At 45.3% G+C, this 66625-nt stretch overlaps 1 protein-coding gene, 2 long non-coding RNA genes and 1 other non-coding gene across 8 annotated transcripts; 1 reads left to right on the top strand and 3 right to left on the bottom strand.

Moving 5' to 3' along the window:
* Positions 1-19633: 19633 nt before the first annotated feature.
* LOC142953102 (uncharacterized) lies at positions 19634-26677 on the bottom strand. The gene is made up of 2 exons (XR_012954768.1): positions 26223-26677; positions 19634-25700 (listed from the first exon to the last, which is right to left on the bottom strand). It is a non-coding gene; the product is annotated as an uncharacterized LOC142953102 (long non-coding RNA).
* rerea (arginine-glutamic acid dipeptide (RE) repeats a) lies at positions 22173-55776 on the top strand. 5 transcript variants are annotated; one of them, XM_076095139.1, is made up of 17 exons: positions 22173-22263; positions 27125-27173; positions 27696-27820; positions 29173-29272; positions 29985-30083; positions 37564-37644; positions 47183-47345; positions 47468-47560; positions 48103-48302; positions 48563-48724; positions 48821-48934; positions 49030-50405; positions 51071-51293; positions 51387-52116; positions 53023-53193; positions 53308-53488; positions 53567-55776. In XM_076095139.1, the coding sequence occupies exons 3-17, from the start codon at positions 27771-27773 to the stop codon at positions 53598-53600; spliced, it is 3777 nt and encodes a 1258-aa protein (XP_075951254.1). In that variant the 5' UTR covers positions 22173-22263; positions 27125-27173; positions 27696-27770; the 3' UTR covers positions 53601-55776. The 5 variants fall into 5 exon arrangements, with proteins under 5 accessions (XP_075951254.1, XP_075951247.1, XP_075951239.1 ...); XM_076095132.1 differs by lacking the exon at positions 22173-22263 and adding an exon at positions 24070-24412; XM_076095124.1 differs by lacking the exon at positions 22173-22263 and having other exon boundaries at positions 26746-27173; positions 48824-48934.
* LOC142953095 (uncharacterized) lies at positions 29526-36851 on the bottom strand. Its single transcript, XR_012954765.1, has 3 exons — positions 36713-36851; positions 30242-30281; positions 29526-30112 (listed from the first exon to the last, which is right to left on the bottom strand). It is a non-coding gene; the product is annotated as an uncharacterized LOC142953095 (long non-coding RNA).
* A 10752-nt stretch (positions 55777-66528) lies between the features above and the next one.
* Positions 66529-66600, bottom strand: trnad-guc (transfer RNA aspartic acid (anticodon GUC)). The gene has a single exon. It is a non-coding gene; the product is annotated as a tRNA-Asp (tRNA).
* Between the last annotated feature and the right edge of the window lie 25 nt (positions 66601-66625).

Below are 66625 nucleotides of genomic sequence, written 5' to 3'. Positions count from 1 at the left end.
TCAGCACTGTGTGTGTGTGTGTGCGTGTGCGTGCACGTGCGTGCGCATTGCTGAAACTAAGTGAGGAGATCCACGCAGATAGTCTCAACAAAGCCAGGTATTGTTTTTAATATGTTGGCATAGACTACAGTACATCTATTTAAATATTTGTTTATAGCCCTACATATAAGCAAATGTATGGGCTATATGGGTAATTTATGTGATGTGATTATATCACATTTTGTAGACTTTTTCGTTTCAATAAAAAGGATTTTTTTTTTGTCTTCATCTCTCAAACAATTATGGAAAAGTAAACTACAATATTGGGAAATACTGGCTGCAAGTTTGAGGGAACTTCCACATCTTGAGTTGTTGTTGTTGTCTCTCCTCTCACCGTTTTAATTCACAGGCTTGTCGGGGCTCAAGACCGATGGCCGCAACAGCAGCTGTTTTTTTTTTTTTTTTTTACTCAGACACAATCTGCCACGAGAGAAAAAAACTTTATATAGCAGAAGTATATCTGACTGAGATCTGTTTCTCTTACTGACTGACGGGTGAGAGGTGACTGACACATGTAAAGAGAAGGTGGTTATCTCTCTCTCTCTCTCTCTCTCTCTCGTGAGTGTGTGTGTGTGTGTGTGTGTGTGTGTGTTTGTCAGCCCGCATATACATGCTTAACTACGTGTGAGAGAGATTGCTCGGCCTAAAGTTTGTTGCCTGTAACTTTTGGTGACGTAATTTCTGTAGTGCAGCTCTAGGCGGCACACAGACAGTAACATAAAATACACACACAACATGTCGTCAGTTTGGGAGTTCTTCAGCTTGCAATTAGTCACAGCTGCAAGTCCAAAATAAGCACTGGAAGAACAACCTTAAAAACTTGTGGAACAACTAATATAATCGGACATTTATTATGTTGTAATTCATTCCCGTGCATGCAGCTCAGAGTAATCGGTGACCGGCTCCTCCGCCAACATTGAGAGTCTCTCCCTAGCACATCCTGCTTATAACAGTTAAATTATAACACTGTCAAGATGTGTCCGGATGTAATCTTGTCAAATCATTTTTATGAGAAACTTGAGTAAATACAGTTGTTTTAAGGAGCTGTATTCGCAGAAATATTAAATAGATATTGGAGAACTGTTTAAGTGCTTAACACTAGCTCTAAGTAGCTTATAATTAAAACTACCAATGCCAACATTTTATTCTTTGTACTCAAAGCAAGTAATAAAATAAAAATACAATCCTTTAGTTCCTACTCATTTGAATTAAGTGTTTTTATGCAAATAACCGCTGTAGATGACAATAACAAAGTAAAAAGATAACATTTACACTTTTTGACGTTTACACTGACTTTTAAAATAGTTTTCGGGACGGCTCTGGGCTTTCAAGTAGTATAGTTCTGAGAAAGGAAATTAAAATCAGCAAAAATCACAAGTGGCAGGTCAGATTTAAGAAAAATCGTAAATGGGAATAGTCCAAGAAAATTGCAATCAGTGCATCTTTAGTGTGTATCTCAGGAGTATCGTGTTCAGAGCAGAGTCTCTCGTCTCTGCCAGGCCACCCAGCACTGAGTGTAGTAACCAGACACTAAACACATTTGCGTGGATTGGTCAAGCTTTAATTGGATTGGCCTCTGCTTTGAAAATGGACGGCTAATTTTACCCCACCTCCCCGTCCTCGCCCACTCTACGTTTCCACTTCCCTCCTGCTGTTATTTTTCTCCTTTCCGCCCTCCACTATTCCCCGCTCTCTCAGCTTAAGTGGGTATCTGGCGGGCTTTGCCACTGGTTCGCAGCTCAGCTCAGTGTAATTTCCACCTTGTCCAATGTGTGACATGCCAATAAAAAAGAATGAGAGAGAGAGAGAAGAGGAGGAGGAGGAGGAGGAGGGGCTGGAGGGTACCGCTGTGGAAGTGGAGATTTACAGTGGTATCGAGTTCACACGCTTCTACCAGGGCCCCTCTCCTTCTCCGTTAAAGAACACATGGTGCAAATTAACTCTCGCCAGTCGAGAGAGGGAGCACAGCGAGGAAGGAAAGAGGGAAGAAGGGGCAAGGGCATCGGGCAGAGAGAGGAGCAGACACGAGCAGAGGAAATTTAGGGGATTGCTGTGAGGTCTGAGGAATGTCGACACTTTGTACCTCGGAGCCCGCTGCCTCACACGGCCCTTAAAACAACAGCAACATCACCACGGGCTGCCACCTCCAGCAGCTCATACAGACCTTCTGACTTTGTGCGTGTACTACAGCTTGACTCGCTAGCTAGCTTTATCTGTTCTCCATCTTTGAGCGCTTGTTGATCTAATGCAACGCAACCGGCTCACATGTGCTCATGCTTTGATCATGAAAGGGGAGGAATATCACTCATGTTTAAGAGCTCTCGTGTGCCACCGCTCTAGCACAGTGCCGTCCAGTCAGTAAACATGAACAAGGAAACAGTCTCTTAAACCTCCAAACCAAAGAACAAGAGTCTTATCGGTCATGTAATCAAGATTTAGACACGGGAGGGGCCTCACAACCAACGAATGGGAGACTTGAATGGCTCACAGCTCTGGCTTTGACTGTTAAATCAGGATTTTTACTCTGAACCATAAAATGCACCATATCCCCAAAGATTTACTCAGCACAGCCTCGCCTTACGCAGAACAAAAGGTATCTCAGTTACTGCAGAGAAAATATGTAACATTTAAAAAGGAGGACAGGCGGGTTTTTCTAGATGTTGACCAATGACAAATGTGGACCGTTTTCTTTCCCTGGGACACAAGAGGAGTGTGTGTGTGTGTGTGTGTGTGTGTGTGTGTGTGTGCGCATGTGTGTGTGTTTTCTGTACAGTGCGTCACATGTCCGCCTGCAGTGGCTGCGACTGGTGTTGCGCATGCTTTGATGGGCCGGTCTAAATTGTGTTTGCCTGTCTCGTCACCGCCAATGGATCACATGGGCCGAGGGGGAACCACAGCTGGGGAGGGGCTTGGAGACGCTTCACCACACATGCACACACACTTCATTTATTCTGTGCATAGGTGTTTGTGCATTTTCGTGACTTCAAAACCACACACAAAAACACTACACACTTCATTATTCTTGCGTTGTGTAACCCCCCCCCCCCCCCGCTCCCCGAGTCCCTAGCTGTGCTTACCACAAAACCATCCACTCCAAACCTCACAATTCTCTGCCGTTTCCTCAATTCGTCTGCTTGTTTCAGCAGCACATACCTCTACTGATATTTTATGCTACTACCAGTTGATTTCATTGTTGCCTGGATCTTAAACCGTACACTGTGAAGCCGCATAAACACTATCTGTGATAGTGAAGACATTTCCTGGCATCAAAGGGCTGAGCTGTGCTATCCCCTCAGTGGCTGTATTCATTTCTGCTCCCGCCACGCTCAAAAACGCTCTTTGTTCTTCTCTTTATAGGAATGTACTTAACAGTTTGGCAGTGTTGTGTTTGTGAACAGAGCCGCCTTTGTTCCAGCAGGCAGTTAACACTTGTGCACAGAGCAGAGGGAGGAAAAGTCTGCGTTATTAAGCCTACTGTTAAATTAGCCTAAGCACTATCTTAATGAAATGATTAAGAAAATACAGACCTCCCCTAAGTCCCTTTTTTTTTTTTTTTTGGTACAGCTGTCAAATCCCCGTGTCTTTTATCCAGCAGCTTCTCCTCTATCCCCGTGGCCTACTGTTAAGGCAAGCCGCTGCCGTGCGAGGCTATCTATATTTGGAGCTTTGTGATACGTGCTGTGTAATTTCCTCATCTTACTCGCTCCGGAGCTAATTGAAATAATCGGAGCATTTTTATTAATTTTAATAAACACTCAGCCAGATGGTTCTGGCTGAGTGTGTATGGTAGGACTAACACAGTCCGCTGTGTAGACTTTCACTGCAGCGTCACGACAAGCTGAGCGTGGGCTATTGAGTTTAACAGCCCATTTATAGATCGCCATAATGCCCTCCCCATCTGAGGGTGAATAACTCTTTTATAGGCTCCCATCATTTGCTCTTTTCATATCTTACGGCATTCTTCACCTTCTTCCACATTATTTCCCTCCGACTTCTCTGTTCTTCCTCTCCTCTACTGTCTGGCCCTTGTGATGAATCTTGTGCCTCAAGGCATTGTGGGATGGTGGTGGTGGTGGTGGTGGTGGTGGTGGGAGGGGGGGGGCTGATTTTGGCCCATTACTGATGGTTGCCCAGCACGTGGGCTTGTCCGTATCGGTTCACACACCAGCTAGAAAGGACATTGGGGGGGGAAACAACAACTCCCGCCTCCCTCCCACCGTCTCCTCCCTTCACCCTCTCTTCTCCAGGTGAAATGGAATGATTTAATGTGCTGCCCTGTCGGATTGGGTAATGGAGTTGGCGGATGGGTGTGAGAGGCTCTCTCCATCAGCAAGTGGAGGGGTGTCGGAGGTGATTGAGACCCCCCGTCTCTGTAGGTGTGCTCCAAATATAGACGGTGACCTCTCGTCCTCGCCTTCCCTCCAGAGCCAAGATACACACACTTACTCTAAACGCACAGCCCGTTTCTTCATCGCGTGTGCCGCAGTGGAACCTGTGCTTACACTCCTCTAGCTGCAGACTTGTGACGGGACCTGTAGGGGACTGATGGAGCTCGCTGTTAACAGATGGCTGACTCTCTCGTGTAGCACTTTTTGGCTCAAAACGCCATCTCCAAAGATGCCTCCCTGGATCGTTAGAGGGTTTTATAGATGGGGCTTGAGACATAGTGTGAGTGATAATGAGACATGATGTTATTTATTTGTCAAAGCACTGCTTTAGCTTTCTCTGAAGCTGCTAATTGAGTGTTTCATGCAGGTTAATTTAAGACTTTCTGTTTATCAGATCACACAACTGAAATAAAGTCACTTTGAGCCTGTCTGAGAGGTTATATTGCAGCGCAATACAAATACTAATTCAAACAGTGAAAGGGAGAATATTGATTACCACTATTGATCGCCCTCACACTGTCCTTGCTCTCACCCCTCGTCTTTGTTTGGGCCATTAACATTTTACATGCTGTAGAACCCTTTTTATCAACATTCACATCCAGTCCACCTCAGCATTAAGCCTAAAGGCAGAGGTCTTGCTTCTTTACAGAGTCGATACAACAGCCCTGCTCTTGCGTGGACGGCTGTGTTGGGACTCTTGCTTAACTCGGGACACAGCAGCAACTGGCCATAATTATGTGCAAACTGTTTGCTGCACACTAAAATGACATTTAAATGCCAAATGGCAGTGAGGCTGTGAGCCCTCGTTAGCTCATCGGCAAGGACCCCTCATCCAAAACCTTTAGCACTCCAGCTATTGTCAGCAGAGGTGCTGCCTTCTGGTAAACAGGAGAGGGTAGGTATTTAACTAATTAACTTACTTAACACTAAGTGTGTGCATATGAGGCGGCAGCTCCTGCTGCTAGCACTTCTTTAGCCAAGCTCAGCTTTTATTGAGGAAATAGCCATGTAGCTATTCACTCACGTAGCTCTCTGGAAAAGCTTTTTGTCTATGTAGCACTGACACCCACTCTATGCTGTTTCATATAACCGCTCTGTCTTTAGTGCAGCTTTTAGCTGCTAGTCTGGTGCTTGTGGACACCGCAGGCCCTTATAAGGAGTGTGTGTCAGCTCTGTGTGGTTCTGCACAGAATCACAAGGTGTCTGGAGCACACCTGTCAAGCCTCACCACAGCCACCTTTAACACCAGCCTGACAAAAACCACCGGAGCACAGCCGGGCTGTATGCCAGCCTGCTGATGTGCTATGCTAACATGCTATAACAAAAATATTTATGATGGTAATATGTCATGCTAAGCTCGCAGTCATTGGTTGCCTTGAATGAAAAGAAGTAGTGTTTTCACAGGGCTGGTGCAGCGGCCGCTGAGCTTTATAGCCTTTAAAGTAAAGCAAGGCTACACATCCACACACCCCGACCAAAGACTCTAGTGTGTGTGTGAGCAGCGTGTTTAATCACTGCTAGCTGGTGGGCTCAGAGGGAGAGGTGGAATCAATGCAGTGGGCTATGAAGAGAGGAGAGAGAAAGGAGGGGTGGGAGGGAGGAGGCTGATCAATATCATAGCAGCAGGGTGGGGTAATATCCACTTCATGCAGCGCCGCCACAAACAGGGAGGATTGTGGGAACAGAACAGAAATGAGAGAGAAGAAGAGAGGGAGGGGCAGCGGTAAAAAGATGCAAATCTCCGTGGCGCCGGTAAACAAGAGGCTTTGTGTCAATCGCCAGATGAAGTGGCACATTTAGCATTCCCCTCTCTCCCTCAACCGTCCCAACACTGCTGGGGATTGTTTGCTCGGCAGCCGCCCGCCCATTGGTCCAGGTCCGCCGACGGTAGGCGGGGCTGCACGGTTGATAATGTATGGGCTGCCATGGCAATGATACCCGCCTGTTAAGAGAGTCATCAATAACCCCGCCCTGTTGTATTCCACAGACTGTTAGTCAATGTCAGCTGGATCATTCCATCATCAGCCTATCATATCGCTCTCCACACACAATCTATTACAAGTATCCACTCTGTTACAAAGGGGCCAGCTGTAAGAACACCTAATCACCCTCCACCCAAGGACAGGTGGATGTCAATCACGCCGCCACAACCGAGGAGGAAAGGCGAGAATCGGGCCGGCAGAAACTCTCACACAAGCTACCGCGCGTATAGCTCTCTCTTTGTGCTTTGTCGTGTGAAGTGTACCAAATCTCACGCGGATGCAGATTGCATGGTATGGTGAACCGTGTCTCCTTTCTGCTTGATTTAACTTCAAAGCAGCGACCGGGCTGAGCGGTGCAGCATTTGCGTTGCCGTTTAGAGCTGGAGAGACAGGATGTGATGGCAGACAACTGAACTGTGCACTGTAAACGAACACTTCCTCTGTGGTCGCTAGGAAGTCCCCGCCAAACCATACGGTCACACTGGGATGCACAGATCATCTCTGTGTGTGTGTGTGTGTGTGTGTGTGTGTGTGTGTGTGTGTGTGTGTGTGTGTGTGTGTGTGTGTGTGTGTGTGTGTGTGTGTGTGTGTGTGTGTGTGTGTGTGGGTGCATTCCTTGGATTTCCTCTGTGGCTTTCTGAATGTGTTTGTGCATTTATTCCACTGTGTGTAGTATCTTGCCCTGAACACGCACGTTACAACTAATTACATTGACCTGGTCTCTTATCTAACACACCGTACAGACATTTCTAAAGACAGAGGTAGAAGTGTGCGTGTGTGTGTGTGTGTGTGTGAGTGACCTTTCAGTAGTGGCGGCAGGGGGCAAGTGAAGGGTGAAAGTGAAGCAAAAGGTGACTTGCAGAGAAGAAAGCACTGTTTTCAGACACAGCAGTGACCTCGCTGTCTTTTCTTTCTCTTTCTTTTTGTCTTTCCTTCCTTCTCTCACTCACTGCGGGTAAACAGTCATCCCCCTCTCCTCCCTGACAGAGTGAGCTGAGGCAAGTAATTCCCCCGTCAACAGCAAAATCCTTCACCTCCCATGCCCAGCCCTGGATGCTGCTGCACAAAGCAAATGCAGTCTGAGCTTGTGTGTGTGTGTGCATGTTCAAAGTATGCCTTTTGATTTACAGGCACACACACAGATAAATGGATGGAGAAGGCTGTGATGTGCCTCGGTTGCAGAGAGTAGAGATGTTGGTGTGTTGTTGGCTCTCTCTCTCTCTCGCTCTCTCTCTCTGTGCTGTATCTGTGTGTGTGTGTGTTGTGAGTGTCTCAACGTTAACCAATGTGTTTGACACACTGAGCTCATCATGACACCCATGTTTTTCCCATGTTCTGCATTAGTGAGCGATTGTTACTGAACCATGTGTATTTTATTGTGTTGCAGTTTTGGAAGTGAGCAGCATATATAATTAGCAGGGATTAAAATATCAAGACATGATATTTTCTATTTATCACCTATTGATCCAATATCTTGTCAGTGTTCTCTTGGTATATTGTCAATATTGTAAACAAAAAGACGAATACCGAATGTAGAAAGAAAAGGTTATTATGGTTTAATTTTACATTCCCATCTTCACTCTGCTCCCTTCAAGCTGTGAAGGAAATGAATGACATGCAAGAATACAATGCATCACGTTACATCATGGGGGATATCAGCAGGTGCTTAAAGTCTCGACACAATGCGTGCAAAAGCGTCAAAAGGTCTATTGTTTCACAGCAGGTCTGTTCAGTTAATGCAACCGGGGTGTGCATGGTGTTTCCTTCTTTATTCTGCCTTACTACATTTAATAATGTTTACCTCCCTAAACCATTTATCTTGCTGTTACACCACCCATTTGTAGTTTCAGAACATTAATCAGTTATATCTAATTAAAACACAGTGGTTTGCTTGCATTTCTGTTGTTTTGTAATTCCGATTATTTACTTAGTTTACGTTTCTTTGCCTCATTCGCTCATCCTTTTATACCATACACCCACTTGACAGTTGAAGCTAAACAAAAGGCAAAGCGTCCCTTGATCTAGTGGTGAGTTAATTGCGTAGGAGGATCAATCAATGCCACTATCACAGAGACGTGAACAATTCAACCGTAACCATCAATTTTAAAAATGCCTCTGGACGTCCTAACTGAAACCAGATTTGGTTTGTACTTTTGTAACGATTGAATTAAAGAAGCAACATGTTCGGAAAAAAATGCTGTTTCACAGGGACTTTAATTTCAGGTCAGATTAAGCACATTTCAAATGAAACTCAATATGGCGGCTGTTATAACCGGTCTAGACTGGGAGTCATGCAGTACAACTCCTCCTAGCAGTGGGCCAGCCTTGTTATTGCAGCTGTGTTGTCTACAATACATCTCTTGTTGCGGCACAGCAGGAGGCTGCTTAAAGCTTCTGGCGTGTGTGTGTGTGTGTGTGTGTGTGTGTGTGTGTGTGTGTGTGTGTGTGTGTGTGTGTGTGTGTGTGTGTGTGTGTGTGTGTGTGTGTGTGTGTGTGTGTGTGTGTGTGTGTGTGTGTGTGTGTGTGTGTGTGTGTGTGTGCGCACACGTAATCACATTCTTCCTCAGCATTCAAACTGCAGTTGCTGTGAGTGATTTTGTGAGCTGTAACTGTATTTGGTGAGAGGCCTGTAACTTTAAATCTTTTGTTTACCACACACACGTCTGATAGCCGACTGCATTTGCATCCGCACTGATATATCGCCGCACACATTGGTAGGTAATTTGCATGTGATTATTTGCATATTGTACAAAGCAAGCGTGCCATGACAGACCACCCACTGCTCAGCTAGTGCAGCATCTGGCTGATACACAGCTTACATGATGTATTACTGATAGGGCCGGTGTCAGCGCTAGGCAAGGTCACCTTCAGACGCAGAGATAGAGAGGAGAGAGTTGAGAGACGGAGAGATGGAGAGATGGAGAGATGGATATCTTCAGAAGCATATAATTCAATCAGTGGTTGAGCTCACGGTGGGACTGGCCCTTCAAGGCCATTTTGCAATGTTGTCTGTCCGGTTTCACGCGCAGCGTTAGGATCTGTCTTTGCATGCTTGCCCTCCTCCTCGCTTCCTATTTGCCTCCATCTCCGAGTGTGTGTCGCCACTCCTGTCTCTCCTGTGTGTGTGTGTGTGTGTGTGTGTGTGTGTGTGTGTGTGTGTGTGTGTGTGTGTGTGTGTGTGTGTGTGTGTGTGTGTGTGTGTGTGTGTGTGTGTGTGTGTGTGTGTGTGTGTGTGTGTGTGTGTGTGTGTGTGTGTGTTTGTCTTCTTACAAAGAAACGGTTGCATGTATGTGTGTGTGTGTGTGTATGTATGCGGAAATGAGCTTTGGCACGTGTGTTAGAAGGATCATAAATATTCCTATTAGCTGTGTGTCGATGTGTGCTGACCATACAGAGCAACACACACACACAAGAAGCCTCTAGATTTCTCTGTATCTATGTCACTCTCACACACACACACTCCCCATAGACACACTTCTGATGGCCTGACAGCTGCTCTTCCATGGAGAAGACTTCCAAAGCATTCTCAGAAACACACACAAACACACACACAGATACACAGTCTGTTCTATCATCCCTCTCAAAGCACACATCCTAACACACAAAACACCTTTCTGACTCCCCGGTGAGTCGCCGACTGGGTTGTACTACACGCACACAACCTGTCCACCCTTCACACACATATCATGAATCTTATTTGCTTCGCACACGTATTACTTCTGCATTAACCTACACGTAAGCCTGAAAGTTAAGTGTGTGTGTGTGTGTGTGTGTGTGTGTGTGTGTGTGCTGATTAGCATTGGCTGAGGCAAGCCTTCTCATTTCCTGTCTTCCATTAAAGTGCTCAATCAGCCCACATCTCCTTCTCTGCCATGTCCTGCCCAGGAGGCTGCTGCTGGTAGTCTCATACACACACAAACACACACACACACACATATACACACAAGCAGAGTCTGGATAAGCTTGCTGGGCAGACGTCCAATGTGACACACAAACACACACACACACACACACAGCCTAATATTCATATCCTTTCTGCACAACCCTGTCAGTGAGCAGTCCCCCCTCTCTTCCTACACAGCAGTCGTCCAGTCAGTATTACTAAGATGTCTCATTAGCTCTCCAGGCTATGCTAACAAGACAGAGCTAACACAATGGATCACAGGCAAACGGCCTCCCAAACAAAACACCAGGCTGTTGAAACACTCTGCGCAACACAAAGGAAGCCTGTGTCGTCCAAAAACACCAGTATTCCTCAGTCTTACCCACGTGTGTGTGTGTGTTTGTCTAACTCTGAGTCCTGACTCATGGGTATTACCTTGAGACCAGACAAGTCTCTGCTCTCAAGAGAACATCCCAGGCTACACGTATACACACACACACACACACACTCACGCACTGGCAAACACACTTACACACGCAGAGGAAGCCAGGTATCAGAGCGAGATGGCTTTGAAGCGGCTAAATGAAAGACTGAAGGCAGAAATGACAATGTTTTCTGGCAGGCTATAACTGTACGTCTGGCTGAGAGGGAGGGCTTGAGAAATAAAGTCGGTATTATGATCTGAACACCCAGATATGAGCTCTTCTAACAGCCTCCATCTGTCCTCGTACAGCCTATGTTTGAAGTCTCACTTGGATCTGCATTCTAGTCTATACCCGGCTAGTGTTCTCAAAACAAGAGGAAGAAAAAAAACTGAAGTGCCTGTTTATTTGTGTGTAGCCTAAATCACTGAACACAAGTTGTCAGGTCCCTGGTGCTCCGTGCCTGTGGTCTGCAGATAATGATCATCATTAGTGGATGTTTTTTTTTCTCCTTTTGCCTTTCATGGTGCTGCTCTCTGTACCATCCCTGGAATCGTCTTCAATTTCTTGGCTATAACCGGCGTGCAGCAGATGAGCGTCGGAGGCAAAGACAAATATTTAAGTTGGACACAGCCCGGCTGTTTTATGGAGCGTGCAGCGGAGGCTGGCGTTCTCGATTCCCAGCAGCGCAACGTGCTCGACGTCATGCATTTCTCTTAATATTTCTGCCATTAATTTACTCGCTCCCACTGGGACCCGATTGAAAGAAAGCAGAGATGAAGCGAAGACTTGTGCAATCAGCCCCAGCTTGTTATCAGCATGGGGGTGAAACGCAGTTTAGGATGAGCGAGGCCTCAGACGCAGCAGTCATGTGCGGTGCTTGTGACTCTCCAGTGTGTAGAGTGTGCCTGTGGTTGTCAGTGTGATCAACCAGTAGTGGCCCTCAGCCCTCGGGTCTTAATTGGTATCATCTGTGAGTTCCGCGTGACTCGACCCTTCTCCTCTTTCTTCTCCTCCTCTGCACCATCCCTCATTCTTTTGCCTGGATGACAGGAGGACCCGTTAACATCACTCAGAAGTGTCGCTGTGTGTCGACAATCTGTACAACGACACGACTAGCGAGTCCGTCGTAAAGGGGTTTATGCATGTGTGCTCGATTCCTTAAAGGAGGGGGGGGTGATTAAATTTAAGGCAGGCGTGGGCGCTCATGTTCAAAGGCACACACACAAAGAGCAACAAGAGCAAATCTGCCCATTTTGAAACGGCTAATGCTCATCCAATCCAATATGGAGCCGGGCTGACAGATGGGCCCAGTGTGTTCAAAGCAGAGGGCGCCGATTTAATATCCAAAGAGGTCAAGCCAAAGAGAGGCAGAGAGAGAGAGAGAGAGAGACACCCCTGTGTAGGCACGGCGCAAAGGTCTTGCCAGCACCACCACCACCGCAGCTGGGACTCACCTCACCTCCTCCCTCCTCCCTCTGCCTCCCACACCCTCTCTCCATTCGTTCTTGTTGCCAGGCGGCGAGGCAGGCTGTGTGCAGTTCCTCCTCACAAACATTGTAATCAGCATTTGTTGACTGTTATTATATGGGCCTTGGAGACGGAGGCTTGAGGGGCAGGTTACCCTTCCTTTTTCCTCCATGTAGCCAAGTGCTCACTGTGAAGCCCATAAGGAGGGGAGGATTGCAGAGTGGAATCCTGCTGCTGCTGCTGGCGCTGACAGCCTGATTTAGAGGCGCTTTTTCTTACCTCCGACACAGAGTCCCAGTCTGCCCCGCTTTACTGCAAGGTTGGGAGAAGAATAGTGGTGCTTATCCTGAAAGCCTGTTATTTGTGTGTGTGTGAGAGAGAGAGAGAGAGAGAGTGCATTGGCTTGTATGCGTGTGTTTGCTCTCGCACCATGCTGGCATTTCTTTTTAACATCCTCCTTTGTCAGTCACTGAGATGTCGTGCATTGCTTTAGCACAGCAGATCTCTTGTACCTCGCCAGCTTACGTTCACACACACACACATGCAGTTTTTGAGTGTGTGCGTGTTCTGTCGTCCAGATGGAAGTGCTTATTGAGTGCTGGTGTGCTGGCAGATCTCTGTCTCGGAGAGAGCAGGAGAAAATAAGGGAGAGAAAGGAGGAAAATGAGGAAGAGGGAAAGCCGAGTGGAAAAGCCTTCCAATCAGATCCATCATCTGTGTGTGTGTGTTTATGCGAGTGTGTGTGTGATCTTCCCAGCCAGCCCTTCCTGCCTCCCTCTCTCTAATCTTATCATGTCGGAGCAGCAGATTAGTCCTCCCAGATCCCCATCACTGCCTTCAAATGCCACAATCAGCCTTTTGTTCTTTGGCTGTGCTTACTCTCTCTCTCTCCTTGCGGCTGGCGAGGTGAACCCTCCCACAATCGGCCCTCCGTGCCCATTTTGAGCCCCCGCCTGTCAATGTCACACCGCTACCAGCCGCGATCCACCGTGCTTGAGCCTCCCCTGGCCCTGTGGCGTTAGCTAACTGAGCCGTTAGCTCAGCCAGCCTGCTAGCCTAGCTGAACTGCTTGACATTCCTTGCTAACACTGAGCTGCTGCTGCTGCTCTTGTCTGTTTGACCTCCTCCCTCCCTCCCTGCTGTCTCCTTTGTCTGTGTGTTTGGGATCTGTCTTTCCTTCCTTACTTCTGGCTGCCACCTCCTGAAGGAAGTCATAGATCCTGGCTGCTGATGTCACCAGTGAGAGAGAGAGGGGGGGGGGGGGGGGGGGGCTCTAACAGGGTTAGCGGAGGAAGAAGAGAGTGTTTGAAAAGCAGAGAAAATAAACAGAGGTTTCCTGTTAACGAGGTGCACTGGGGGCCTGTCGTGTGGGAGCGGGAGGGTCTGGTTTTGTTTTAAAGCAAAGCTCTAGTGTTACAGTTCGGGGAGGAGGACCAATGGGGTATTAGGTTTGAGGGTTACAGGTTGTAACAACTTTCTCTCGGTTTTGTCGCAGTTCGCCTCGGCTGCAAGGCAGTGACCATATTGTAAAGGCCACAGCGAGCAGATGTGGGAGAAAGCCCGGCGCTGTGCACTCTCCCGAACATCGAATCGTATTAGTGTTGTCGTTGGGTTTTGAAATGAAAAGCACTGTATTGATTTCACACTCTCTTAGCTGAGAACATGGAATTAATCCCGCACTCAGTCCATCGTTTACGTGTACGCCTAACAGAGCCGGGTTCCTTTTCACATTTAAAGCCTGTTGTGGTTAAAAGGAAAGTCTGCCCTCTGTATTTCCTTCATTCCCCAGGTCTTTGTAGTGGTGTGGTCGTACACAGGGGCCCCAGCGCCAGAGTTGACTGCACACACATGCAGCCACACAAAGAAAACTGCACACTATGGATCCAAGGGGCCAGCCACCTTTAGCTTGTCGGAGGGAGAATTAACCGACTCACACAATGCCTGGCTTGTCCTGGCTGCTTTAAGAACAGTGATGAATGCACTGGGTTGTTTGTTATTTGTATTAGCAGTGATATAGTTTGGATTCATTCTACAATGATAATAATAATCTGTATTTATAAAAAAATATAAAACAAACAAGGTCTTTAGGTTTACAAACAAACTGATTATAAAAACCATTATAGTGTAGACGAAAGACGTATAGGAAAAGAAACCAGCTCATCAAGTAGCATGAGTCAAAACATGACTGGACAACCTTTGTGGTGTGCTGCTCACAACCTAAATAACTGTCAAACCAGACACCAAGAAAGAAATATACTTTAAATTCTTACAATATTTCCCAGTATATAACCGTTTGAGTGCCCTCCTATAATCCCGCCCCTTGTCTGATGAGTGTACCCAAGAATGCCACAGGCCAGGCTGAGCCACTGCAGGGAGGAGGGGCGCCATTGTGCTCAGCCCCGAAGCATGACTCTCAGATTTATATCTCCTCAGTGAATAAAGGGGTGGCCTTGTACCCTGGGAGGTTTCAGTGAAGCAGGAGGAGGATAGTTGTAATTTTAAGTCTGAGGAAATGAGAAGGTCTTGCTCCTCCTACCTTAATCCAACCTTTTCTCTCTCCCCCCCCCCATGTCTCCTTTGCTCTGCTTCCTTGCACTATATCTTTTTTTCCTCCTCCTGTTTAATTTCTTTCCCTCAGTAGTGGGTTAGTAAGTCTTTTGGCCTATCCGCGGTGAGCAACATTCCCAGGGTTTAGGGCCCAGGAGGAGGAGGGAGGGCAGGGCCATGTTTAGCCTCTGGCAGGACAGACAAAGATGGCCGACATTGTGCGGGGCTGGGCTCTCTACAGGCAGCGTGGAATGTCTCTAATCAATTCAGCATTGTGGTCCCTCTTATATGTTCTCTCTGTTATTTTCTATGGCAGGAGGAAAAAACAATAGAAAGACAATCCAGCCAGGAGTTTGTATGGCGAGTCTGAGCAGTCCATCATTCCCCTTCATTTTCTCCTCGTGTTATCGGCTCATTTTTTTTCCACCCCGTGTGTTTATAGAATTGTGATAATTGAAAGCTATGCTTCACTCCCACTACGTGCTCCATATGTTGCACTCTCCGTCTCTCTCCACCTCCCTCCCTCTTTTGCCCGAAGAGGGCTTAACACCGCTGTGAGCTTCTAAACAGCAATCTGCTCGTGAGAGCGACGGCTACTTTGTAGCGACGAGGATACTGATGATAGCCGAAGTAACGTTCGTTCTGTGCTTTGGCTCGTTCGGTTGCTTTAAAATAATGCGGGCTCATGAATTAAGGTGTAAAACCTGTGTGTGTGTGTGTGTGTGTGTGTGTGTGTGTATGTATGGGTCTGCGTCTCTCCGCCTGCTTGTGCGTTTCTGTTTAGCATCAGACCCTATGTTCCAGATCTCATGAAATCCCTTTGATTTCTGGGTCTTACAGGCAGAAAATGAAATGTGCAGGCAGCATTTACAGTCTCCTTAAAGTATTAATTATGTATAAGCAGCGGATAACTACTCCTTCTGATGTGGCAGGCAGTCTGTTAGTCTAGAAGGCAACAGTGTCTGAACACTGGATAGCCAAGAGGTTGGGATGGGTGGGCTAACTGCCAGGAGGAGGGGGGGGCATGACGTCATTGCACACATTTCTTCACACATGGTGTGTCTAGGTCTATGTGCTCGGGGGGGGGAGTCCATAAGTATGGCTCTCTGTTGAATCACAAGCAAAGTGTGTGCTTGTGTGATGTTCCGCGTACACTCGTGTACAATCGTTCAGAGCAGTAAATGCAGCTGACTGACTGCGTGCCAGCTGCTGTTTAACACGTCCAGGCTCACTTACTCAGTCATTCGTCCTCCCGGCTCAAGGTTGGAGAAAGGGAGGAAGGAGGGAAAAAAACGGAGGTGGAGGGTTGGAATGAGAAAGATGGAGAAGGAGGGAGGAATGGAGAGAGTGGGGAAAAGCAGAGGTGGGCTTGAGGGTTTAGGGAGGTGATGATTTGCTTGGCTGCGTGTGCTCAGCCTCCTCCCCAGTGACACAAGCGAACAATGTACTCTCAAGGCTTTAAATATCTTTACTCTGACCTCATGTTCCTGCACACACACACACACACACACACAGATACAGTTAAAAGCCTGGAAAGAGCGGAAGTTAAACTGTCTGTCTTAGATTACCGGAGACACCCCCCCTCCCCCCCTCCATTTTTTTTCCCATATGCCCGTTTCTCCTTTATTCCCGCGGGTGGTGTCAGCGGTGGTGCAGGTGTCTCAGTCGGTTAGTGCAGTGCAGCGTAGCAGAGCCCCTTAATAAAAATGGCTGGGATAGTGTCGCAGCCCAGCACCCAGCCCAGCAGTCTCTCTAATGTTCTTTCAAACCACTGTGACGGTCAGTTGGGCTCATGTGAAGGCGCAATAAATATTTTATAACATGAAATGAAAACACTAGTTTGCCCTTTTCATCTCTCACCTCATCGTTGGCCTCAGTTTCTGCCAATTTCTCTCCCCCCCCCCCCCCTTCTGTTTTTTTATTGACTTGTCCTGGAAAAGCTCTCTTCTGACCTCAGTGCTGCCACCTGCTGGTCATCTGAGGGATTACAACATTTTGCTGACTTGCACTTTATCAAAAGCCCAGTGGGTGGCAGCACTTAAAGAGAATTAAGCCCAAAGCACAATAAAGGGATACAGTGCCTGTTTATGAGTAAACTTTAAAAGCCTTAATAGAATAGTATTTTTTTTTTTGCCATGAAGTGATGAGAAGGCAGATGATTGAACACTCACCCACCCCCTCATGGTTCCTCTCTCTCCACACTTCCTCCAGCAGCGGCCATCCCACTGTTTACTTTATCAAAGCTCTAAATGCTTCTGCAATTCCTTTTTAATTGACTCGGCCTCTCCGTGTGCCTTCTGGCATCGGCCTGCGTGAGTCATAAACAGAGTGCTTGCACGGCGTCGCTGTTTGCCAAGCGGCCAGTTTGTGACTTGGTAATCAAACAAAATGATGTCTGTTTATCTTACTGTGGGATCCGTTCTTTGTCTCCTGCTCACTCGCTCTGTGTGTCTCTCTGTGTTGCAGAGTAAACGGGACCATCTGCTGATGAATGTGAAATGGTACTACCGCCAGTCAGAGGTGCCCGACTCTGTCTACCAGCACCTGGTGCAGGATCGCAACAATGAGAACGGTGAGACTGCCTTTTGTTCGCTGAAACACATCCACGCATGTGCATATATATATATATATATATATATATATATATATATATATATATATATATATATATATATATATATATATATATATATATATATATATATATATATATATATATATATATATATATATATATATATATATATATATATATATATATATATATATATATATATATATATATATATATATATATACAGTACACACACACAAAGTCAATACACTTACTGGCTCTGTAACACAACACTCCTTCACCAACACACACACACCTGCCTCATCTCTCCAGAATGTCGGAGGGGGGGGGGGGGGGGGGGGGGGATAAGCGTTAGCTGTGAATTGCATTTCAAACAGAAACCAGAAGCCGATGTCCCAAGCGGCCGAACCAATCCCGTGGCTCGACACTGTTCCCAGGGTAACACTCCTTCAAGCCAGACAGCAGCGCTGTCAAGTGTTAATAACCCGCAATGTCATGTGGCCTTTGAGCACTCTCTCGACACCATCGGTGTGGGTGCACTCATCACACTCTAACACATACACATCTACAGGAACATAAGCACGGTCACTTGTTTAAGCAGCTGAATATCAAATCCTGATGACGAGAAGGAAATCTAACATTCAACATCAACTTGTGATAGATATAGATATATATATATATATATGTGATATACAGTGGGTACGGAAAGTATTCAGACCCTTTGCTGTGACACTCATATTTAACTCACATGCTGTCCATTTCTTCTGATCCTCCTTGAGATGGTTCTACTCCTTCATTGGAGTCCAGCTGTGTTTAATTAAACTGATTGGACTTGATTAGGAAAGGCACACACCTGTCTATATAAGACCTTACAGCTCACAGTGCATGTCAGAGCAAATGAGAATCATGAGGTCGAAGGAACTGCCCAAGGAGCTCAGAGACAGAATTGTGGCACGGCACAGATCTGGCCAAGGTTACGAAAGAATTTCTGCAGCACTCAAGGTTCCTAAGAGCACAGTGGCCTCCATAATCCTTAAATGGAAGAAGTTTGGGACGACCAGAACTCTTCCTAGACCTGGCCGTCCAGCCAAACTGAGCAATCGTGGAAGAAGAGCCTTGGTGAGAGAGGTGAAGAAGAACCCAAAGATCACTGTGGCTGAGCTCCAGAGATGCAGTAGGGAGATGGGAGAAAGTTCCACAAAGTCAACTATCACTGCAGCCCTCCACCAGTCAGGGCTTTATGGTGGAGTGGCCCGACGGAAGCCTCTCCTCAGTGCAAGACATATGAAAGCCTGCATAGAGTTTGCCAAAAAACACATAAAGGACTCCCAGACTATGAGAAATAAGATTCTCTGGTCTGATGAGACCAAGATTGAACTTTTTGGCGTTAATTCTAAGCGGTATGTGTGGAGAAAACCAGGCATTGCTCATCACCTGCCCAATACAATCCCAACAGTGAAACATGGTGGTGGCAGCATCGTGCTATGGGGGTGTTTTTCAGCTGCAGGGACAGGACGACTGGTTGCAATTGAAGGAAAGATGAATGCGGCCAAGTACAGAGATATCCTGGAAGAAAACCTCTTCCAGAGTGCTCTGGACCTCAGACTGGGCCGAAGGTTCACCTTCCAACAAGACAATGACCCTAAGCACACAGCTAAAATAACAAAGGAGTGGCTTCGGAACAACTCTGTGACCATTCTTGACTGGCCCAGCCAGAGCCCTGACCTAAACCCAATTGAGCATCTCTGGAGAGACCTGAAAATGGCTGTCCACCAACGTTCACCATCCAACCTGACGGAACTGGAGAGGATCTGCAAGGAAGAATGGCAGAGGATCCCCAAATCCAGGTGTGAAAAACTTGTTGCATCATTCCCAAGAAGACTCATGGCTGTACTAGCTCAAAAGGGTGCTTCTACTCAATACTGAGCAAAGGGTCTGAATACTTATGACCATGTGATATTTCAGTTTTTCTTTTTTAATAAATTTGCAAAAATTTCTACATTTCTGTTTTTTTCTGTCAAGATGGGGTGCTGAGTGTACATTAATGAGAAATAAAATGAACTTTTTTGATTTTAGCAAATGGCTGCAATGAAACAAAGTGAAAAATGTAAAGGGGTCTGAATACTTTCCGTACCCAGTGTGTGTGTGTATATGTATGTGTATATATATGTATATGTATGTATGTATATATATGTATATGTATGTATGTATATATATGTATATATATATGTATATATGTATATGTATATATGTATATATAGTAGATTATAGATATGTAATCTGTTTATGAATAAGTAATAGGATTTTACAGAATATCCCATGCTGAGCCACATAATACATATTCTTTATTCGTATTAAATTAAAATTAAATAATTTAATTAAGATTTTTTTGTTAAACAAATTCTTAATTAATAAAGCCATCACATATTGTACATATAAATATCCTTAGAGTGAGCTTCTCCTCAACGAGTTTGGTTGATTGGTTAATTATATCCATCATCATTATTGTCTCAACCCTCCTTTGACTCTTACGTACAAGTGTTGACTTGAAACGTGTTTGTTGTTGTACTTTGCTGCAGGACAGGAAGCACTCAGTGTTCTTGCTCTGAACCGTTTGTTAATGTGCAGTTTCATGTTAGTTTTGTATTTGGATTTCAAAGGTATATGTTCCTCCTAAGAATGCTTCCATTCAAACTCAGTATTGAGAAATAAAATGTACTCACCGCACACACACACACACACACACACACACCTGTTGACAGATCCTGTTGGCAGTTAGCTGTTCTCATTAGCTCCCGTTCCCCTTATGGCTGAACGTTTCTCAGTGTTGCTCACAGATTACAGTCAACTCAATATACATGTGTATATAATGTGTAAAACAGCTGTGTAACCAGAGAACAAACGCACATGCAGTCACAGTTATAACCAGAGAAACGGGGCGTTGTGCTGTTTCCTCTTTTCTACAATGATCCACATATCACTTGTGTCACAGGGAAGGCTTTATTTTAGTTTGCATCATTGCAGCGCTGTGCTCCTCTATCTGCAGCAGGGACTCTGCATTGTTAGAATTGATGTCACAAGGTGTGTGGCACGCCACAGATCAGGTCATTTGTCAACGACGAGTGCCAGTACTCGCCATTACGAGTGCTTTAGTTGTATATCGTGTAGATATGTATTCAGTACCACTGTGGTTTTTCTTCCTCCAGACTCTGGCCGGGAGCTGGTCATCACAGACCCAGTGGTCAGAAGTCGAGAACTCTTCATCTCCGACTATGTGGACACTTATCATGCTGCTGCTCTCAGGTAAACAAACATGAACACACACACAGATGTACATGCACGCGCACACACACACACACACACACACTGGGAGCTTTATAATCGTATCAAACATGTCCACCCCTAAATATCCAGGAACATTGCAACGCTTGCGTCTATAGCACAGTACCTCCGTTATTTGTGGTGCTTTGTGGAGTTAACGGTAATCTCTGGCCATGAAAATTCCTTATTTACCTGAAGTTTTATTTGTGTTAAATGGAAAACATATGGAAACTTGCTGTCAGGTTGTAGATCAGTTGAAGTAATCCATATTCTATTTCATGTAAATGATATTTTACGGTCACCGGTTTAGTGCTATCGTACAATGAATCCTGTAATCAAAGTTCTTATATACTCAAACAGATTAATGACGAGCACCATCTGTGTTTTAGTAGATGCAACACTGTTGTAAAATACTCGCCTGCTGTGATCCACATTCAGGAGACAGAACTCTTTACTACAATGTATCCGAGCAGTGGTGACAAAAGAGTAATAGTCCTACATAACTGTGTTTATATCGGCTGTCCATGATGGAACATTAGATTGATTTCAAATGACATAGCATGCTTTACTGCTGTGAGCAGGTGCTGTATAAATAGTCCAGGTGTGTTAAGATGCAAAGCCATAAATGAGACACGTGCATTAACCTGTTTACATAAAAAAAAAAGAAATAGTTCTTCATCAACTGCCACATACACACACCTGTCAGAACATGAGGCTCGAGAGTAAACCTGATGGCAGTCACTCTCTCCGTGCTTGATGTGAGGAGGAAGGAATACAGGCGTAATCCTTTTCTTGGTCTGAAATGAGTTACTCTGTCGTCATGCTGTGTTCCTGCCTCTGCATTCATTCCTGTCTGACCACCTCTCGCACTTCCCCTTTTCTGTAAGCAAAACCATCTGTGAGCTGCACAGCGGTGGGCAGTCAGAGCCGTGTCTCCCAGAAACCACAGATTTCAGGGCAAATTAGCTGCAACTTCTCCTGCACACAGCGGCGCTTTGATTTGACTTGTTTTCCAGGCTTTAGATAAACGGGAGGGAATTCCAGTGGGATGCTGTAATGCCGCAGCTCTCCGAAGACGTCCCTGCTTAGCTTCCTTTTAATCTGTTCAGAGGGGGGGAAGATACCGTTTCTCTACGAGGCAGCCCAGCTCCATATGCCAGGGGTATCTGTTATTTAGAGAGAGCCCGACACCAGCGTGCTGGAAACAGGAAATGGTATCAAGATGTGGTCAGAGACTCGGCCCTCTTGGCTCGTTGTTTGATTCCTGTCCAGATCTCTGCAGCGTCTGTCTCCCTCGCCGGCAGGACTGACATGTTCAGCTGGTGTTTATGGGTTCAGTAGCCAGAGCTTGATGCCTCACCGCAAAGTCAGCAGGCACCGACAGGCTGCTCTATACCTGCTGCTGTATTTGTCACCTCCGATAGACAAACACCCCCGGAGCTTCTAATTAGGCCCACGTCTGCTCCTTCTCGCCCATCATTTTGTCATGTAGTTTGTTTTTGTCTAATAAAGCCTGTCTTCTCTCTCACAGGGGGAAATGCAACATTTCCCATTTCTCCGACATTTTTGCTGCCAGGGAGTTCAAAGCCCGCATCGACTCCTTTTTCTATATCCTCGGATATAACCCCGAGACCAGGTGAGGAGCTTTCTGTCACGTCACCTCCACCGATACATTCTCCTTCTCTAATGCTGGGTCAAATCTCTGCAACTCTTATACAATTTTAGTTCAAATTGGGGTTTTTTTTGTCAAAAAATTGTCAGAAAATGGCCATTACAATTTCTAAAGCCCAAGATGATGCCTTCAAATGTCCTTGTTTGTTTTTTCCCAATCAGCAACCCAAAACCTGCAGATATTCAGTTACCATCACATAAGTCAAAGAAGAGCAGCTTCAGGTTTAACTGGGTAATATTTAGCTTTATTGAATTATTTGAATAATTAATAATGAAATTATTAATTTATTATCAAAATTGAAAAATCAAAGACAATATTCATTATCTGTCCATGTGACTTACCTGCTAATAGTTTCAGATTTAAATTTAAATCTATGATAGGTTCAATTTAATTGCGAATAAGATAATAGCTATTATCTACAGCTGAGCGGTATACTGATATAAAAAGATATGGTGGGTTTTTATGAAGTAATATTACCAAAATGATAATACAACATCCCAAGTAGAATTAAATAATGTGTGACGGCATCAATAGGCAAATTCAAAACTATTGAATTGTGCACACACAATGGTCCTAATGTGGTGAGATTATGGGGAACGAGCCGGTGGAAACCCCCGTGGCTTTAATTGTTGGGGCATTTTCACTTTTTTTTTTAACGCTATTATTAAGATTAGAATGATTTTTTGTTTGATTATGATGAAAGGCCTTTTCACCGAAGACATCGTGACGTGTTACAGTATGAAAATCACAGGTGTGGATTAAAACAAATGACAGAATTTAGTTTAGCTGCCTCAGTTTCAGGATCCCTGTATTGTGCATGATGGCTCAATGTCACGACTTAGTGGGAACAGAGTCATTGTTAATAATATAACAATAATAAGTTATTAGTGACACCTGTACCTTTCCTGCTGTGACACACCTGACCTCTCACACTAATAATCATACACTACATTTGTTTCATCATGTCGAGTGGAATTGTTGATTATTGGTCATTTTTGTATATTATTATTAATGATTATAACAATTATGATAATAATAGGTTTTGGGTAATCAATGCAATTTTATTTTACATTTTAGTTTGATACTGTATGCTCTCTTATGTATTTTAATTACATTATCTATTGCACTGATAATAACGTCTTCCTGTGATTTTAAAAATGTACTTTTGATTTACACAATTTGAATACGTTGTTACCACAGCTGCTCAGCTGGCAGCAATGTGAAATGATCGTGTGTCATGAACTCTGAAGACCGACTGATGTACGCGTTGTGTACGCACCAGCAGATATTTAGTTTAAATACAAAAGTACACTAGATAAAATGTTAGTGCATTGTAGTTTGTTCTGGAAGAGAATGGTAAATATCAATCTTTTTTCCAAACTAATTTGAATAGTTAAACATTTTAAATCATCATGTATGTGTTATTATTCACCGTTGTATCATTTATGTTTTATATAGTTGACATAAATATTCTCAAAAGGACAAATATATCTAAAATACTTGTGGTACATGCTGGTTGGTTTATTGAACACGACGAGCCGCTGAATTAATTTATGTGCGCGAGCAAAGTTGGTGTTTGTGACAAAAGAATCCACTGGTGGTGTTTGGAGTGTCTCACGTGTTGCAGTGACGGCTGTCCTTGTTATTGGCACCGAGGGTTGCCAGTTGGGAACCCCCTCCTTCAGGGCCCCGTTCAGTCTTCCGCTCCCTCCTCCCTCCTCCCGTTTGGTATTCTGAGCGGGCTGTCTGCAGCCTTGCAATTTCACTCTTGTTTATTATGGCGCAGATATACGAGGAGAGATGAATTCCGTATCCTGCATGCGTGCCTGTCTGCCTCCGCGCGCGCGCGTGTGTCTGTGTGAGGTCGCAGCACATGCTCAGTAGTGTCTGTTGAGGAGCGAGCCGAGCTTGCGACGCTGTACGCACAGGCTGAGGTCACAGCACAAGCTCAGTGAATACCTCTCCGGAGCGAATGCGTGCTTCTCCATTTTGAGCACCTAGAAGTAGGTGGGAGAGGGGGAGTGAATTCCAACGAGCATCCTACACACACAGTGTCACCACCCAACCTTTAGGGCTCGATGTCAGAAATGGACGATTTGTTCAGTCCCCGGAGGTAGGTCTGCGATCATATTCTCGTGCCGTTCTCAGTCGCCCGCGCGAGTGTTGTCTCGTTTTCACGAGTCCGCATGCCTGCCCGTGTGATGTTTGCGGGCTGTCGTTGTGCTAGCCGGCTGTGTTTGTGTCGGGGGGAGGGGGGGAGCGCGACAGCGAGCGTGCACCAGTAGAAGGAGAATCGGTACCGGCTGTCATTAGGGAGCTCATACACCGTTACGCGTTCGCGCTGCAACAATGGAAACGCCGTTGTATCGCACCGTTACGTATGTGTTGCCTTCAAAGTCCAGATAAACGCATTGTTTGCGATGCAGCCGCTGATACCAGGCGAATGCACGTGCACGAAGTACGCTTATATGACGGATAGACGACACCGTGTAGGCTAACGTTACCCTGGCTCCATTTTGCAGCTCCTGTTTACAAGCCGGGACGACATGGCGCACGGAGCAGTGCTGCTGCTGCACACAAAGCTCGAGCAACTTTGCGACCAGCTGCGATGTGTACACGCTGCGCGTCATGCTAGTTAAATACCATCAAGTTGGGTCTGTTTTTGCTGTGCGGCAATTATGTCAGTGTGCCACAGTCTCGCTCCGTGATTGGCTGGAATTGATGTAGGGGGCGGGGCTATCCTTGATTGCACACACACGCACACTCGCACAGTTGACCAGACTGTCACGTTGTTGTTGTTGTTGTTTGGGTTTAATAAGTAGGCCTGTAATTATTTGGCAGCGCTGTGTGTTAAGGATGAGATAGATCTGAAGTTGTTTGAAACAACCGAGCATGTTTCACATTGTTTGTTGTGCTCGGCAACAGGCTTTGTGTTTATTAGAGAGAGAAAACATTATTACAAGAAGTCAGTATTAATACTAATAACTGTAATGTAGTGCTTGATGTTTGCCTTTCGCATCTACATTATGAATCAGAAAACACTAGCTTCTGAGTTAAATTTTTTCCAGATTTGTCTGCAAGATATTAAAACATATATTACTTACACAGCCATATTGTTGAATACACCACATGTGTGTTGGTACTTTCTGCTGGCTGTTTCTGTTCAGGTCTACCTGCAGTCATAATGGAAACTCCTTCGAGCTTCCTGCTGCGATACATCTGTATTCTGCCTCCTCTCTCAGGACCCGTGCTGCATTCCATCTGAATGTCGACCGTCTGCTCTCAGGATTTGCCTGAGTCAAAAACATGACGGTCCTCAAGACGCCGTTCTCACTCCGGTGCACGGGTCCTCGTTTGTCTTCCTTACAGCCTCCTGCCAAACAGACCTGGCCGACTGCACGCTGTCAGGGACACATTCGTACAAGTTCTTCTCAGCAGGAACACAAACCAGATTCTCATTCGCAGACTACATGCGGATATGAATTTTTGTTATAAGCATTCAGCAAGTATAGACATTTTGTTAAAAAGCAGGGTTTGTATTTCTCTGTTTCATAATTTGTTAGTCTCTAATAAATCCAAAGAAATAGTTATTAGTTCTGCGATGCCACTAGTAATAGCGATTTCTAAACTTTCAGCGTAATAATGGCACAAAAACACTGCTTGAAGTCTGGAGTGTTGTGAAATCGTTATCAAACCTTAAGGAATCTAATCTGAAGTGCTGATGGCGCAGGAAACTACCATATTTTACCTTTATCAGCGCTATTCATCACTGTGGGTTTTCAGTCTGCCAAATGCTGGTTGCTTTACATCGAGTTTGTCTTTATCTGCTGAGAATGTTTGTAACAAAATGATGGAGCAGCAGACGGGCTCGTTTGCTGCAGCTAAAACTCAGTTTGTTTTATTTGGCCTGTGCCGATACATACCGTCTGTGCCGGTGCTTCTGTCAGCCATAGTTCACAACAGGGAGGGTTCCTCCTCTGATGTCTGAGAGGAGGTGGAGCTCTGTTTACAGAGGGGGGGGGGGGGCGAGGGCGAGGGCGAGGGCGAGCTGGGTCAGACACAGTGTTCTGTGGTTGGACGGCAGTAAAGAGCCCAGAGGGCCGAGGCCTCTCGGGTTCCCTCCGTGATGGAGTGCAAGCTTCTCCGGGTGCAAATCACGCTGACAGGTTCTGGGCCGCCCCGGCGCTCGCCTGTATGAAAATTGGCGCTGTTACCTAGGCAACAGAGGGAAAGGCTTTTCAAAGGGAACATCTTGTCATTTCCTTTAATCCGCTGCAGCTGGAGATTCGGAAACACTATTATTAAATTGCAGTTGCCATGGCTACCGACATTTGTACCGGCAGCCGTTGCAGAGGCGCTCGCCCCTGCATATCAAGAGCCCCCCCAACACCCCCACCTCCTCCTTTTAGGGGATTCTGTTTTATTGCTGCATCCACAATATCAGACCTGTAAATGTGCTCCGCTCAGCTTGCTGTGCAGTGAGCAGCCGACCCAATAATATTCTCCTGAAATCTTTATTTGCGTGTCAGAATAAGACATCGTGTACGTTTTTCTCTCACACCTGTGAAGACATCCACGATAGAGAACGCAGCCCTTGTGTCCCCCTCGCTCTGTGTTGTGATCTCGCCCGGGTCACGTATTGTTACTTTCTGACATTGTTCTTTTGAAGCTCCAGTCGGTCATGACACCCGGTTGTGACTTTGTAGTTGGTGTGCAGTTGTTTAGCCCATTCAACGGGCACAATGCCGACAGATTTCCTTCAGCCGGCTTTGAAATGTTGCCAAGTAAATGTTTTGTTTCAATCTGCTCTTTGTCCTTTTCTCAGGCGACTAAACAGCACACAAGGGGAAATCCGAGTGGGACCCAGTCACCAAGTGAGTCATTGCACAGCACACACCACCCATAATTGTGTGAAATGCAGCACATCTAAAACTGTCTATCTAAATATAAAACAGCAATTGTGAATATGTATAGAATATATGACACTTTCTTTAGTAAAGCCTGGTGGAATCAAGATCCTTTTAAACTGGACAAGTGTCGTTTACATAAAAGTTTACATAAAAGTTTGCATGATAATTTACTGTAGCGTTTGCACAGCCAGCCCGAGCTGTCGTGAAACTGTGCTGTAGCTTTGTGGAATAACTGTGACTACTTTGAAAAAACGAACTAAAGTAAGTTATTTATGTTACCGGGGAGGATCTGCTTTATCTTTATAAAAAAAGCAAGTCCTCTGAGTCCTGCAGTTCTGTGTTGTGTTAAGATATTCAATCATTGTGGCTATAACTTGTCCCCGCTGTCGATGACAGCGGGGTTGAAAGCTGATATTTTGTTCAAGCTTGCTTGCTATTTGTAGTGTGACACCATCTGTCCCTCTTCTTCTCCCTGGACCTAATTAGGCCAAGCTCCCCGAGCTGCAGCCTTTCCCTTCTCCTGGTGGCCAGGCCGTGACCGAGAACGAGGAGCTGGTCTGGATGCCGGGGGTCAATGACTGTGATCTTCTCATGTACCTCAGAGCCGCAAGGTGAGCCCAGAGAGAGAGTCCGGGGTTCAGATGTGGCCGGGCTGCAAGGTCTCACCTACAAGTTCAAGGGAAAACTATTACCACTGAGGTTAAAGATAGTTGTTTCAAAAAGATGTAACCCCACACTGTCGCTTTGCCCTCGCCGTATTGATCAAAGCGTGCTTCAAATTCAGTGCTCTCAAATATCAGGGAATCAAAGACTCATCATCAGCAATAAACACGTCTACAGCAGTGGCATAACTACATAGTTTAACGTTGATACCACAGCTTTACTGACCATCGTTATCCGCCAATATTCAGTCAAATGTGCGATCAGGACATCGTTTATGCTTTTCTAGTCGCCGACCCGTGTTTAGATCGACAGGAGGAGAGCTAGTAGCACGATGCGTTCAGGCTCTGTTCAGTGAAAATGAGTATTGGGAGAAGGTCAATTATAGCTTATCATTATGTGTTCACGTGTAAACTCGTAAAATGTAGTGTTGAGAGAAACTAAATCCAGTTTGAAGGAGATGTTTTCAAAACAGCATAACTTCCTAACACGAGCTCTGTTTAACTTCCTAACACGAGCTCTAAGCAGAATATAATACATCATTAAACTACTAACAAGATTTGTTTTAATCAATAAAAATACAATCTTTTATTTCCTTATCATTTGAATTGTGTTTTTATGGAGAGAAAAAAGCATAGAAATTTACTATAACAAAGTAAAAGTACAACATTTAGAATTTTTGATGGTTTAACTGACTTCAGAGCGGTTCAAATCTGTAGTCTGGAGCCGCGTAGACCAGCTGTATCTGCCAATATGGATCATCAACGATCGGCAGTTAGTATCGGCGGCAAAATAAACGTGATCCGGGATCTCTAAAAGATATATTTGCTCCCTTTTTTTCTTTTGTGCTGATCCGATCTGTGATCTGATCCGTGACTCTGATCTGTGTTACGATCCGAACCGTGAGTTTTATGATCCGTCGCACCACTAACTTATACATATATATATATATATATACATACATAAAAGCAGGGAATATCAAATGTGCTAAGGACATCAAAACATTGACAATTCAGCCCTTCTGCCCCGATTATTAGTAGTTAGTATTATTAATAGTTTTGTTTTTTGTCATCTGTCTACTTGAAATATGTAATTTCTTGTCACCCCTGTTCAAGTTTGAGGGGAAAATCAGCTGAGGTGTGACCCTGCTTATAAACATCTGCTTCATCTCTAAAATGCCTGATATGAGACATGATTTAAAAAGAAGAAGAAAAACCCTACATGGACATTAAAGTCAGTTAAGAGGTACAGAACCAGCTCTGTAATCATGTGTATGTGACTGTTTTACGTCTTGTGTCCACAGGAGCATGGCTGCCTTTGCAGGGATGTGCGACGGAGGCTCAACAGAAGACGGGTGTTTAGCAGCCTCTCGAGATGACACTACACTAAACGCACTTAACACTGTAAGTAGCCATGCAACAAGTCTAAACACTAAAACCAAGTTCACGTAGTAGAAACAACCCAAAAAATGTTTCCCATCGCAGTGACTCCACTGTTACTCGAGCTTCGGCGCAGCTCTGCAGTGATGGGCACCGACACGGCCCCTGTGCCAGTAGAGTAGCCCCCCCCCCCCCCCCCCCGCGGTGAACCCACCCTCAGAGGTTTACAATACATTAGGCGTAATGAGAGATTTGTCTGTCACATTGACAATGAATACCGAGGAATCAAGCACAAGAAGGAGATTACAATCATCATAAACAGGGCATTTATATTCCGACTCTATAAACTGGAAAATTAACATAGCGGGCAGGTCGTTGTCTCTCGACCTTCCTCTCTATTTGCAATTCCAATGAGTAATGCTTGTTTATTCTCAGAGGAAGAGCTCCAGCGCTGCCTGTTTCACCCAATCGAATGTGACACAGGGCTTAAAGCTGCACGGCGATTGCCTTTGTCGCCGTTTTGTTTATGTCCAGGCGGGCTCTCGGTTTCTTTGCACAGAATTTCCTCTGATGCTCTTAAAATCTCTAGTACAAGGTGCAGCCACTCTTCCATGTAAAAATCTGTTTTTGAAATACAAATCTGCTCAAAATGTCCCTCTTGTGGCACCTTAGTAAATGATTTAATTACTGTTTGTGTGTGAATTATGAGCTGACATGTTGTTGTGATGGTCCTCAGCTTCACGAGAGCAGCTACGATGCAGGGAAAGCTCTCCAGCGTCTGGTGAAGAAGCCCGTTCCCAAACTGATAGAGAAGTGCTGGTCTGAGGATGAAGTGGTAAGCGCACTGTGCTTCTCATTTTGGAACTGCAATAACAAAGACATCCTGCTTGGAAAATGATTATGTCAAAGATACAAGGCGCCGCACACAACAGCTAGGGTTTCAGTTATTTCAGGGTATTGTATAGTTGATAGCAGTGTTTCTTGTGTCGGTACCTGCTGTCGGTCAGAGCTTGCTTTGTGTCTTTAGAGGGAGCTGTTGAGAGAGAGTTAAAACGGGGCTCACAAGGCATCAGTAAAAAAAACACTCGTCAGTTTCCAGCCCCTCCGAGGGCCAAGAGCAGCTGCATCCTGTTTATCACCCGCAGAATAAACCCTGAGTGTGGAAGTCTGCAAAGGGAAAAAGATTGAGGGCTGGTAATGTTAGCCGCCATTTGAATATAGATGTGGATTTTCACCACAGCTGTTGAATGGCTAGAATCAGAAAATGGCAGCCCTTCTCCCTGATCAAACGGCACGACATGAACAGGTAGGAAGGAGGAATTACACCGTGTCAAAACAACCCAGAGCTGCGGCTTTTGCCTCGATGCTTTATGACACACTGCGCTACATGTTTGTGCACACACACACACACTCCCTTTTAAAGATAATACAACCGACTGATCTGACTGAATATCTTAGGAAAACACAAGGCTCCACCACTAAAAGTCTTCTGTTAGTTTTTCCTCCTCTGTGAATCTTCCTTTTATTTTCCCCACTTTGATATTGTTTGGTAATGCTGAAGCTCGGCAGTGTTTTGTTGAGCTTTGAATCAGCCTCTCGGATCCACTGGAAGTGAATGGGTGTATTTGTCTGGTAATTGAACATGATGGGCACATTTGAATAAAGCCAGAGCTCACGGCAAGACCGCCGCGAATCACAACGAATTAAGTCAGCCGTCCTTTTGTGGACTAGTTGTGAGTTCGCCTTCATTTATGTTCGCTTGCTGGCGCCAAGTTCAACTGCTGTGTGAAGACGATCAGAGCGAGACCAGGGGTGTTGATGGGAGGTCTAACACACACACACACCACTTGTCAAAGAAGCACAGTCGGGGCTCAACAGTAGGAGCTGTAACTCTATTCAGACATTTAAGCAATCGCTTCAGAAATTCACTTCTGGCTCTTTTTAATGAGAGAAAAATGTTGCTTTACAGAGTTATTCATCTGTAATGATTTACTATCGATGTGTGGAAAAATCTAATACACATCAATCTAAATGACTTTAAACCTAGTTTAGCATTTCTGTGATAGAATTTCTTGTCAATTATCGGCCAACAAACGGTATACACTGTCGATATGCTGGCCTGGTGGATTCATTGGTGTTGCCTGTTTAACACAACATAGCAAATGTATACAAATGACATGTCTCGTGTCGGCGGGTGGAGGCGGTCAGCAGGCCGTTAGTACTCCACCTGCCCCACAGCCCGGAGAAGCAGCAGCTTGACTCTGGCCGGCCAAGGACACATCTCTCCCAGTGATCTGATCGCCAGTTGTGCCTTTTCAGCGCCGCAGCCTTGAGGGACAGGTGTAAATGTAGCTCCAACCTTGACACATTCACAGAAACCAGCCCCGCTGCTCTTCACTTATTCATCACCCCCTTCTCCTTCTGCCTCGTCCCTCTCATCCCCTCCAGGACGAGCTTCATTATCCCTTCCTGCTCCCTTTTCACCCCACCCCTGCATTCCTTTAGAGATGTGAATAAAAGTGACAGCGGCGGAGCTGAAATGACAGAATCAGCCTGTCTGCAGGGTCACTTGTCCCCCCCCCCCCCCCCCCTTTGACTTCTCTCGCCCCGCTCCACCTCTCTTCTTCTCTCTCCGTTTGCAGCTGCTGCCATGAAGCACGTTAGCCTCGTTGCAGCTCCCTAACTAGAGGAAAATATTTATAATTTGCCCCCCACACACCTCCCTCAGAGACATAAGACCACCACCATGGTCATTTGTAAGACGTTTCACGACTGTGATGGAGGAAGTGACGACGCGGAGGAGTGTTTGTTTCAATTTGATTGTCTTCTCGCCGGCTCAGAAAAGACTTTCCCTTCAGTGAGATGCGTTACAGTCGACCCCTTCTTACTGTGAGACTTTAATAAATGGAAAAACCATCCCCTTGATGTGAGCGCGACTCAACCTGTTTTGTGCATCAGTAAAGTGATAACTATAGATTATATATAGATTAGTAAAGGAAAATCTCAAATGATTTAAATATAAAACGAGCACCATTTCAGCAGAAACCTCTCCCGTGGTGTCTCACCTCCTTGCAGCTGCTGAGGGTAGAGCAGTGGTTGATTTAATCACAGAGAAAAGGGGAATGTAATCTGTTATTGAGGGCAGACAGTCAGACGTGGAATAGTCTCTCTGTTGTTTCTGAAGTCTGAGATGTGTAATCACATCACACCACTTCTTTAAGTGTGTTTTACCAGAAGCAAGCTCGGTGCGTACTGCCCACTCTCTTCCCGTCCTTTTGTGCGATTTCCTCAGCGGCAAAAATAAACTCTTTGAAAACGGGAACAAAAAGCACTTGAAGTGAAAAGCAGACAGTTTGTTTCTGTTTGTTGCCGTTCAATGTTTCTCCTCTGATGCTTTATTATAGCAATACTGTTACAACTCTGAGATGTTCTCCTGTCTACATGAGCACTTGTTGAACAGCATGAAAGCACAATTAGCTGACAGGATATGATCATCAACTTATTAGATAATTAAAATGAATCCTCTTAGAGATTATAAATGAACAGTTTTAGGGGACTGCTGTGCCACTGCGGACACTCTGATACATGGTTTAGGTTAAATGCTTGCACATGTTTCACGTTATTAATAAAGTTGCGGATCAAAGATTGTAGAATCCTTAAAGTGGCGGATCAAGTTTTTGGGATTATTTATCAGTTGAACAGACCGCATTGAAAAACCAAAAACTACACGGTAAACAGGCATCGCTATTGTTACGTATTGTATACTTTTTATGAAAAATCCATTCTTTTTAATTCATTCTATAATTGTAAAATGTGTTATATTATACACACGGATGTCATTTTAACCCTAACTCATCCACCTCAGTTTCCACGACCCAGATTCTTTATTGTAAGTTTTATGACAGGAATAAAAAAAATGGAAATTATACAATATAATGTATATACTTATACAACTACATTATATCTTGTATCTCACGCAAATATTCACCCTTAAATTCTCACCTCGCCTCAGGTGCATTGGTTCTGTCTGTTGTCCCACCTTCAGCGATCTTAAGCTATCGTTTGCCTAAATCTCAACAGTATCAGATACATAGGTTTTATCGGATAAGTTATTTATTTAAATACTCTGTCATCTGTACCTTCCCTACCCGCAGACGGGGTGAAGGTCATCAAAGCAAACTCGACATCATGAAATCGTCTCCTCATGAAGCTGCATTCATCCCCGATTGTAAATAAGTGGTGCTAATAATGCATCGGCCAACAGGAGGTGCCATACAAACAACGTAAAGCAGCAGCAGTCTCGCTGTGCGTCACCATGTCAGAGACAGGGCGGCCGATCTATGGCGGCCGATCTATTCCTCAGCCAGCTGCGCTGTGCCGCGGCTCATCTCCGGCTGTGTCTTCAGCTGATGGATGAGTGGAGCAGGCCGCCGACAGCACAGAGGTGGGAGGGAGGGAGGAAGACGAGGGCGAGGGCGAGGCAGAGAGTAGCGGCCCCCCAGTGGTCGGACAAAAGCCTACGGGCCTAAGACACACTGCTCAACCAAAACCACCGCGGGCGGATGAAACACGACATGTCTCCTCGCATCCCCCGCTGCAGGCTGCAGATTATATTAAAGTTAGATGAGCAGCTTTACTCCAGCTGTTCTCGTCCGCAGCGGTAGAGATTTAGTGTCAGTTTGTTCTTCCACCCTTAAGGTGCAGCGCCAGCAATGCTTTTTAGGGTTGTTTAGTAACTAAATAGCAGGATGGGTGTGTGCTGGAATTTCCTGTCACCTTTTGTGTCGGTGCAAGCGCAAAGCAGCAGAGGACGTTACTCTGCCTGCTGAAAGTTGGCAGAAGATCTTTGTGTTTTTATATATATGGTGAATGCAAAGTATTGTCTTGTTGATTTCTTATCAAAGCGTATATATCTCCTTTGACGTCTGCACACATTTTTCTCAACATAGATGTTTGTCTTTATGTGTAGTGTGTCAGTGCAAAGAGGACGTGGGTAGTCTAGTGTCTGCCGCTGCGGTCTCTCCCTCTCTTCTTCTAGCATGTTGTGATTTCCTCTCTGCACCCCGTGGCCAATCTTATTACTAACTGATGTGTGTTTTTTTTCCCCTTTTGGTTTTTCGGCTCGCCGGCCGATTGTCCTCGGCCCTCCGGGTTTATACACGGCAGGCTCTGAAAGGTCATCTTTTCACAACAAGTCAAGTATAATGACTCCATATTGAGTGGAAGTGGCTTTGTTTGCTGTTGGACAGTCTTGCGTCAGTGTTGTCGTGGAATGACATTTAGCAGGAGTTATGTCCCGTGTGTGTGTGCGCCTGCGCCACCCGTTGGTCATCGCGATACCATCTTTGTGCATATGTCTGCATTATCTCAACCGGTTTTACAACTCCCTACAATCGACTCTCAAGCAGGAAGTGCGCACACACAACAATGGCCTATTGAATCCTTTTTTTTCCTTCTTCTCCTCCTCCTCCTCCTCCCTTTTATATGTCTCCTCTCCGGCCTCACAATACCGCTCTTAGTCTCCTAAAGGAAACTCAGGGCGGGTGAAAAGCGCCAGCTCTCTGGAACACACTCGGAGAGAGAAGCCTGTTGTCTCTGCACAGCGGATGGCCATTTAGTAGCGCTTCCACCCAGCCCCCTCCCTTCTCTTCCTCTCTCTCTCTCTCTCTCGCACTCTCAGCCCCTCCTCCACCGCTGTGTTGCCTAGCAACGGAGGGCTGGAGCAATCGGAGCAGGGGCAGAGCGATTCAGGGAGCAGATTGGCGGATGATTTATTAGCCGGGCTGGAGAGCAGTGAGCCCAGGCAGCTGAAATGGAGCCTTAAACTGGAGCCGATGTGCAGAGAGGGGAGGAGGGAACCAGCGAGAGAAAGAAAACGGGAGGGAGGAGGGAGAGGGGGGGGAGCATGCACACGGCTCCTCTGTGGAGACGGGCGGACGGACAGACATAGTACAGTTGGGGAACATAATTAAGGTGACATAATTAGGACAGACACACAGGCTGCATGGGCAGGTCTAGTTATTGAGCAGGGCTGCCGTCACTGCGAGGAAGGAAATCTCAATCTAAACCGCACTCGGTTCAGTCAGCAGAATCCCCCTCTGTGTGAAAGAAATCAAAGGCCTCCCTCTTCTGAGAATACTTACTCACCTTTCCTGCTGACGCTGAGACGCAGCACTTTAACCTCACGGCTGCTAAAGACACATTGTTGAAATGTGTCGTACTCGGGACTAACTGCTTCAGGATGATTCAAATATTGTTGCATCCTCCCTTGAAATCTTGCACACAAACAAAGCTAATATTTCAAGTAAATATTGACCTAGTTTTGTCATCGCCCCCCGTGATGTTGATCCTCTCTGCCGTGGCGTTCTCACTGGTCATGTGTGGCTCTGTGGAAGTTTGACTGACAGTCCAAACGGTAATCTGCTCTGAACCCCTCCAGTGGTTGGAGGAGGTTGGGGTTGGGGGGGTAGAGCTCCTGTTGGAGACGGCTCCATCTACTGGCTAATCAACCGCTACACCTTCGGTCTGATTAATGCAAATGAACTGCTGTCTCATGTCACTGATGAGGCTGTCAGCTCCGTCACATCTAGCTTGTGGTCGGGCCACGTTGGACTATTTAGTCTGGTTTAACTCAGACTTACACTTTTACATTGTGTCCCTCACAATTACACCGTTCGACCCTAAAGCTCGAGACTATTGAGTTTGTTTGCGTAATGGAGATAATGGTCATTCCTTCCTGTTGTTGAGATAGGTCTGTCTTTCTCACCTGTAATGTCCCCCTCCATAACGACAGCAGTGTTTTGCTTCTGTAAATTTGCAGTTTGTTCCCCACCAAACTCTCGGCGTGTAAACAATCTCTGGTTACATAACGTGCATGCCATGGAAAATGAACTCCCAACCCTGGGGAGAGAGACTCCATGTCTAGTTTTACCTCTCGCTTGTCTCCTTCCACCATGTCCGAGAACGTTGTCCACACAAATCCTCTCAGCCTGCCTCCCCTCTCAGGCTGGCTGCTAGTAGAGTTTGTGCCTCTGAGTGCGTGTGCGTGCTCGTGCTCGTGCTCGTGAGCTCTGAATACATTTAAAGGACTGCTGTAGTTTCTGTTTGTAATGAATCAGGCAGATTTGGTGTAGTTTTACTCGCAAACAGTGGCCTAGCTTTGTCCATGTGTGGGGGCAGAGGCACGAGCCTCGCCTGTGCAGTGTTAGAGGATCCAGAACGAGCTGAAATGTGCGCCGTCGTGTCCGACCCTCACATGAAGCTCAGGACTCCACTCCGGGTTTTCCAGCCTGCTGCGAACCAGAGGCTCTCTTGCAGAAAGATCACATGTAAAGCCTTCCCCTTTGTAGTGGAAGAGCAGAGAGTGACAAGCTATTTCTTGCTTGTAAAAGAAAAGGAGGAAAAAAAAGGGGCAATGTACCGTTGGAGACATTGTGGATTTTCTCCCTAATTTGTCCTTCTTACCTGTGGACGTGGAGATTCGCGCCGTGCTCCCGGAGGACTTTTCCCCGCTTTTCGCTGGAGTTACTTGGTGGAAACGGTTGGCTGAGATCACTGAGGAGCGGGGCTCGCCTCTGGAACAAGAAAGTAAATCTGCTGGTTGTCTGCTTCGCTGGTTATGAATGTTTTCAGCCTCCGCTCTTTTCATGGCTCGCGGTCGGTGGCTCTTAAAGGAGAAGAAATGCAACTAGGTTGGTCAGCTTTTGTCGTATTTTATCTGTTTCTGCTGTTGTTTTTGTGCTCATTGACGCGAGGTGGTGTGATCACATTGAGTTTTCACGTCAGATTGAATCCGGTGTTATGAAGTAGCAATTTCTGTCATCACGCCGCTCATCTCCATTCACTCACGCGAGGCTATATTTGTTGGTTTTAAATTGTGTCATGTTTTCTATGCTGTTAAAAAATAGAAATCTAACCACCATGCACAGTGAGGCATTTCCCTGCTTTACAACTCGCAAGTTTAGGCTTTGACTTTAAACTTTTCACTATTCACTCACAAAACATTCAACATGGACACTGTCAACCGTGCTCTCATATTAGATCAGATGTTTTTTTGACTGTATTTTCTCTCTCCACTTACTTGTCATTTCCTCTCTTGTTTTGCTCTGACATGGCTTGAGTTTAAACGGCGGCAGAGATTTCTAGACACACATCAAACCTCCCTGACCACAGACTAACAGAATGAAAGCAATGCTTTTCTTTGTCGTGGGGTGAGCGTGTAACTTTATGCGGTTACAGTTGAGCTGACTTCACAGACACTAACTGGCCTCTTTTCCTCTCTCTCTCTCTCTTTCCTCCTCTGTGAAAAATTGCAGAAGCGCTTCATTAAAGGGTTGAGACAGTTCGGCAAAAACTTCTTCAGGATCCGAAAAGAGCTGCTGCCCAACAAAGAAACGGTAAGACGAGTTAAAGCTCTCTGTGCTGTTGAACTTTTCTCAGTGTGTGTGTGTGTGTGTGTGTGTGTGTGTGTGTGTTATTTGTTTAACAGCACTGAAACATCTCAAATGAGCTGCGTGTGGTTTGCTCGTAACTAATGGAAAACAGGAGCAGTGAAACATTGTTGGTGTGATATTTTGAGCATGGCTGTTTTTTAACCAGAGCTCTGATTGATAAGAAGTAAGTGCTGCCTGCCAACAACTGTGCTGCAGTATTGTCAGATGTCCCTTCAGGCTGTCTGGAAAAATAAAATAAAATGCATCTTGTTATACCTGAGAACAGAAAAGGCTAAATGTACTTTACAGACTTCACCACTGAAACCTTACAAGTGACGCACATTAATTAGCGCCCTGTGTTAGTGAGTAAGTAGTAAACAAGTTGTGCAGATGTGACGTGAGCCACTGTGTTTATAGCACGTCTCTGGCCTGCTTTAGCTCATGTTTGTGCTAAAGTGTTATAGCAGCACTTGATTTGTTTTATTTTTTACATTTTATTTTTTTACATTTTCTCCAACTTTTAGTTGACTCTAAAGTGCAGCAATAATGGCTTCCTCGAGGATTAAACAGCAGGTTACGGTGGGAGCTTTTTAAGTGTACAACCAACAGGAAATCTCTGTTAGGAAACCATTTTAGTTTGTGGCTCAAAGTGGCAAATTTGGGGACACATGCCTTTCTCTTGAAGGCCCAATCAATTATTTATTTATCATAAAAAATAAAGATATATTCACATACATAAATCCAGATGTAAAATCTGCTTTTTCGTCTGTTTCTTTCTCAGCTGATCATAGCTAAAAATGCAGGTTCCTTTGTTTGCTGACATCACTGGTGTCAACAAACCTTCAACAGTAACAATATTAATAAGTTGCTGTCATTGTAAATTACCTGGTATTATGTTCCAAATGTATTATTTTCTGTTTGCATTTGAAGCACAGATTATTGTGCCTTAACTATTGTCAGGATTCAATTATAAAGTGTGTTGTCGCATTATGCTTCTTCTTTCTTGGTGGTTTTAAGATAACTGACCAAATACCTTTGATTAAAGGAGTCAAAGTGATTTAATGTGCTTTGAGGAACTGGTGTGTGTGTGTGTGTGTGTGTGTGTGTGTGTGTGTGTGTGTGTGTGTGTGTGTGTGTGTGTGTGTGTGTGTGTGTGTGTGTGTGTGTGTGTGTGTGTGTGTGTGTGTGTGTGTGTGTGTGTGTGTGTGTGTGTGTGTGTGTGTGTTAGTTAATCATTACTGCACAACTGTGTGACTTTCTTCATGGTACAACTGAGTCGAATCCTGGACTAACAAGGAAAAAAACCAACAGTCAACCTTATTAAATGTGATTATGTTGAAAACAAAACATAGCAACCACATAGACTTAATGTTGTTTGTCTTTTTAATTCTATTTAATTCTTTTTCTCATTATATCTGCACAAGGAGAACTGTAAGCCTGAGAAGTGCTTTATTTTTGATCTCCACTATAACTGGCAATAACGGGAACATGCTGTACATGCACATGTTGCTTCAAAGTCCTCCACACCTTTTGACTTAGCTGCTAAATTATTCTTAGATATGCGTTTTTTGATTCACAAAGCCGTGCAGAGCTTGCCGTTTCTGCGAGGCTGCTCCTGCTGGAAGTGTGCCGATGCAGTGCTGACACAGACATCAAAGGGAAATCAAAGGTGTTTGTCATACTTCCCGCCACTTCATTTCCTTGTCTGCTGTGAGCTGAGGATGTGTCGGCCCTGCTCCTCAAACACTCCCTAAATATCATGTTATATTTTCACTCAGGAGCTCTTCGGTGTCACCTCCTTTTGTGCTACATTTTTTTTATTCCTCCAAACCAATTTGAACCTCTTGAATAAGAGATTAAAGTGTATGAACACGGTTTCCACCTCGCAGAGGTTTCTTCAATTATTTTCACTGGTTTTGAAATATACGACTCGTCCGGTTGATTGGCTATAAAGGAGGTATTAATATAATTCAACCTGGAGGGGGAGTCTACTTGGCAGGAGAGGTAATAGACCTCCTCCAGGATCTAGGCCTGCCACCACCACAGAGCAGAGAGATTCATTTTCCCCCTACAAATGGAAAATAAACTGCCCTTTAAACATATGAAAAGAGAGGAAAATGACTGGGAGGGCATGGGGAGGGTAGCCGTGATGAGAGGAGAAGGGGCAACATGGGGCATGAGCTCAATAGGGACACTAAACAGCCTGGGTTGTCGTCGCATAGGGAAAAAAATAGACTCTTTTGCTTATGATTGAACTTGCTTTTGTGCTGAACGACTTATCTGAGCGAGTCAATACCCGAGGAAAGCTCATTTCATTTTTCTACCTGCTCATTCCCAAATCCTATCTATTTTACGTCCTTCGAAAACAACAAAGATTTTCCCATTATCTCCAGTATAAAGAAGAAGAAGCATGTTGCAGAAATGAGGGAGTTACTGCCCTAAGTCCTGGTTGTGGAGCCGGAGTGTAGAACGTAGAAGCCCTTTGGGGCTGATGTCCAGGGGTCCAGTGCAGCGTGTCTGCCCCTCACTGTTCCTCCTGCTCGCCCTTATTAGCCGCGCTGCCCCTGAAGTGCCAGCGCGGCTCAAACACCCAGTACCCAGCGCTGTGTAAACACACCGGGCCCGACTAGCACTCAGGAATGCTTTATATAAAGTCACATAAAGGCCCGGAGAGCGGGGGGAAGTGGGTGTGTCGCCTGACCGTCTGCAACTAGCTTCGCTGCCACCATTTGCTTCACTCAAGGGAGGGACGTCATGGAACATGAGCTCGCTGCTTCCAGTGTTTAAACAACTAAATATGCTGAACTGGCAGCTCGCAGATAACTCTGCTCTTGATATTTTTCACTGGAGGGGTTTTCACAAGAAGCGCACAGAGGAAATCAACAGCAAAGTATTTGCCGAGCAGATTTGTATCAGCTCGAGCTCTGTTTGCTGTGCAGCCAAACGGAGAAATTGACCGTCGGAAATGAGCGCAAATTAGGAAGCGTTGCCTTGTTTCCATACAGGACTGAGCCCAAACCGTTTCATTGGTGGAATAAAGTACTGCAGTTCACTTGCAAATTACACGTGAAGATATTACACTGCAAATAAGAAGCTATTATTTAACCATTTTGGGAATTACATAAAACACTGAAAAAATCAATTCATGCCACTGTGTTCAGTACGGCTTGTCTTTGTGTCCGATGAGAGAGTTATAAATTGCATGAAAATACAACTCATTTGTTTACTTTCGTCTCATATCGGTGTGTTGTGTATTTATGGGTCATAAAAATGTTTCACGTTAGAACGCAGAGCAACTATAATCTAATAAAGTAGATGAAGAAATGGAAAACAATTTACAGGCAGAGAACAAAGGCTCGCTGCGTGTATCAGTTCATGTTTACCTCCAGGCTCCATTATTCTCTTTACTCCATGTTTAACTATTCAAGTTACCCGCATAGAATTTGCATTAGCACCAGAACACTTAACTAATTGTAATTTTGTCCTACTTTTAAAATTTGTGAAGAATTTAGACATTAATAATTATTATTTTTTTAAGTTTGTTTATATGAATCTACTGCCGTTTAAGTAAAACAGTCAGCACATTTTTCACAGCAAAACATCAGCTGCAAGTCATGCAAAGTTCCGGGACAGGAACAACTCAAACATTAAAATGATTCATAGCAACACTTTCGTGCTGCTGGTTCCTGCTTTGTTTTTGGCAGGTGGAAAAAAACAGTTGCTCTGTGTGTTCTTGGTCTTTGTTGACGTCACAAGTCAAACAAGTGTCCTCCGATGGCAAACAGTTTGATTCCAACAGCTGGGCAAGTAGCAGCAATCATAAAAGCAAATATAAATATATAGCTATTATTCTCAGTAGCATTTGTGTCTTTATTTATCAGCCTCTGGTGATTTTCTGTGGCAGGTGAAGCACAAACGTCACTGTGACTGTCGAGCATGCTCATGATCTGCAGGAGCCGTGGGCATATGGCTGACCTGAGCTGTGTGTCTGGTTTTTAAAAAACGCTGCCCTGCTTGTGTCGACACTCAGACTAACCAGGCGGTGTGATGTGCTGAGCGGCTCTTGCAGCATCTTGTCCTCTCTGAGAAAAGAGAGCTCTCTACCCCCCCCTCCCCTCTCCAGGCCCTGTCATTTACAGGATGGCCAACAGGAGAACGGTGTTCTCAACACAACCTCGCAGCAGATGTTTGCCCCGGTACAATCTGTACAAACGTCAAATTGAATTCATTGCCATGTCCTTAGCTCAGCAGCCAGAACCTTGGGGATGACTGCGATTATAAATACTTTGGTTCAAACACTAATTAAACCAGCTACAAACTACAGGGGCCTGGTCCAGTTGGCAGCAGCTGTCAGTAGTGTGGCAGAACAGCTTTGGTGTTTGGTAAATGATATGACTTGTTTAGGCAATGGAATCGCTGTCGGCGGATGGAAGCTCAACCAGCGCGTATTGATGTTCTTTTAGTAGACCACAGGCAATTTAGCGCGGCGGAGTGTGGCGCAAAATCTCTCCCTTTTTCTTTTTTCAGCCGAATAGATGGAGCACGGAGAGCCGGAGCTCCCTGTGTAATTGAGTTCTCTGGTAAGCTTCACGTCGTGGTTTTTGAGGGACTAGCTTATCAGCCGAACACGCAGGATCGGCCCTCCAGCAAGAAAAAAAAAAAAAGCACTGTTGCCATCCAATCTGCTTTCATTGGCAAAAGCGCTTACAGCAGGAGAAACACGAGTGCTGATTCTTCAGCATGTGCATCCCCGACCTGTGAAAGCAGAGCTTATTCAGTCATTCTCCAGCAGAAAGGCGCCGCGCAGCAGGGAACGGCTGTCCATTTAACCGCCTTTACCATGCACTCTGCTCCACCAGCCAAGGCCCTTTCACTATTCAGTCGCCAAAACTCTCTAAAGTCCAAAGAGAACAGAGAAAATCATTTTAATTTGACCTGGTATTCACCTGAGACCTTGTACATTTGCTGGAATATTTTTTATATTCCAAGTTCCCACGGAATATTTTTAATGTCATCTGTATCATATAAAGATAACATTAATTTATGGTTCAACATATTAATGTCAAAAGACTCAAGATAAGGAGGCGTGTGCTTTTTTCCACTTCGGGACGCGTCATATGGCCCAGCAGGCATCGCGAATACGAATCTGACCTATTTAACCACATTAGCGCGTACAGAGTTGCCCCGTACAGTTACGGTCAAACACTCAGTGAAACGATACACTGTACAAGCCGTCATGGCCGGCGAAGAAAACCAAGTCCAGGGGTCGAGCACATGCATAATTAAACCGTGGTTTGATTTAGCAAAGAGAAATGAATCGGGAAGCGGTCGTCCCTCCTCCGGCTGCAGACTGTGGAGGAAGCAGGAGGGAGCACAGGTTCACGCTGCACTAATGGATGTTTACACGACTCACTATCAGCCAGCAGAACCCAGACATCACATGCTCCCTGCGCGCTGCCGCTAAAGAGCCTTAAGTTTTAAGCAGAGATTTTTATTTGCAGAGAGGTTTTTCTTTTTTTTTTCAGGAAGGGTTGTGGTTGGATTCAATGTCGATTGTCCATTGTTATCCTCTACTGGCTCTTTCGGCCTCCCTCTCGGCTCTCCTCTGCACACTCGGCCCTCCCCCTCCTCAACTCTCCCCTGTTCTGTCCTCCTTCCCCTTGCTCTTGCCAGTAACGGCCTTAACCGTTTGGCTTCATGTCAAAGCAGGGGCCTTTTGTGGCTCTGTCACAAATCTGCCAGGAAAAACAGAAACCATCTGTTCAGGCCTGGGCCTGAGAGGGGATGAGGGTGTAAATACACAAGTTTAGCCCTCACCTTCTCAGCCCTGCCCGCGCACACAGGACCACCGAGCCCAGCGGAGGATCCTGCACTCCCACTCAGCCTCGACCGGCACTCCCACCCGCAATTTAACTGTGGTCCACGGAGGTTTCACGGTTAACCTTATTCAGTCTAAATCTCACATGAGACGGTTTACGACTCGGTGACGGAGTACAAAACCTGTTGACTTCTGTTACAAAGTGCACGAAGCCATTAATGAAATCTAATTTTATTTGAATGAGGTTAAAATGCACTTTAACCTCCTAACTTAATTTATATCTATATAGATAAATATAAAAACTGTATTTATATGCTAGGAAAAGACTTAAAATACAATTTTCAGCTATTACTCTAAAGAGTTCAGGTTATTTTTAAATTAATTTATGCTTATTACAATAACTAGAAGAAGAGCACAAATGATGAACTTGTTTCTTACGGATGGTTGACATTGCTTTCCATAATCTTGAACCCTTCGACAATTTCTCTCTCTCACACACACACACGTATGTAGACGACCATTTTAAGTGGCAATAACTGGAATGGTAGCCCTGAGTGTCGTGATAGGAGGGTAAGCCCTTTCCTTGTCGGATAATCCACTGGCCAGAAAGCTCCTGCAGATAGAAGCAGTCTAAAAGGCCTTATAATACTGAGCTTATGTTGTCACTATCTCATGTAGTGCGGAGCGGCAGCACACTCTGTACCGCTCCGCAGTGATTTACAGCACTGGGGGGAAATTACGGTGCGGAGGCCAGGGCCTATCCAGTTTTATGTTTCAGGTATTTCCATGAATTTCTAGCGGATACCGCTGAGCTGTTTTTAGATGCGGGTTCGTGGGACGTTTTCCGTTTTACTGTCTTCATTTTATTTAGAAACGGCAACTTTGCTCTGCAGCCTCATTAAGTACATAAAAACTCGCTGGCTAAACACCTAACCGTGGGGAAGAAACACAGGGTGAGAGAGAGAAACGTACGCAGTCGGTGTGAGAGGTCGGACATGTGTGACTTCCGGGGAACCACATTTGACGTGCAGGCGGGCTGAGAGACGTAATCTGTCAATCTCTCTTTGACATTAATCTACAGCACAAAGCCTCTCTCAACCACATCCCATGTTCATGTTCATCTACAGGCATCATAACTCCACCGCACATTGAAAGTCTTCAATCTTCAGCAACACTTTGTCAGTGTGACTGTATTCAGAATTTGTATTCATGAACTGTTAAAGTAAAATATATTTTCAAGCGTTACAAAAAGTTTGCTTTCTTTGTAGTAAGCATTTCTTCTTGCTTTTTATTATTTATTTATTTTACCAGCAGTGACTTTTCAACTCAAGTGAATTAATAAAATCTGCTCCTTTTTTTTTTTGTTTTCCCCTTTCCATTTTGCACCCGGCTCTACCAGCTCATCAGTGCACCTGTTAATTCCCATTCAAAAGCCCAGGCTAATGTTTTCATTAGCCCCTAGCCCAATATAGCGGTACTTGACACAGTGTAAGTGATGGAGAGGCAGGGTGACCTTTCCCTGTGTCGGCCAAGCTATTGTTGAGGCCGCGTAGTTGTCGGCCTGCAGCGAGGAGGCAGAGAGGCACTGCTGAGAACAGTCATTAAGCGCAGAGCAGAGCCAGCGCTCGGCACCACTCGACACTTTTGATCTGCGCATTTCAATTAGATTTCACATCAGGACGCCTGCCTTCCCTCAGTTAGCACCTGCGCCCTGCCTGCCCATGTGGCCGGCCAGGCTGAAGAGGCAGGAAACGACTAGAAAGTTCTGTTGCAAGCCTGAAATAGAAGCTCAAACGCACGGCAACATAACATAATTGTTTTGGGGGGGGGTGATATAATCATCTAATATCATTAGCTGCTCTGTTTCTTGCCATAACCATGGCGGAAAACTATTATTATTATTAATATTATAATAGAAATTACTTTAAATTTTCCAGAAATGGATGGTTAATCTTTCCTTCTTCCTCCGACTGTTTTTGTTTTGTATTTTAAAGGAGTTCTTCTGATTTGTCCCTGCTGAGCTTCCACATGTGGAATCGTTCCCAGTACTCCAGATGTGCTCATCTGCAACCGTCTAAAAAGCCCTGGCACGAGCTGTGGGGCTTGGGACAGTTTTGCTCTGGAGCGCTGGCTTTGCCATAACACGGCGCAGCACCTTAATTTACCCTGAAATTTGAGAGGGTTTCATCGAGCTCAGCTACTCTCAGTAAATGTTCCCAACACTGCTTCGCCCGATAAGACGGACTCCTACGGCCACTGGGAGATATGACTTTCCCCCTAAGAACCACATGAAGGGAGATGTTATTAACCAAGCCTAAGCCCCCAGAGTGGAGCTGTTTCTGCCAATCAAAGCCGTGATTGAGAAAGACTTGACTCGTTCCTTAATGTCAGATACTCATTTGTGATGAAGGAGCAAACACTGGCCAACAGTCACAGCAAACAAAAAGAAACCCGCTCGCCTCGAGTAGTTTTGTATTTCATGAGAGACTAAATTAAAGCTGCAGTTACCTTTTACGTTTCTGTTAATACCAGAATATTGTACTTTTGAAATCGCTGGCTGTGACTCAATTTTATTTTCTCTTATTGTTAAAAGAGCTTTTTATAGCCACTTTGTGCACCATTTCGTCATATCCTTTCCTGCCATTTGTTTGTTTTGGAACATTTTGAGAGAAGATGTTAAGTTGTTAATGTTAATGCATTTATAGAGAGCAATGCACTGACTAATTTATGTCAAGTTTCTCAGCCGAAGGAAAACAATCGATAGCCATTAAACCCTGGGAGCTGTCTTGAACAGCAGTTTAACAGACCTCAGACAGTGGATGGGTGCCCTCTGGGCTGTGAAGATTACAGGTGACTTACTGCTCGCCCAACAGTCGCACCACACCTTCATGAATTTGTTATAGAGCCGACGTAGGACCGCTAACAAGTGAGGGTCCACGGGTGAGGGAGAACGGGGCAAAGCCCCACAGGAGACTACAGAACGGTGCCCGACTCCTGTCGTCAATTTCCACGGCTTGTGTATTATGAGTGTGGCCGGAAAGCGGCAGTTAATATGCACCCGCTGCCTCAGCAAAGTGCTTTCTGATCCATGATTGCGTGTGTTAATGTTTCAGTTGGGTATTGATTTCCTGGCGGCCTTTTGTACACTGGATTTATCCGCCTCGCTCTCTGGCAAGCGCGCCCCTCTGAATGTTTGATTAAAGTTCAATTGACTCTTCCAGTGAAGGGGCGAGGAGCCATTTCACTCCCTATTTGTAGCGCCAAAGCTCTGCCTGACATGTTCTTTTGTTCCCATTCAAGCTCCTGCCACCCAGGCAGCCACCAATGCACTGATCCTAATATCCCTGCATTCAGTGAGCCTCCTCGCCTAATCCCGGGACAGACAGGGCCACAGCATAAACATGCCCGGCCAGCCACAAATCCTGGCATGGATTTGCCCACTCCATGGCCTTTCACTATGAAACGCTTCGCTGACTGCTAATGTGTATTTTCCGCATATTTTATTCAACCTAACTGCAGATATTTCACAGTGACTATTTCCAGCAACTTGGATACATTTACCTTTTTAATGCAGATACCTCTTTGCAGTCAAAGTGATGCCTCCCCCTCATTCTTCCTCCCGTTTGTGTTCTTGTGATATATTTGTCCCGTTTTAACAGAATTTTCCCTTCTTTGTCATTTCAGGGGGAGCTCATTACCTTCTACTACTATTGGAAGAAGACCCCCGAGGCAGCCAGTTGTCGAGCCCACCGCAGACACCGCCGCCAGCCCGTCTTCCGTCGCATCAAGACGCGAACAGCTTCAACTCCTGTCAACACTCCCTCACGCCCCCCCTCCAGCGAGTTCTGTACGTATATTTGACCTCGTCCATGGAAGCCAGACGGGAAAGGCGGAGAGATGACCTGATATGTTCTGGTGTCGGAGGGATTCGTGTGAAATGTTTGTTTTTTTCTTTTCTCTCTCTTCCAGTGGACCTCAGCTCAGCCAGTGAAGATGACTTTGACAGTGAAGACAGCGAACAGGAGCTGAAGGGCTACGCCTGCCGCCACTGTTTCACTACCAGTAAGTCGTCACGCTCCACACTTACAGTCACTCGTACTGGTCGTATGGACTCGCTTTGGTGTTCCTGTCTTGATTAGGATCAGTGCGGGTGTGCACACGCCCAGCACTGTGTGTGACAGATGGCCATCAGAAGATGTCGGGACAAATTTGATCAAATCAGACACGAGCCCACAGCGCGTTCACTCTCGCCACCTCATTATCCTTACCCCTCTATCCACACAGCTGGCTCCCAGTGCCGCGCTCCCATCTGATCACACTTAGGTTACTGCCATCTCAACCAGGGTGGCTAATAACTTAACCCATATAGACCTTATTAGTACACTACTGAAAATGTAATTACAGTATTTAGCGGAGGACAGAGTCCCACGTTATCATTGATTCATGAAAAGTAATATCTATCTCATTAGATGTTAAACTACACAGTTACTTAATGGCATTCTCTGTATTCAACAATATTATTGTAGTTCTGAGATCATGTCTGTGTGTACGTCTTGCTGCCTGTGAGAATGTGCTATTTCACAACTGTAAATGGCTTTCCTCAGCCTCCAAGGACTGGCACCACGGGGGACGGGAGAACATCTTGCTGTGCACAGACTGCCGCATTCACTTCAAGAAGTACGGTGAGCTGCCCCCCATCGAGAAGCCCGTGGACCCGCCGCCATTTATGTTCAAACCTGTCAAAGAGGAAGAGGATGGACTCAGCGGGAAGCATAGCATGAGGACCCGACGGAACAGAGGCTCGGTGCGCATACTCTCATCTATCCCTCTATTTTCACCTTCAGGAATCATAGCTTCAAAGTTATCCCTTGAGCCAGACCACAAAGCAAAAAGCTTATCATCTCTAGACAAGTAGTGCAGCGAGAGTTTTGACATCCATTGTTTCAGAAATATTGCTTTATACAAATGTTTAGAAAAAGTAAGATTTGGACTTGCGTGTGGTGTAAGCCCATCTTCAGTCAATATTGGTCATGATTCATGTTGACTCGTGTTTGTTTATATCAGATGTCGACGCTACGTAGTGGTCGTAAGAAGCAGACAGCCAGTCCTGATGGCAGAACCTCGCCTACCAACGAGGACTTGCGCTCCAGCGGACGCACCTCTCCCAGCGCAGCAAGTACTGACAGCACAGACAGCAAGACAGACTCCATGAAGAAGCCCAGCAAGGTAAACGCAGCATAGACTGCTCGTAAACGTTTGCTCTTCTGTGCACGTATCTCTGTGAAATGTACCCTAATGGCTCTGCCGCTTTTGGCTCCACAGAAGATTAAGGAGGAGGCTCCTTCACCTATGAAGAGTGTCAAACGGCAGCGAGAGAAGGGAGCTTCGGACACAGAGGAGCCCGAGAGGGCCAGCGCCAAAAAGTCCAAGACACAAGTGAGTCTGGGTTCTTTTGTTTTTCTGTTCGGATGTGTTTCAATGGAATGCTCTTGTGTTATGATACTCATCGCTCTCTCCCCGCTTTCCCTCAGGAGCTGAGTCGGCCAGACTCGCCCTCAGAATGCGAAGGGGAAGGAGAGGGCGAGGGTGAGAGCTCTGATGGGCGCAGCATCAACGAGGAGCTCAGTAGCGATCCTAAAGACATTGACCAGGACAACCGGAGCTCCTCCCCAAGCATCCCCAGCCCCCGCGACAATGAGAGCGACTCAGACTCGTCCGCCCAGCAGCAGCAGCTCCTGCAGAGCCAGCACCCTCCAGTCATCCAGTGTCAGCCAGGCACCTCATCCGCCTCCTCGGCACCGCCTCCGCCTACAACCTCAGCCCCCTCATTGCCCCCACAGGTCTGCCCCATAGCGGCCTCCACCTCTCTACCTCCCCAGCCTCTGCCCCTGGCAAGCCCTATGTCTCTTATCCAGTCAGGAGCATCCCTCCACCCTCAAAGGCTCCCCTCTCCACATTCACCTTTGACTCAGGCTCCGCCTCCTGGCCCCCCAGTCCCACCTCAATCGTTACCCAGCTCGCATCATGGGCCGATGCCTCCCTTGCCACATCCGCTGCAGCCTGGGCCCCCACACATGCCTCACCCTCTCTCCATGCCCCCTCAGGGCTTCCCAATGGGTCAGTCTCAGGTCCCGCCCCTGCCACTCTGTGGCCAGTCACAGCAAAGGCCGCACACTCCTCCTTCCCAATCCCAGTCATCTGCTCAGAGTGGCCAGCCTCCCAGAGAGCAGCCCCTTCCCCCTGCCCCAATGTCCATGCCTCACATCAAGCCCCCGCCAACCACACCCATCCCTCAGATGCCCAACCCACAGTCCCACAAACACCCACCGCACGCGTCAGCACCTCCATTCCCTCAGATGCCTTCAAACCTGCCGCCGCCACCTGCCCTCAAGCCCCTCAGCTCTTTATCCACACACCATCCTCCATCAGCACACCCGCCTCCCCTACAGCTCATGCCTCAGGGGCAGCAGCTCCAGCCTCCCCCAGCGCAGCCTCCAGTTCTCACTCAGTCCCAGAGCCTCCCACCGTCAGTCAGCCACCAACCTCCTCCGGCTCCTCCTCTGCCGCCCTCCGCAGCAGCCTCACACTCCAACGGGCCACCGCAGCCGCCGTTCTCGTCTCACCCTTTCAATACAGTTCTACCTCCGACCGGCCCTCCCCCATCCTCGTCAAACTCTATGCCTGGCATTCAGCCTCCATCTTCCTCCGCGCCACCCTCCTCCATCTCCATGCCGCTGCCTGCCTCTGTCACTTGTGCCGGCCAGGGCCCAGTACTCCCACCTGTACAAATCAAAGAGGAGCCTCTGGACGAGACGGAAGAGCCAGAGAGCCCGCCGCCCCCTCAGAGAAGCCCCTCCCCGGAGCCTACCATTGTCAATACGCCCAGCCATGCCAGCCAGTCAGCACGGTATGTCTACAATTTCTACCCAAACACTTTCCGTAAAAAGGGGAAAACATACACCTGCGCAAGCTGTTATTTATCAGTTGTCTGTTGAGCTGCTTACTGTCTTGTCTGGGGATGCTGATTAGCTCTCAAACACATCCAACAACAAAGAGTCTCTGCCTTCAGATTTTAAGGCTTTGATGTAAACAACAAATCAAATGCCCTCAGCAAAACGGGCATCCAAGGCCACAATTAGCCCTGAGCTCTGAGGGGCTCATGGCGAGGAATTATCTGGGATGGAGAGCAGGGAGATTAATTACAGTGAGATGCGAGTGAACTGAGGCATCTGAATATGAGTATCTGTAGTTGCCTTGTCCTTAAGTGGCTCTCAGACTGCCAATGAATAGCAATGAGGGTTTTAATACATACTCAACATAGCAGCAAAAGTGATTGCCAAGGGAGTTTGTTTCCTTGTGAATAATGGACCAGTGTTGGCTAATAAAATAAGCTGTCTTTTCTTCTAATGGGACATTATCCTGCCATTTAACAGGCTGAATCAAACATGAATGTCTCTCCAGCCTCATTTGTTTTGTTTGGAACAAGAATGAATTCATGAACTGGAACATTCTTTCTATTTTAATATTGAATAAGTAAATATTGAATTTTGTATCTCTTTACCATGACCACAGGTTCTACAAGCACCTGGACCGGGGTTACAACTCGTGTGCTAGGACAGATTACTACTTCACGCCACTGGCTTCGTCTAAACTGGCCAAGAAGCGAGAGGAAGCTCTGGAGAAAGCCAAGAGGGAAGCGGAGCAGAAACTAAGGGAAGAGAAGGAGAGAGAGAGGGAAAGGGAAAGAGAGCGGGAACGAGATCGGGAACGAGAAAAAGATGCCGAACGAGCTGCGGTAAGTGGTTTTGTTTGTCTCCCTTTTGTTTGCCAGTGGTTCATTTTTTGCCTTTTTAAAATCTCACTTAACATGGCGTTCCTCTCCTCACAGAAAGCCTCCAGTTCCTCTCATGAGGGCAGGATGTGTGAAGCTCAGATGGCTAGCCACGCCCACGCCCACATGCGTCAACATTATGACGGCCCACCCACTACTATCGCAGCTGTGCCTCCGTACATCGGCCCCGACACCCCTGCCCTGCGGACCCTCAGCGAGTACGCCCGACCCCACGTCATGTCCCCCACCAACCGAAACCACCCGTTCTTCGTGTCCCTCAACCCTGGAGACCCGCTGCTGGCCTATCACATGCCCAGCTTGTACAATGCCGACCCGGCCATGCGGGAGCGCGAGCTGCGAGAACGGGAGATGCGCGAGAGGGAGATTCGTGAGAGGGAGCTGAGAGAAAGGATGAAACCTGGTTTTGAGATTAAGCCTCCAGAGATGGACACACTTCACCCTTCCACAAACCCCATGGAGCACTTTGCCCGGCATGGGGCCATCACGTTGCCCCACATGGGCGGCCATCACCCTTTCGCCGCCTTCCATCCGGGCCTGAACCCATTAGAGCGTGAGCGGCTGGCCCTCGCTGCTGGGCCCCAGCTGCGGGCAGAAATGAGCTACCCAGAGAGGTTGGCTGCAGAGAGACTCCATGCTGAGAGGATGGCCACAATGGCCAACGATCCCATCGCCCGTCTGCAGATGTTCAACGTCACGCCGCACCACCACCAGCACTCGCATATTCACTCCCATCTCCACCTCCACCAGCAAGATCCTCTTCACCAAGGTACAGAGAAGCCCCGTGTACAGTACATACATGCAAATGCCATTGTACCACTTAAAATAACACAACATATTGAACTATATATATATTAATTATCAATTGACAACAAACATTAAGGGTTGTACTCTAGAACATGAATTTTGGGAAAACTACATGCTGTCGCTTTGTCCTAAATTTATTTGGTAAATAGAGGTTGCAAATTGGAAGGTAATGTTAAGATTTTTCATTTTCTGAATGTTTTATTGTGTGCTTCTGATGTTGCGTGATATTTTTTACTTAAACATTTTTACACGGAAAGGGAGATCTGTATTATCAGCACGTTGGTAAATATAAATATTATAGTATAATTCAAAAATACTAAAGGCCCAAGAATAGAACCTTGGGGCACTCCACGGATTAATTGCTTAGGAACTAGGGTCACCTGATGTGTTATGTGCAAGTTAAATAATGTACAGTAAGAACTTAAGACATTAATATTTGTCATGTATCCTGTGCTTTCATTTGAATCAAGTTGTCTGTACATACAATGATACATCTGATATGTGATACTTCTCTCATAACAGTGCAGAGTGAACAGAAGGGACTTTGAATTAATGATAATTCCTTTTCCATCTTTTCATCTTTACCATATGATCTGAAATTCCACCTCGTATTTTGTCTCTGTAGTAATGTACGGCACTGACATACGAGCCTGGATTTAAGCATATTATGTCCTCATTAAACGTCTGATAGAGCCAGCAGATGCTGTACTGTGGATAAATATAGTAAAGTCGTCCCTGCACTCCTTTGGTCAACCTTGAGAAGGAGTAACATTATATTATGCTGTGTATCACTGTTGCCTGTGGCATGCGCTGTCTGTGATGTCGTAAAATGAGTGTACCCTGAACCTAAGACTCTGACCGCCAGAAGGTGGCGAATGTCTTGTGTGTCCTCCAGGCTCCGGGGGTCATCCCCTGGCATTAGATCCCCTTGGAGGAGGCCCTCACCTGGCACGCTTCCCTTACCCGCACGGCGGCATCCCCAACGCTCTCCTCGGCCAGCATCCGCAAGAACACGAGATGCTTCGCCACCCGGTTTTCGGTAGGCTCTCTTGCCAAAATATCGTCTCTCATTAACGGCAACATCACATCCGATCTATCAATCCGAGCTCTGCCAGATCCCACGATCGAATCATTTGCGTGTGCCTTCCTCCAGGTACTCCATACCCGCGAGAACTACAAGGAGGTCTGCCACCGCAAATGTCCGCAGCCCACCAGCTGCAGGCCATGCATGCCCAGTCTGCCGAGCTCCAGAGGCTGGCCATGGAGCAGCAGTGGCTCCACGGACACCATCACATGCACGGAGGACCCATGCCTGGCCAGGAGGACTACTACAGGTCAGATAAACAACAGCCGTTGGACTAAATAACATTTAGATAAAATACGATATTAATACGTTGTCGTTTGTGTTTCAGCCGGCTGAAGAAGGAGAGTGACAAGCAGCTGTAACCAGCCATGGGAGGCAGCGACTGACAGGTGCAGGACACAGGAAGTTGTTACAGAGTTGTTCATTCAGTTTTGAAGGAACGGAAAATGCCAAGTGGATCGTCTGCGAATTCTTCTGATATTTGTTTTTTTGTTCCTGTCAAGGACTTTTTTTTTGAACTATTATTTTTCAAGACATTGACTTTCTTTGGTATTTAGCCAGTAGTGACAACGTCCTCAAGACTCCTGCATGACAAGCTTCCCTGACATTTTTTTTGTAGGTGCTAGAACAAGACACTGCTTATCAACAAACAAAAAAAAAAAAAAGGACAAGACCGGTCAGGCCGTTTATGGAAAAATAACAAGTGCTATCTTAAACTCGACATTTATTTTAATACATTGTTGGAGGTTTTTCATAATTTTGAGAAAAGCTACAGCATGGCATTTTTTGAGTCTGTAAATAGTATATATAAACATATAATTATTATTATAATTATTATTATTACTAGGTGTGGACTCCAAACCAAGTCGTTTCAACCTCCAATATAATTGTTTTGAAGCATTATCCCTTGTTTCAGAGGGGAGCCCCATGGCATTATATGAGCAGTTTCTGAGAGAGTCGTGGTTCAGTTGTAACGTTCCTCTGACGTCACTGTGTTAGATTTAGTCCCACATGAACTATGTAAACCATACACCTGTCACACCCACATCCATTCATCCACACACCTTTGACACGCAGCAGGTTGCCAGAATGTGTAAACTCAACGCGTTGAGTTAATGATTTGAAACACTTGAAGAGGTGACACAGCCGTCACCGAAGCCGTGGACTAAAGAGAAAACAGAAGTTTGCACTGAGAGAGTTTCTTTGAGCTCCACTCGATTGGTTTCATGCTTTCACTTAAAAATCTATATTTCATTACTTTCTTTTGTTTTTATAGAGGATGATTTTTAATTATGATTTTAAACATGTGGACGCCAAAAACGCATTTGGCTGAACTGAAGAAATTTTAAATTTCAAGTTGCTGTTTTTTGTTTTTAAATACCCAGGACCTGGATTTTAACTTTGTTCACGATATCAGGAGGCTAACGGGACTTCAGGATTGTTTTAAACGTGTGAATGGTTGTGACTCGGTGCTAGCTGTGTTGTGGTTGTCCTCTTTTCTCCACCTGGTGCAGTCACCAAAATGTTTGTTGCAGGGCTCATGTCCGACTGAGTCATCCTCCAGCTAGGCTGTAATAATGTTCACTGTGACACTAGAGGGGGGGGGGGGGCTGCCGACACGTGACGACCAAGAGACAGAGGGTCGACGATGTGTGTGTGTGTGTGTGTGTGTGTGTGTGTGTGAGCGTCTGTGTGTTTTCCTCACAATGTTTTTGTATGCCTTTGTTCTTTGGGGATACACACACACACACACACACTCTTCTGGGCCTCAGGAGCGGTGTGTGTGTGTGTGTGTGTGTGTGTGTGTGTGTGTGTGTGTGTGTGTGTGCGCCACTGACTGTTACAAGTTGTGTTGACCTGTCATACCAGTGCACATGAGCCCACGTTTTGTTTTTTTTAGCTCTAGTCATGATGAGTTCCGCTTTCGTTCCATGCACTAAGACTGTTTGACCGTCATGGACATTTACACAACCGTGGCTTCTTTTTTAAATTTATTTTAACCAAATGAAGAAACTGTACTTGCATTTAAAAGTGGCCATATCTTCCCTTGGAGCACTATAATTTACATTTAAACACTTGCAAACAACATCAAACTCATGCCCCCTTTTTAAATATCCCCCAAAAAAGTCTTCGACGAGAACCCGCCATTTTGTCTTGCCATCTCCCGCCTCCTGTCTCTCTTCTGACGACGTACTCCTCCTCATCATCTTTGCCTCGTTTTCCTGACGATTCCCTCGCCTTTTACTCCCTCTTTTTGTGTCTCCAAAACCTTTGATGTTAAGTGTTGTCAATGGTTTAGCTTCTTGTTTCAAAGCGGCAATAGCAGAATGTAAATTCTGACTGCTAAGATTTATATATATACTGGTATCTTGAAGCTTATTGTATATATGAGTAGTCGCCATGGGATGACACAATGTAAACAAAAAGTAGAAATAATAAGAAAAATTGTGAGTCCTGTGTTCTCTCCATTTGAGTATTTTGTAATTTTTTTGAAAAATTTGTGGAATTAAAATAAACGACTAAGTTACACCACAAGAAGCGACTTGATTTCTTTTTTCGTGCCTTCTGATGCATCGTATTTCTTTCTCTGTGAATGCGTGTGTTTGTATGCTGAGGTAGAGCAGACTGCTAAATCCCATCAGCCGTGAGACACAATAATCCTGTTTCAAGGGTAAACAATTTTGATTACTCTGCTCATTCGCTGAACGGCAAAGAACGAAACAAAACGCCCTCGATTCCCCCAGTTTCTTTGTTTTCATATGTGAAATGTAATTCTCACGCTGAGCAGGGGAGCTGATGCCGGGTCTGTTTTGATAATACTCCTTCCTACATTTTGAATAATAGAGTTTTTGCTTGACAGTTGAAATGTGTTGCAGAACAGATCAAGCATTCCCTTTTTCTTATTTTATTTCAGCTTTCTGTTTCCTCCGTTTCACAAACACCGAGCTTTAGGAGATCTCCCCAGCAGCAGGTAGTAAATCTCAGAGCCGAATATTGCACCGCTTCGGTATAATAACATCAAAGCCAGGCTAAGCCAGAAGGAACACTTACTCAGGCTGAGATGCCTTGCTATCAGCGGGGCAGGGCTGTCATTTCATCCTGCGTGTGGGGGAGTGATAGACCAGCAATCTGTGATGGTGTGCCGCAGTGATGGCTGTCATTTTGAGAGGGAGCTATTATTCTACTGCTGCTCTCTGAAATGATGCCCTGTCCTCGGGAAAATCAAGGTTCCTTGGATGCTCCATCCTGGGGCTGTCATGTGACGGCCGCCTTGTGAGGAGGTGCTGCCTGTTGTCGCCGGCTCACTTCACCTCCCCATAAGACACAACAAGACGTCAGAGCCGAGCAGCGCCGGCTGGTTGAATAATTCATCTCCCCTCCTCCTCCACCTCCACACCGGCGATGGAGCGACTGTGACTTGTGTCAACTCGAATCCCTTTCATAATACCGTGTGTACCCCTCAGGCAGGCACACAGGATACATGGTCTCAAAGAATCCGCTCCCTCTGTCTGAATAGCAATATGTCTCGTGCTGCTCTCGCAGTGTTATTGTATCGATTGCAGCAGGTCTCGGACATATAGCCTCATCATCTCCTCCATCCTCCCGTCTTTTCTTTCGCTCCACTGGCTCTGCCTGCTGCAGAGAGTGATGCTCGGTGGCAGAGCGGAGCCTACATGCTATTAGTGCATTCAGTCGGAAGGTAGCTGTGTTCCTTCAGCGGGTAGCTCTGCTGTTGCCCTGTTTACCTCAAGATGAGCTATGTTGGCACAGAAAGCAAATCTGCTGTGGGTGGAATTCCTCATCCAGTGTCTGAATTATATATAAAGGAGACATGATACTAGATGTATACACACTTATGTGTGTGGTATTCTCCCAGTGTTGTTCATCAGTTTGGTGCAGACTCATCATTGGTTCCATGTTTTCTTCAGATCTGGACCTAAATTCTGTCATTTAGAAAACAAGCGGCTCTCAGGTTATGTAAAAAAAACAACTCAATAAATCGAGCACAGCTGTAGGAATTTGATGCATGCAAATATAGGTAATTAAACACATTTGAAATGCAAATGAGCCCATCTCCAATATGCATACATGCATTTCATTTAAAACAAGGTTTGTTCCTGCATTTCAAACATCTGAATATTGCATATTAATGAGGCAACCTTCATTTTCCAAGGAAAGGTTAAAGCAAGGTTTTTCTATAAAACACAGGAATGATGACTGCACCTGGGAGGATAAACTTCTAAAGTATGCTACATGGTAAAATACTTAAATTGGCTTTCAAGCACTTTCCCTGTGAAGTCGGGTTAAAGGTCCAAACACAAAGCAGCCGTGGAAACAAACACGCTGCTTCATGAAAGACAGAAACATCCTCCAGATTTCCATATAAAAGACTCCACGGTTTGTCAAGTGTCCCTGACCCTCTCATCCTCTTCCCCCAGCTGTAATCATCTCCCTTCTCGCCAAACATGACTCATGACTTCGTTAGAGTTTCTGTACAGTAAGAAGTGTGTATCAGTGTGTGGTCTGTGGATTCAGAAGTTAACTGTGATAAAAGGAAACAGGAGAGTATGTCGGGCCTTTTGACACGTTTGAATAGATGGGGCGGGACATCTTCCTCGGCCTATGGATCTCCTTTGGCAAACAGTAAGTAATAAACTATAAAATAATACTTTTTGTATTGTATACATGTACATGGTTTGCCTTTGCTACTTCTACTTAAGTTAATTTGAATACTTCTTCCAACATCCTTTTATACTCCTACATTTCAGTGTGAACTATTATATACTTTTATACGATACTATTTTATAATAGATAAGTCTGAAAGGAGCCATTCTGTTCATATTTATTTTTGATACTGTTTTCTAGAAAACAATTAATTTATATTCTATGCATTACTCTGACTTGTCAAAAACCTGTTGCCTACATTACCCATAATGCAACTTGATCGCAGACAGCTAAGTCGTTAGATTCAGGTATGTTGAGTCAGCAGCGGTTTATGTGGCTTCAAGCTGCTATAGCCTCAAGCGTGCTACAGAGGTCTGGTAAGGTCACGTCTTTCTAACGTCACAACCAGATGTTTTCCTTTTCAGACTTGTAGTCTTCTCCCCCAACCGATGCCGACTCAAGAAACATCACTTGAGGCAATTACACACCTTGCTTTCTTCACATTATGTAGCTGCAGTCCCAGAAACCCCGAAACTGATCGGTGGAATTTCCCTTTAAATAGAAGATCTGAATCGAGGTGGAATGAACAGTTTGTTGTGAAGAAGTTTTACTATCATCACCGGCTCACCAGAGCTCTACGTTACATCTTGGTTGCCCACCAACAAAAAGATTTTTGAAACGGAAGAAGTTGGAAAATATCAGCTCTGCATACCACAGCATAATATTTCATGTCCGAGAGTCGGCTTCCATTTTGATCCAACCTTAATGTTCAATCCTTGCAAGTGTTCTGTAACCCAAACTCTCCCAGTGTGTGGGTCTGTGTCAGTGTATCTCTGTTTGCGTTGCTGCATGCTGTTTGAGGCCTTAGCTGCAGCTCCCATGCGTCTAATGATATCCTGCTCTCACATTCCTGTCATAACCAATGTGGATTCCCCCTTGTCTGCACCAGCAGATCAACCCGGTGCGGCCACTGGCCCGACCCGAGCATTCCTCACCCACTCCCAACACACACACACACACACACACACACACACACACACACACACACACACACACACACACACACACACACACACACACACACACACACACGCCCTCAGGAGGCCTTGGTTTTGCCGACACCTACCACACACTGCCTCTCGCTCTCCCACACTCTCGCTCTCCCTTCAGCTTCTATTGTCTTGAGTTAGATTTCAAGGGAACAGCCTGCAGTCATAGGAACTCTTTGTTCAATAAAGCGTGCCAGGTTCGGTTGCTCGCTGGCAAAGTATAGACAATGCAAGGCTCACACGCTAGACTTCCAGGCTCCTCTTTAATGTGTTGTCATAAAACATGCAGCTGGCAGAGACTTAACGTTCAGCGGGACTGGGTATTGCCCTTCCAACTGTCCTCATGGGGCTCCATGCTTCTTTCGTCAGCGTCTGTGCACCGTCAGAGTCACACTGACCTGACATTTGAGATTCCTCACAACATTTCAATCCGCCCAGTGGAAAGTTTGAAAAAAATAATAAGGAGACTGCTGGGGCTGCAGTCCACAAAAATGTCTTCTCCTGTCATATCAAGACATCGGGACAGTGGAGGGATATTGGTTCTTATGGCAGTGCACTCCTTTCAGATGAAAATAAGACTTGTCATCTGGTTTACTTCTCCTCTGCTAAAAGGGAGAAGAAATGTAGAATGTATTTAGCAAACGATCTGCGTACTGCCATGTGGCTTACCCTCAACAATTTAAATGTAGCGTGGAAGGTTTCATCACCTTTTATAACTCAGAAACAGATTTGTTGTACTCTTGCATTTACAAACACATTTTGTTCATCCTTAAACCAGAAAGTGTACATAATAAATCCCAAACCAACTTGCACAGACACTGGCTGAGTAATGGCTGACATTATGTACTTCTTTACAAAAAAATAGAAGCATGTAGCTGGTGTGCTTCAGTAAACTAAACGTTCTACATTTCTTTCTGCATTAATGTTAGATATTAAAGAACAGATCCCATGCATGAAGACATCTTAATGTAACAAGACAACAGGGTAAGAAAACTTATAAATATAATATAGAATACAGTAGACCTACATTAAAACGGTGTACATGTATAACTACATCAAGTTATCAGTATAATCCTGTTTTACCTTAGAGGTCTTTATCATGGAAAGGAGAAATGTTTGTTAAAAACAGGAAGCTCACAGTATTGTCAGACTTGGTTCACAAACAATGTTTTATTGACTTTATTTAACTTCTTGCCATCAGAGCGATGCGGCCCAGAGAACTGCTTACAGAACAGATGAAAGCAAAGTGTGGATATCTCCAGGAATATCTCAGAAAAATACCAACAAAATAGCAATTAAACCCGTGTAAAGACATTTTGATGTCTAACTTTGAAGTTCTCCAAATGTTGTGGTTTGGTTGACCAGCTTTGGTGCGCATAATATCTCGTTTACTTTTTGTCGAAAACTGTGATGATTTGTTTGCATATATAAACAAAAACAGTAGCCTACACTAAGTCAGTTATTATACTGTATATACAATTAGTTATGTATGAAAGTGGGACACAGCAAATGTCGTGGCTGTTGTGTGAATGAACTTCTCTTTGGCTGTTGTTACAGTAAGCAATGGTAACATGTTTTTCTGCATAGTGATGAAATATGAATAATCATATTTGAGTGTTATGGGCTTAGTTTGGCGGTTACCTGTATGCACACTGATGTAAACATGACTTTTGCCAAACACAAGATTGACACGCTCCTGTTTCCTCCTCATATTATGCATATTAAAAACTATTTTACTCAAATCAACCAGTTTCTGTTCACTGGACTGATTCCAATCACTGTGTGTAACTTAATATCAGCGATGAGCACAACAGATTCGATTTGGGGATCAAATGCCCAAATCTTTAACTGACTGACCTAATGTGCGGTAGCTCAGCGGCTCCACACAGTCTCTCATCATGCAGATAAGCCAGGTTTGACCCTGGCCTGTCACACATGCTGCCGTGGCTTTATAAAGCCTGCCTGACTCAGGGTAGCAACAGCACCGAAGCTAAATAAATCACAGACAGTAAACGGCTCGTGCTCCTCAGCTATTTCCTCAGCTATCATCAGTCTGTGTGCCAGGACTGATAGCACGCTGTCGGTCGCCTGCTACCTTGGAGTAGCCCAGCAGTGGCTTTCTGTGCAGAGAGGGAACGGGTTGGCCTCCCCCCCCCCCCCCCCCCCTGCTGTTCTGAGGACTATAGGATAGCAAAGGAAAAGGTGCTCAGAGGGTCAACAAGTGGCTTAGAGGTGCCATGCTGTGGTTTTGGGGCCAGAGGAGAAAGCCAGCACTCCGACCTTGTGTTTGTTGTAATGGTCCGTCCCTGTGATAGATGGCGATGTCAGAGCATACACCTGCTGTGCCATGGGGCTGTCCACTTGCCCTGACGCAGATGGATTGGCCTTTGTTTTTTTTGCCCCTCACCTCCGCCGTGTAATTAATCTCCAGTGCGAGTCTATGGAAGAGACTGCGACTGTGGGCTGCAGGCTGATGAACTCACCGGCGGGCGGTTAGGGGCGGCTTTCAAGGCCACGAGGACGAGCACCGTCAAGGCGATGGCAAAAGAAAATGTTTAAATGCATGCTGCTCCAGGCCTCCTCCTTTGCACTTGGTTATCAAAAGAAGAGGTGACGAGCACAATATGTGTCCCTGCTGCAGAGTACAATTCATCTTGGGGGGGGGAAATAGCATCTCTTGGAAGATTCAGCAGTAATAGACCCTCTCAAGCACCAATTGCCATCCCATACTTTACACTGAGGCCTGCTTCTCCTTACCTATTGCTTCACCCGCACCACATGTCTTCTGCTCCATTTCACTAGATAATAAGACTGTGGGCAAAAATGGCTTGAAGCTAATGAACATATCTGTGCTGCAATTTCTTATATTCTGTTTGAGTTTATCAGTATGAAAACTGCCAATTGAGCACATTACAGGGATAAAGATTGGTTCAACAAAGGCTACACATATTTGTCCCTATATTATTATTTTAAAAGGCAAGTTTTAATGCTGCAGAATACTACAGTACTGTAGTTTTATACAGACCATGTGGTGTTACACTGAGAGATCCAGAGCTTAACTGAGGTACCAGTAACTAGTACTGTCTCTGCACGGATTTATTATAAAATGTAATGACAGTAAATTGTTGGTATCTCTATAACGACACAAATGAATAAAGCATCTTTTGAGCTTTGTAGGAAGTGTTTGTGATTTGAGCATTAAGTCCTCTTTCGGGTGCAGTAGTGGGCTGCTAATCAGAGACTGTGGATAATCCCTCGGCTGTGGTGCTTTTCACCAGCTGAGAGCAGTGAGGTTGTGGGCAAACTGAAGCCCCCTTGAGATGGTGGTGTGAAGCAAATCCAGGGAAATCACTGAGCCTCGAAATGAGCCAAATGGAGACGAAAATAAAAGAGGCGTACACTGTATTTTTTTTTTCCGAAGGAAGGAAAGTCTTCATAAAGCTTTAATACTGTGCAGAGGGACAGGTCAGTTTAATGAGGTGATGTGAAGCCTGGAAATGAATGGTGTTGTGATATCCTGCAGCACAGCAAATAGAAGCACTGGGAGCCATTGAGTTCCAGAGCCTGAGGCGCAGGACTGCAGAGCAAACAGGCAGAGTGTTAGTTCACTAAATGATGCAGAATGGACGCTGGATAATCACCACACTGCTGATAAATTCTCCTTCAAAGGCACTTCGTAGAATAAAGTGACTGCACTTTCTTTAGTCTGGACTATAACAAATGTGCGGTCCAGATAATCATCTCACCATATCAACACATGATGGAAATGATATTATAATAATCAGATTTACATTTTATTTGATGAATAGGCGCGTCTTTACTATTGCAAATGCATCAAGCGGGATGCACACCGCTCATCCTGATCTTCTATGTCCATGTTGAGCATTTCTCTGGTGCAGCCCCCGGGGTTATGGAGGAACAGTGCGTGGTTTAGTCGAGCCCTCCTCCCTCCCTGTAAGCCCTCAACTCCGGTGGCTGGCTGCAGATTTAATGGGTTTAGCAGCTGTTGAGGAAAAGCAGTGAGGGCTTGTGGCATATGCTCTGGTTAGAACAAAGAGCAGCGAGCACACCACACAAGCTACAGCCGCCTGAGCCCAACGCAGTGCTGCCACATGGGCTGCAGTTAAACTATTTTACAGCTTGTCTTCATTCAGTTTGTTTGATCGACTTTCTGTTAATGTGCTGTTCCATCTTTTGTGTGCTTTTAGTGCATTTCCCGCCAATTAACAACATATTTCCAAGAATATTGCTGTTTAGGTGTCTTTTTATATGTTTGCAAGGTGACAATTACTTTCTTTTGACTGTGTGAGGTTTTACAGTGAGTGGGTAAGCTATTAATTCATGAAAGGAGAGCAGAGGATGGTGTATTTCAAATTTAAAGGCACTTGACAAGGCTGCCCTCTTGAGGGAGAGCTGTAACCCCTCCAACACGTCTGCTGACAATGTGCTCCATGATGCTATTTTGGATAGAAAGTGGTGCAGAGAGTCCTCTAGTGGAAATAGACACAAACGACTCTGTGGAAAGGTTTTTCTATTTTTATGCAAACAGACACAGTTTTGCCCCGGCTGACATGTGCATCAAATTAATAACAATGTAAAGGTTGACTTTGACTTTTATGTTTTCAAAAGGAAGAGAAGTCCACATTTTTTGGACTCATTTTAATTTTCTGCCAGGAACATGTTTTATTTGATTTGGCAAAGTGCTCTACTGCTGCCTGTAAATATGATCAGATTATTAGCTGAAAACGAATTAACTCTGGCAAATATGTCAAACACTTGGTTATGTTGAATTATTACTCTGCTTTATTGTAGTAGCAGCGGTATTTAACATGGCATGCAGTATTTCCTGTACATATAACAATCTGACAGATTGCACAGATACTTTTTCTACACATACATCTGACCCATGCAGTCTGGTTACTCCTACAATTACCAGCTGTTGTGGACACACACACACACACACACACACACACACACACATGCTGATGTAAGTTGTATTGCAGTTTGCACAGTTGCTCTGTGCATATATGAGCTTCAACAGGCAGTATGTGTAAACAGTGATAATGTTGTGTTTGCACTGTGTGTGTGTGTGTGTGTTTTGCTCGGTTTCCTAACTGTTAGCAAGCACGCTGTGTTGCCATGTTCTCCCACTCACTGTTGACAGAACCAGCTCAGTGACTGTGTGGGAGTCAAGTGTGGCAGGTTTGCTGACTGTCTGTACTCGTAACAGTACAAGCTCCCTAAATCAAGGAAGCTGCTCTTCGTGTGTGTGTGTGTGTGTGTGTGTGTGTGTGTCTCTGTAGTGTATGAATAAAAGTAGGTAGTAAAAGCTGTCTCTTGGATTGCCTGCTTGCCCTCATTAAAGATGTCCTTTCACCAGCTACGCTGCAAGGAGGCAGAAATGCTTAAACAAATAAAATAAAATGGTAAACACTTGAGATTGTGTGGGAGAGATATGAGGGCGGCCTGTGAAGGGGAATGAAGGGAAGATGACACCAAGCGAGAGGCCACTGCGTGAACAAAGGCTTATCGTGTGTAATCTCCACCAGTGTTGCTTGTCCGTCTCGTCATGGCCGACCTTGTCTCGAGCTCTGCTGTAAGCGTGACTCCCTGTCCCGACCCGTCACACTCTGTTTGTCTGTGGGCCTCTCGTCCTGCACCGACCAACCGGCAGCACCGCCTCACTTCACTGTGTGACAACATGAAGTACAGCTATAGAGAAATAAGGTTACATTGGGAAAAAGTGTCTCAAAAGAAGATCATATTTATTTACGTTGTTTATTTATTGTACTGCAGTTTTGTATAACTTTGTGTGTTTACGTGTGGGTGGCAGTAAAGAGGAGGTGCAACTGCAGGAACAAAAGATGAGTGAAAAATATTTAAATTAAAAAAAAATACAATGTGCTTGTTTTATTGTACAACCCAAATTAGCCAGGAGTTTTTGTATATAACTACACTGCAACTGTTGATCAGGATTGAGGGCATTTACAAGTGCCAGGCTCCACAGAGGAATTCATGTTTAAATTATAATAATATATATATTAATTATAGATATGCTATTTAAAAGTATCCTGTAGACACAAGGGTTTATTGTATATATTATTTTCCAGCTTATTGTGACCTCACATATTTATTGTTTCTGTTGATGTTGTTGTTGTTGCCAGAGGTTGTCAGTGGTTATCGACCAGCAGAGGGTGCCAGAGCAGAATCCTAACAAATCAGGTTTGTTTTAAAATGTATAGAGTATTTAAGTGACACAGAGAGGACAACAAAGCATAATAGAAAGTTGTTTTTCCCCGAGCTCTTCTAGCAACAGAAAATACAGGATTTTAGAGGGGCACCTGTTATGCAGCCCTGTTGGGAAAGACGTCAATCTTTCAGGCAATTTATTATTTCTCTTGTGTAGAGTCTTGTTTATGCAGTTTATGCACCCTTAATTGTAAACAAAAGGTAACATTTACTCTCGTATACTTATATACAGTTCTATTGCATCTGAAATGCTTTCCAATAGATTTTCTAGTGACTTCATATTTCCAAAGGCATTTCCCCCACAAAGCAATTCAAATTCCCGTAGTAAATATTAACATCCAGCAACTATTCTTTTCTACCATGGTATATAATGTGTAAAATATAAACCCACCCAGCAATAGTAGCCTACGTGGAGCAGCCAATACAAGATAACTGTATTTGCAGGCCTGGAGGTTAATTGAGGCTATGGTGCCATTTGTGCCACTTTAAACATTCTTAAAGTAGAAACATATAAAATAATAGAATATTTATAGGCCCACACAATAACTTTATATTTAATCTAACACGTTTTTTTAATGATACGGCATCAGTTTACTACTTTGCACTAATATTTTGTCATGATTTGGTAAAGGTTAGTTGAGCCTTTCTACGGACTCACACAGAATGTAGACTGTGCCTTCACATTAAAAGCCTGTCATTTGTTTTGCATTATCAAGAAAAACAAATCAACGAATGCATATTTTACACTGAAAACTAACCGGAAAACTAACCCATCACCTGCTCACAACAGGTGTGCACAGTCCACATGTCAAATAAATGAAACAATGAGTTGTCCTTTATCGATAAACGGTAAGTAACCGCACTAATAAAGGCATTTATTAGTCAGACAAATAACTGTCCAACATGAAGAAGATAATTAACGTTAAAGTTGGACAACGCAGCCACAGTGTTTAATCTTCTAACGTTAGTTTAATCATGTGTGGGGTCAGGTTCTGTGCTGTGGAAACCCTCGAGAGGGAGTGAAGGTGTGCACCAGTGAGACGACTCCTGTGTGGGTTTCTGTTCATCTTCACCACAGAGAGAAGCTGCTCACACAGGTCTGTGCTTCCCAACATGCAGAGCGTCTGAGCAGCATGGAGGCGGAGTTGAGGCATCGTTTCGGGGCTGAAGCTTGGAAACTAGCTACAATCAGCTAAAGCAGGTCTGTAACTCCAGCTTTAATCTCCTGTCAGTCTTCACCACAGGCTTAGCAGACTGATGGTTCTTTTATTTGCTCAAAATACATACAAGAATAGTAAGAATACAACAAAAAAGAAAATAAATACTACTCCCCGTCGGGGAATCGAACCCCGGTCTTCCGCGTGACAGGCGGAGATACTGTCCACTATACTAACGAGGAAGGACCTAAAACACCACATGACCGG

The sequence above is a fragment of the Anarhichas minor genome, unplaced genomic scaffold, assembly GCF_050575085.1.
Source record: "Anarhichas minor isolate MPS153535 unplaced genomic scaffold, ASM5057508v1 ptg000003l, whole genome shotgun sequence".
Classification (NCBI taxonomy): domain Eukaryota; kingdom Metazoa; phylum Chordata; class Actinopteri; order Perciformes; family Anarhichadidae; genus Anarhichas; species Anarhichas minor.
This window is presented reverse-complemented; position numbering and strand designations above follow the sequence as displayed.

Coding starts and splice junctions, on each gene's coding strand:
- rerea (XM_076095116.1), top strand. CDS start 27,042: ATGCCGACAGATTTCCTTCAGCCGGCTTTGAAATGTTGCCAAGTAAAT. Junction 29,273..29,984: donor CACTAAACGCACTTAACACT/GTAAGTAGCCAT, acceptor GATGGTCCTCAG/CTTCACGAGAGCAGCTACGA. Junction 48,935..49,029: donor CCAAAAAGTCCAAGACACAA/GTGAGTCTGGGT, acceptor GCTTTCCCTCAG/GAGCTGAGTCGGCCAGACTC.